The sequence below is a fragment of the Nelumbo nucifera genome, chromosome 5 (genome assembly GCF_055504915.1).
Source record: "Nelumbo nucifera cultivar China Antique chromosome 5, China Antique-T2T, whole genome shotgun sequence".
NCBI lineage: Eukaryota > Viridiplantae > Streptophyta > Magnoliopsida > Proteales > Nelumbonaceae > Nelumbo > Nelumbo nucifera.
In genome coordinates, this window is record NC_142653.1 from 81,272,881 (window position 1) to 81,333,828 (window position 60,948).

Here is a 60,948-nt window from a genome sequence, read left to right on the forward strand (position 1 = left end):
TCTTTGTTGTCAAGGACAGATGTACATGATATCCACCACTCGAAACCTAGGCTGGGGAAAAAGTCCACTTCTCTTAGGATGAACGAGAAAGGGAGACGACTTATGACCCATAGCATTAGAACTTGGAGTGAACCTTGAAAAGGCCACTTCTTTTGGGTATGTAATAGAGCAAAGGCCTCTTAGTTTTTCAGTGAGGATCATGGGTACAAGAGTCACCCGCAGAGTTTTAGATGATGGATTATAAGGATCCAGCTTCCCCAAGATGGGCAACCAAGTAAGCGTGAACTGTTTCTCGGTCCAAAGGGAATAATAGGTGTTACACTATAGCCACAGAAAGGGCATGCTTCTGCCCCAGTTTATCTTGCTCCACCTTGATTAACCCATATAACTGGTATTCCTTCTAACAAATGTTTTCAACCCGCTGGTTCAGTCAAAATTTGCTAAACGGTCAAAAATTGTTGAATTGGTCAAGAATTGTTCGATCTGGCCGGTTTGACTGTTGACTTGTTCGACCTAATGATCGGGTCGTGGGTTGCATATTCAATGCATACAAACTTTTGAAGGCCATAACTTTACACTCCGATGTTCGATTGGAGTGATTTTTTTTTTTTTTTGTAACTTTTTTGAGATCTATGCGTCCCAAGGAGCCATAGGCACTTTGCCCCGCTATTTTCACAAAAAAAAAAACCATTTTTTGGCCTCAAATTGCAAATTCTAATGTTTTTTTATAAATAAACAAATTAAAAAACATAAATTAAATATAAAATAATACATATAACATATTTATACATTATTTATTACTAAAATATATATATATTCATACACACACACATTTTTAATCCATGTCATTTTTGAAACTACCAATTAGAAACTCTATGTTTTCCAAAAAAATCTTCCTAAAATCTCTCTCTCTCCCACACACATTTCAATTACCTAAATAATCTAATATCCATAAAAAATGGTACTTTTTCGAAGTACTTTCAATAAAGTGCTTTTGTAAAAGCACTTTTATGAAAATATTTTTATCAAAGTATTTTTACAAAAGTGTTTTCTCAATGCTAAAAGTGCTTTTATATAATTTTTGATATTTCACTCGGTTTGGATTGGATCCAATCCAATCCATTTACATTTTAATGGATTGGATTGGATTTGGTTTGTATTGGATTTGGACTGGATTGGGTCCAGTCCATTTATTAGTGGAATCACATTGGAATGGATCGGGTTGGACAAAATCCGTCCAATTGACACCTCTACTTGAAGGGATAGACTTTTCTCACATGGACATGATTGTTATGATAGATACTCAAATATTATAATTAATCTCTTGTATTTTACTCTCTTCCCAATATCTCTCGAAATTATTTTGGAGTAGAGGTGAAAATTAAGTGGATTGGGTTTGGGTTAAGATTCAATCCAACCCATCTAACCCATCAATCCTTTAATTACTCATTAAGATAAAATTAAACGGGTTAGGTTTAACCCAAACGGATTGAATTAAGAAAAGTATAAACTGTAAGAAAATGGAATTGAAGGAGTATGGACTTGAAAATATGAGCAGTTGACTGCTTACATTTGGAGATACGATCGACCAGCAGAATTCGGCAAGCTAGCTTTCTTGTTGGTAGGAAATCATGTGTGGAGATACATCATCAACAAAAATCTGGTCTTACACATCGATTTTTCTTTTGATAGATAAATGAATGATTCTTAGCGTTTTCAACTTTGACTTGAAGAAGAATATATAGGAATTTCTTAAGCTTTTCTGATTGGCTGGATGGAAGAGGGACGAGTGAGATCTGAAGGATGATGCCGTATCTGGTGACGGCATGGACAAAATGGTTACTTAGACTATTTAGTATATGTTTGGTATCGGTGCTGCATAGTACTGTATATGTGTGGGTTGGAAGCATTGTTTTTTGAGAAAATGGTGTCTTTTATTTTTTGTTTGGAAATGTTGCAGTCACGTAGGATGTTTCCTGGGGCAACAACAACATCTCCTATTTGGTAACCCATTATAGGAAGTCCACGTCACTACCACATCATGTTCTCGTTGGTAGCAACAAGTTCTAAATTGGGAAAATGTCGAATTCAGCGTTTCCCCATACTATGCCTTCTCGATTTCTAAGGCATGGTTTGGAGCACCATTTTTTATAGAAAAACGGTTCTAAACATGTTACCGTTTTCTGGAGCACTAATTTTTCCAACTTGGCGCTGATGTGCCACCATTTTCTGGAGCAACGACATCGATGCCAAACACTGCCTTAGATAACCACTGCTGAGTTCCTCTTGGTTATAATTTGGAATTTTGGATTACGTACGATTTCTAACAGAGAGAGAGAAGGAAAGCAGATGAACAACAAGATACGAAACAGGAAGGAGTAAAAATTGAAATTGAGATTGTGTTTGGTTGCAGTGCAAATTTATTTGCATTAATACAAATGCATGGGAGTGCAAATGTAAAAAATTCAAAATCTTGTTTAACTTTGTTTTGGATTTTACTTTATTTTGCTTCATTTCTTAATTTACTTCATTTATACTGCAATCAAACAAAATAAGTTAAAACTAGCTTGAAACAAAAATAGGTCAGAATTTATACTTAAATTATTTGCACTACTATGGATTTGCATCAGTGCAAATTTATTTGTATTGCAACGAAATACAACCTGAGACTTAGTTTGAAAAAAGTACAAATATAAAAATATACGGTGCAAATACATACAAAATAATACAAAATACAAGATTTTATAATCTACAAATTTGTATCTGTACTCCTAAACTGAGCCTGAAAAAGAAAATCTCAACATATTAATAATTACCCGCTGATAATCATGAGCCAATCCACCCAATTTTTTTATTGGGTTATCCAACCTGCCCATGACCCAAGATTAAATGGATACAACCCAACCCGCTGGATAACCAACACAAAGTGATGATGCGCAATTCGGTCAGTCCTAGCTGCCGGTTACCTTGCCTTTGACGAGATTGGAGGTGCCTGAAACAAGGAAGAACTTGGAGACTTCCGGGGGGAACTCAGTTGGAACACTCTGAAGCTCAAGTTAGTGCTCTTGAGAAGGCAAGGGAAATGAGGAACTTTAAGACCAGAAAGCACAGAAATCACATACCTCTTTCTTTGAGAGATGGGGGCCTTTTATAATCACCCTGTACACTCACTCCCATACCTCTGTCAGATCGGGCATCATCACCTCCGCCAGATCGGGTGTCATCATCCCTGCCAGATGCCAGTTCGGGTGTCATAACCTTTCCCAGACACCAGTTCGGGTGTCATAACCTCTGCCAGACACCGGTTCGGGTGTCATAACCGCCATTGTCTTTGCCAGGGCCGTCTCTGCTGCGTCTGAGACGGCGGTGGCAGGTGGCCGTTGGAGGGCGGCTGTCATGTGTCGGACCCCTAATCAGTTAGGCGCACCGCCTCCGTGTACGGGCTTCTTGGGCGTCAGGTACAGTTGTTCAGTCAGGTGGTTTGGAGCCAAAGCGGTGTGCGAGGTGAAGTCTTGAGTTCGGATAAAAGTGTGGCCTGAGCTGCCCCGGGGTGGGTCAGCTCGGGTTTTTTCCCTTTGCGCTCCTTGTAAGGCTCGTGACCTCTAAGGGAGAGCTCGGGTTCTTCCTTGGGGAGCTCGGGTCATGGGTTCCTTCTTTGGAGGAGCTCGGGACTCCTTTTCTTGGAGTTCGGGTTATGGGCCCACTGCCGTGCCGAGCTGGCACTTTTGCCAGGTCACTCTCGGTTGCTCCCACGTGTCGCATGGACAAGGGGTCGGGCCAAATTTCCCTCCATCAGGGCCGGTCAGGGCCGGCTTGTGTTTTTGGCCTGCTTGTGTTTTTGGCCCGATCACTCTCGATTGCTCCCACGTGTCGCATGGCCAAGGAGTCGGGCCAAATCTCCCACGTGTCGCTTCTCCGGTCTAACCTGCTTATGTTTTTGGCCCGATCAGGGCCGGCTTGGTTCGACCAGGGTTCAATCCCGGGTTGCGGGCAGCTCACGCGTGTAAACGATTTCAAATTTTTGAACGTCAAAAATGCATGCCAAACTGACTTCTCCTCGGGGGGGTGCTCAGCCGGTTTCGTGGGGAGCCGTTGGATGGTTTTGATCTTGGTTGTTGATGCGTGAGTATAGTGGCTATAAATAGTGGGGGACCCCTGGTCACTTTCCTTCGCCATTCTTCTACATTTGCTTATTGAGCTCGCGTCCAAGGCTGTCAGCTCGCGTCATTTGTCGTAGTCCGGTAGCTTTTTCTGGTGAGTCCTTAGCCCTCTTTTTGATTCAATGTCTAGCTCGAGTAGCTTAAATAGCCTTCTAGGGGGGTTAGACGCTGGGTCCACGAACCAAGCAGCTGGCGCTAACAGCCTTAGTGAGTCTGAGGCGGTGCCCGAGGTAGAGCTCGAGGAAGAGCTCGAGTTTGAGCCCGTGGGCCAAGTTACCTCGGGTAGTTTGGCATCCACCTCCCGTCGAGTTCGGATGCCAGACAAGTTCGGGCCTTCCACTATGACGCCCGAGAGGCTTTGGTCCCTTGTCGCTCAGTACAACCTGCCCGAGGAGTACACTTACATTTTACCCTCGGGCGACTTCCCTTGGGAGCACGGTCCAGATGAGATTATGATATTCTGGGAGCAGCTCGTTGTCGACCTGCACCTTCCCTTCCACCCCCTTATCATCGAGGTCATGAACCACTTCGGCGTTACTGTTGGTCAACTCCACCCGAACTCCATCCGCAACCTTGTCGGGACCATCTCCCTTTGTTGCGAACACTGCCTTCCCTTGGACCTGGAAATCTTTTCTGCCATCCTTATGCTCAAGAAACAAGCGGGCCCCTGCACGGGCGTAGGTGGGCCTACTACTTGTCACCTCGTCCGAGGTTCAAGCTCTTGCACAATCTTCCAAATAAGGTCTCGGCATGGAAGCAGGACTACTTCGTGGTTCGAAGTGCCATGGGATGGCCATTTCCTACCGAGTGGGGATTGGCTATTCCTGACCCCAGTGCCACGTTAGATGAAGAAACGGTGAAGGGCCTCCAGGACTAGGCCCGGCTTGGACTCAAATGCGAAGTCTACCTGATAGAGGCCAAGCTTATTCAAGCCGGTCTGATTTCGGGTAGGTTTCTTGCTCAGAGGCTTGCTTTTGCTTTTTTTTTTATTCCCATCTTTTGACGTCGGACTCCTTTTTGCAGGTGTTATGGAGGCAGAGAAGACTCGAGGTGTGAATTTTTTTGATGGCATGAAAATGAGGAAGCGAGCTGCTAAGCGGGTCCGTGTCGAGCCTTCCCGGGTTACGGAGCCCGAGGCACCGAGAATGGAGCCTCCTGGGGAGCCCGAGGTGGCCCTCCAGTTTAGGAAGCGGCAGGGATCCCCTATGCCGATACTTCTTATACCCGGGCTGTGCCTTCAAGCTCGGGAAGTCACGATGAGGTTGGGAGCGTGCTGACGCCGAGCTACGCTCTCCGAAAAAGTAAGAAGGCTACTTGCCCCGAGGAGGTCGCGGCGTGGGCCGATCTTCCTACAAATCTCATAGGCGCCCGTGCTGCCTCTCACGCCATGGTGGTAAGTCGGAGTAGTGTTTTTTTTTTTTTTTTTTTTTTACCGAGCTGATTTGTTCTCATTCTGGCAGGTGAACTCCTCTATCCACGCTTTGGTAATCCAGGCGGAGAGGGGCTTGAAGCGAGCACAAGCTGCCGAAGCGGCTTCCCGTGCCACGAGCCAAGCTAACGAGGTCTCGGAGGGACAAAGAGGCCTTAGGAATGGTGGTGAGACACATGGCGGACCTGAAGTTGGACCTGGAGCATCAAGTCGAGTACCTTTAGGATGATATCAGGGAGAAGACTAAGATCTTCTCTCAGGCCGTCAAGGAGGCAAAGGTGAAAGCCGTCGAGGATTACATCGCTTCGCCGTGCTTTGACGACATGATGGTGGGCTCGTACAGAAGGGGTTTCAAGTTGATGGATGATAAGGAATATGTACCCGAACTCGATATTAGCACCATAACTACTTTGCACATCACTCAGGAGATGGTTGTCGTAGCTGATGATGACGCGGATTCCGAAGACGAAGTGGGACCTTCAGGCATTATCGAAGTCCCTTCTGAAGGCAAGGGAGATGTACCTTCGGGCTTGTGAGGTCGTTGTTGTTGTGTTTTTTTTTGGATGAAGTGTAAACAAGATTGTTTTGCAATGAATAGTTCCCCTTTTTTGGCAAAGTGTTGGGCAATTATTTTCTTTTTTCGCCGAGCTAACTATGTTGTTGAAATGCTAGACTTAGGCCCCGAGGTGAGTTAACATAGTAAGGCTATGTGCCCGATCTGTTCTCCGCCCGGGTTAGTTAACATAGGCTGAATTGGGCCTTGGGCTATGCACCTCGGGTTAGTAAGGCTATTTTCCTTCGTTGATGAGGTGTCGAGGTCATCTTTAGCTCAGTATTCTGGCCCTTACGGTTGTTAGCTCGACATTCTGGGCCTTAGTGTGCCGAGGTCTTTGTTAGCTCGGCATTCTGGCCCTTAGGCTCTAGTAGTGGCTCATGTTCTGCTTAGTTTGATAATTCATAGGTAAAATCGTCTTAAGTTGACGATGTTCCATGCCCAGGGTATCTGTTTACCCTCTAGGGTCTCAAGCTCGTATACTCCCCCGAGTACTCTCTTTACTCGGTAGGGTGCTTCCCAATTCGGCTCGAGTTTGCCAACGCCCGGCTCAGGTACCATGATCTTGCGGAGGACCAGGTCGCCAACGCGAAAGTTTTGTTTCTTAACTCTGGCATTGTAGTACCGAGCTACCCTTTTCTGGTACGCTGCGGTTCTGATGTATGCGAGGTCCCTCACCTTGTCAAGTAGGTCGAGGTTGGTACGTAGCTCATTGTTATTAGTATTGTCATTGTATGCTTCCAACCGAAGTGAGGGGATTTCGATTTCGGCTGGGATGATTGCCTCCGTGCCATAGGTGAGGTTGAAGGGAGTTTCTCTAGTGGCGGTCTTCTCTATAGTTCGGTATGCCCATAGGACGCTGGGCAGCTCGTCTGCCCATAACCCTTTAGCTCGGTCTAGCCTGGCTTTTAGTCCGCGGAGGATAGCTCTGTTCGTGACTTTTTCCTGACCGTTTACTTGTGGATGCGCAACCGACGTGAAGTTTTGCCGGATCCCCATGCCTTGGCACCACTCTTGGAATTTGATGTCCTCGAACTGCTTGCCATTGTCAGAGATCAGCACCCGAGGTAGCCCGAAGTGGCACACTATGTTCTTCTAGAAGAAGTTCTAGACGTTTCGAGCTGTGATGGTTACGAGAGTTTCAGCTTCAACCCACTTGGTGAAGTAGTCTACTGCCACTACTAGACCTGTTCATGGGCCGGCCCGGCCCGGCTCGACCCCCAGACGGGCTTGAATAGGTATATAGGCCCGCGGCCTTAACCTCGGGCCAAAAAGCCCAGCTCCCAATAAATTCGAGCCGAGCTCGGGATTTTCCAAAACAGCCCGGCCCGAGCCCGGCCCAACCTATAACTAAACCTAAAAACCCTAGTTGAATACCCCTCTTTTTTTCACCTCATTCCCTTCTTTTTCCAACCAAATTCTTCTTCTCCACATCCTCTTTCCCTTCTTTATATTCTTTTTTTAATATAAATAAATTTGGAATTTATATATTTTTTTAATGTAAATAAATTCTGATTTATATTGATTATTGAAGAGGGAAATTTTCTAATTTCTTTTATTAGGTCGGGCTTCGGGCTCGGGCTCGGGCTCGGGCTTCGGGCTTTTTATTAGGGCTAGGCTCGGGCCCAAGTTGTAGGCCCGTTGGTCGGGCCAGGCTCGGGCTCGAGCCTAACATATTTTTGTTAATGGAGAGTAAAAGCCCGGACCGAGCCCGGCCCGGCCCGGCCCATTAACAGGTCTAGCCACTACTAGGAACTTCCTTCCTCCTATTGCTGGCGAGAATGGCCCGAGTAGGTCGATACCCCATTGTGCGAAGGGCCATGGGCTGGTGAGGTACTTGAGGTCGGCGGCGGGCTGGTGGTGAATATTGGCGTGCTTTTGGCACTTCTTGCACTTCCTGACTAGCCCAATGGCGTCTGCTTTCATTGTTGGCCAATAGTACCCCTGTCGTAGTGCCTTCTGAGTGACGGCCTTGCCCCCCAGGTGTCTGCCACATAGGCCTTCATGAATGTCGCAGAGTATGAGTTCGACTTCGGGAGGTCGCAAGTAGCGCAGGTAGGGGAGCGTGTAGGATCTTCGGTACAGCCGTCCGTCTATCATGACGTACTTGGCTGCCTGGCGCTCTACCCTCCTGGCGGTGTTGCGTTCTGTGAGGAGGGTTCCATGTAGCAAGAAGCTCGCGAGTGGATCAATCCAGCTCTGTTCTGCTTGGGCGACAAGAGCTCCTCTGCCCCCCGGAGAATGCTAGGCCGAGGTAAGTCCTCTATATACACAGTTCTCATGGTGTTGTCACTGGTGCTGGCTAGCCGAGACTGGGCATTGGCCTCAGTATTCCCCGACCTCGGGATCTACCTGATGAAGTGTGACTGGAAGCTAAGCAGAGCCTCTTTTACCTTTGCCAAGTAGGCGATCATAGTTGGCTCGCGGGCTTCGTATTCCCTTGTAACTTGGTTGACCACGAGCTGGGAGTCGCTGCAGATGACTATGTGTTTTGCCTTTACCTCTTGCGCCAGAGCTAGCCCGGCTATCAACACCTCGTATTCTGCCTCATTGTTGGATGCCGCGAACTCGAAGCGTAGCGCATACTCTAGTTTTGTGCCACTCGGACCGTGGAGGACTACACCGGCTCCGCTGCCCTGCTGATTTGAGGAGCCATCTACGTGAAGGATCCAGGGCTCTTCATCCCAGTTCGTGCTCAGCCTAACCAGGAGAGATACCGAACTGGGTGCGACCTCACGGGGCTCGGACTCAACTGGCCTGGGAGCACCGAGCTCACCTAAACTGGGGGTCTCGTGCTCAACCGGGCTGAGGACCTTGGAGTTGAACGTGCATTCAACAACAAAATCCGCCAAGGCTTGAGCTTTGATAGCGGTTCGTGGCTTGTACTGGAGGTCGTACTCACTGAGTTCGATGGCCCACTTCGTCAATCGACCGGAGACCTCGGGCCTGAGTAATACTTGCCTCAAGGGTTTGTCGGTGAGGATGACGATGCTATGGGCTTGGAAATACGGACGGAGTTTGCGGGCCGCAATGACCAACGCATAGGCTAGCTTTTCTATCTCCGGATATCTTGTTTCTGCTCCCTGCAATATTTTACTAACATAATAGATGGGTCGTTGGACCTGATCTACTTCCTTTACCAGTACCGAACTGACCACTTTGTCGCTTACCGAGAGGTACAGTTCTAAAATATCGCCCTCCTCGGGCCGGGTCAACACTAGGATACTGCGAGGTATTTCTTGAGCTCGTCAAATGCGAGTTGGCAGTTTGGGTTCCACTCGAACCCTTTGCCTTTTATTGCCTTGAAGAAGGGTAGGCAACGGTCTGATGACTTAGACATGAAACGACTCAGAGCGGCTATTCCGCCGTTCAGCCTCTGAACCTCTTTCACTTTTCGGGGTGGTCTCATATCTAGGATGGCTTTTATTTTGTCCGGGTTGGCCTTGATACCGCGCCGGTTGACGATGTACCCTAGGAACTTACCCGAGGTGACACCGAAGACACACTTGTTTGGGTTTAGTTTCATGCTAAATTGACGTAGAATTTGAAAGACGGAATGCAAGTCTTGTATTAATTAATGCAACAACTGTGTCTTGATGACCATGTCGTCTACATAGCATTCTATCTTTGTGCCAATTATGGGTTGAAATAGCTTATTCATAAGCCTTTGAAAGGTTGCCCCAGCATTTTTCAGTCCGAAGGGCATAACCTTGTAGCAGTATAGGCCGAATTCGGTTATGAAGGTGGTTTTTTCCTCGTCGGACGGGTCTATCCTGATTTGGTTGTAGCCCGAGTAGGCATCCAGGAAGCTTAGCAACTCGTGTCCCGAGGTCGCATCCACTAGGCGGTCGATCCTGGTGAGGGGGAAGCAATCTTTTGGGCAAGCTCGGTTCAGGTCGGTGTAGTCGACGCACATGCGCCACTTGCCGTTTGCCTTTTTTACCAGAACGGGGTTGGCTACCCAGCTCGGGTAATGAACTTCTCTTATGAAGTCTGCTGCGAGGAGCTTCTTGACCTCCTCATCGACCGCCCTCTAGCGTTTTGGGGCTAAGTTGCGTTTCTTCTGTCTAATGGGTCTGACTACAGGGTCAATATTGAGTTTGTGAGTTATGAGCATAGGGTCTATGCCGGGCATTTCTGCCGCGGACCAAGTGAAAACATCTAAGTTACTGAGTAAGAAGCGTACCAGTTCGGATCACAAGGGTTCTTCCAGGGATGCTCCGACCTGAAGTAATCTGGCAGGGTCTTCTGTCGAGATAGAGATGGGAATAGTTTCCTCCGTAGGTGCAGCTCGCTCCTCGTTCTGTTCCACCGGTCGCTCCAGTTCGAGGTCGCCGGTTACCTTGGCTTTTCCCTTGAGGGCGGCAACGTAGCACTTACGGGACTCGAGCAGGTCGCCCCGCACTACCCCGATGCCGAAGTCCGTTGGGAACTTCATGGCCAAATAGTAAGTGGACACCACGACTTTTAAACCGTGGGTGATCGGCCGACCTACTATGGCATTGTAGGGGGACGGGGTCGCGACCACCAAGAAATCATGACTGAGTCTTACCATGCTAGGCCACATGCCGACTTCTACAGGTACTGTGACCTTTCCCAGGGGTCTAACCTCTTCTCCGCTAAAGCCGACCAGTGGGGTGTTCGCGGGCTTCAAGTCACTCTCTCGGAACTGGAGCTTGTCGAAGGCCGCTTTGAAAAGGATGTCTGCCAAACTGGCGGAGTCAATGAGTACCCTCTGGACTTCGAAGTCATTGATCTTCATCTTTATGACAAGTGCGTCGTCGTGGGGGTAGTGGACCCCGCACACATCGTCTTCAGTGAAGAATATGGGGTCTTCTGTCCTAGGCCGCTTTGGGGGATTTTGTTCTTCTTTGGCGGCCTCCTGGGTTGATGCCCGAGTTGCTACCGAGGTGCATCCTGCTACGATTGATCCTCCAACGATCACGTGGATTGTTCCTCGAACTGGTCTTTCCTCCAAGGGCTGCTTCTATGGTTCGGCTGGCCGGCTACTAGACTCGGGAGCATCTCTGTTGTGCTCTCCCTGCCGACCTGTCTTATTACTATTATTATTATTATGCTGTACAAAATTTCGTAGGTACCCGCGACGGATAAGTTCCTCTATCTCATCGCGGAGATTATTACAATGTTCGGTACTATGACCATGGTCCCTATAGAAGATGCAGTACAAGTTTTTATTCCTCTCGTTCGGGTTTCCCTTCAGACGAGGTGGCCACATCACATATGGGGCGTCTTTGATCGTCATTAAGATCTCGGCCAGCTTCGCGTTCAAGGGCGTGTAGTCCGTCTGACCTACTATGGGAGCTCGGAATGGCTGGCTTGGCTTTGTTCCCCGAGGTGGGTCTTTCCTCCTGTCATTTGGGTTGGAGGGTTCGCCTTCCCTCTTCCTTTTTTCGATCCCGCTTTCAGTCCTTTGGTTGATCTCCTCCTCTGTTCTTATAAATTTGTCTGCGAGCTTGAGGAATTCAGCTACGGTTGCGGGCTGGTTGACTACTATGTGCCACTTGAACTCCTTGTGTGCCACGCGAGCTTGAGGAATTCTGCAAGCACGCATCATTGAACCGTTTGACATAGCCCCGGATGGACTCTCCTTCCCTCTGGACTATTCCGAGGAGGCTTTCCTCGGTTCGGGGGCACCGCTTGCTAGTAACGAAGTGCACGGTGAAGGCTTGCACGAACAGGGTCCAACTTTTTATCGACCCGGGAGCCAGGTTCCTGTACCAGGTGCGGGCCACTCCCCTGAAGGTGGTAGTGAAGGCCACACACATGCAGGACTCGCTGGCCCTCGCCAGGTGCATTTGGGACTGGAAAGCATCGACGTGGTCGTTGGGGTCAAAGGACCCATCATACTTGTTGAGGGGAGGAAGTTTGAAATCTTTGGGCATGGGAATCGCAAGGAGTTCTAATGACAGGGGGGAAGGAACTGAAAGAATAGGGGCAACTTTTACATCGTCCGAGCTTGTTTCTTTTTTACCTCGGAGCTCGGGCAGGATGCGGGTGGTAGTTTGGCGACTTCGTCGGTGCCTTCGCTGCTGCTTAGAAGGCCTGGTATTGGCGCTACTTGCCTCAGTGTTGCCGATCCCGATTGGCCCGGATTGTTGGTAGTCCGCGGCCAGGATGCCGAATTGGTTCTCTACGAGCGGGAGCTCGAACTTAGAGTGCTGAGGTGCTGATTTCGACAAGGAGGTTCCTGATCCGCCGGCAAGCTGCGAGGCGGGGGTGATTGGTCTTTCCCTCCTGCCCAGGGATGAGGCCTGGCTCCTGGAGGGGTTCTGAAGTTGGGAGGCTTCCCCTTGGTGAAGGCGCCCACCCTGAGGGGAGGGCTTGATCGGCTTCGGAGCAGGGTGCCGAGGTGGGAGCTGTGGTTGGTTCAGAGGCAGTTGGGGGAACTGCTGTTGGTAGTGATGCTGGGAAATGTGGTGCAGTACTTGCTACTGATGGAGTTGATGTTGCTGGAACTGCTGCATTTGGGCTTGCATTGCCCGCATGCACTGCAGCAGGTCATTAAGCTGGTTCTGGTTGGTCGTCAGGGGGACAGCAGTTGGTTTGGTGAAAGTTGTCTTGATAGGGAGGGGAAGGGGAACATTCACAGGTGCCACCATGCTTGGTGCATTGAGGCTAGGGATTCCGTCTGTCGAGAGGGGGACGGTGAACTGTCCGATACATACAGTGGCGAGCTGAGGGTGTTCCCCTACAACATTCAAGTCGGCGTTGTGCTTGTTGCTGCTAGAGGAAGCCATGGAAGCTAAGGTTTCTTTGTAAGAGAGAGTTAGAGGTTAGGGGAGGCTTTTTGAAGTCTTACCACAGACGACGCCAATTGATGATGCGCAATCCGATCGGTCGTAGATGTCGGTTACCTTGCCTCTGACGAGATTGGAGGTGCCTGAAACAAGGAAGAACTTGGAGACTTTCGGGGGGGAACCCGGTTGGAACACTCCGAAGCTCAAGTTAGTGCTCTTGAGAAGGCAAGGGAAATGAGGAATTTTAAGACCAGAAAAAACATAAATCACATACCTCTTTCTTTGAGAGATGGGGGCCTTTTATAATCACCCTGTACACTCACTCCCATACCTCTGCTAGATCGGGCATCATCACCTCCGCCAGATCGGGTGTCATCATCCTTGCCAGACACCAGTTCGGGTGTCATAACCTCTGCCAGATGCCAGTTCGGGTGTCATAACCGCCACTGTCTTTGTTAGGGCCGTCTCTGCCGTGTCTGAGACGGCGGTGGCAGGTGGCCGTTGGAGGGCGGCTGTCATGTGTCGGACCCCTAATCAGTTAGGCGCACCGTCTCCGTGTACGGGCTTCCTGGGCATCAGGTACGGTTGTTCAGTCAGGTGGCTTGGAGCCGAAGCGGTGTGCGAGGTGAAGTGTTGAGTTTGGATAAAGTGTGGCCCGAACTGCCCCGGGGTGGGTCAGCTCGGGTTTTTGCCCTTTGCGCTCCTTGTAAGGCTCGGGACCTCTAGGGGAGAGCTCGGGTTCTTCCTTGGGGAGCTCGGGTTGTGGGTTCCTTCTTTCGGGAGGCTCGTGACTCCTTTTCTTCGGAGTTCGGGTTGTGGGCCCACTGCCGTGCCAAGCTGACGCTTTTGCCAGGTCACTCTCGGTTGCTCCCACGTGTCGCATGGCCAAGGGGTCGGGCCAAATCTCCCTCCATCACAAAGGAATCTTTGTTTATGGAAGAGTTATTAGATTACCCCTGACCGGACCTTGAGGAAGCTGATAGTGTTCTGCACGTTCTTCAAATAGCTTGGTTTATCGGTTACCCAACTTGAGACCCATTTTCTTACGTATACTATGTTCACAGCAGCCAGTCAGCCTCCCTGGAATGTTGCCAGTTTGATAAAAGATTGTAGAAACTTTTAATCTTTGGATTTTAAGAGGAAAAAGTTGATTAATGGGATTTTGGTTTTCATTGATTAAAATTAATATTCATAATTTTTTTTCTTTCAGATTTATGTGGGGTCCATTTTTCCTAGATATCACTTACTTGGACAAGTGATATTCATCTCTTGGATAAATAATTTTCTATCTAGGGAGAAATTGTGAGTACTTGAATGAGACAAAATTGTCCATTTTAATAATAGATTTTTAAGGTTAAAATAGTTATTATTTATTTACACGAAAGAAACATTTACCTGAATAAATACACTTACCAGATAAATAACTTCACGGAGCCTAAGAATCTTAGTAGGGTGGCTCATATCATTGCCGAATTTTCTTATTCAGCTGAAAGCATCTTTACCTGGTCCTCTGCACCAGATTTCATTCTTGAACTTATGCTGAATGAAAATCCTTTTAATGAACGCTTTGTTTCAGTTAAAAAAAGAAAAAAAGAAATTACAAATGTCCAATTGGGCTTTTCTTATTATAAATAATCATTATTTTGATCATGGCCAGGGATTGGTGGGGATGGTGTAGAGTGCACGTCAGGTCCAATTATTAACGGAGTGACCCCTCAGGGTTTTATGGTTTGGCTTGCCACAGCAATCTCTTTTCTTGAAAATAAGGTTTTTAAAATCGATTTGGACAACGAACCGGTCAGGGGTCCGGTTTCTGGGTCGAACGATATGACCATTCAAACTGAACAGTTAGTCTGTTCTGACAAAAAAATTAAAAAAAAATTAAAAAATAAAAAATAGTCAAAACCGTTGAACAATTTGGTTCAACTGCCTGAATCAGGGTTTGTTGACAAAATCAACAGTTTTTGGCACAAATCTGGTTTTGGAGAAAAATGGAACCGATCACTTGACTGGTTCCCGATTTTCCAGTCTAGTCTGATTTTGAAAACCATGCTTGAAAACCCTAGCTTTGATTTCTTTGCAACTATTTGTTGTTGTTGAGGGGATTACTTTTTAATTTTCATCTTTGTTGAGGGCAGATTGCCCCCCTTTCGGTGTTTATTGACTTTGCACTATTTGCATTATTGCTTAGATTTTATTGAGCTATTCACTCCCTATGCTCATTGATATTGCTTTGCACATCAATTTTAGTCTATTTTATAGTGCTGTTTTTTTTTTATTCTTCTTGTGGATTGTATTCCCTGTGATTGTAATAATCTGAGCATTTTATGAATCAAAATTTGTCTCTTTGGCTTCAAAAAAAGAAAAATAAAAATCTATGGGTCTATTTGATTTACAGGAACAAGGGCCTGGACCAACCATTTGGTTGGGTAGAATTAGAATCTCATTCCCATTCTTGGTGAAATGACATTCCCCATTTGGGAAATGGCCCTTATTCCCTCTCCCTTCCTCAGGAATGAGAATCTTTTGTATCTAATTTCAATTTCGGTTTTGATTCCGATTTCAATTCCTGTTTGAACCAAACATGCAAGGGGAATAGACCATTTTAATTCTGATTCCAATCAATTTCAATTATAATTCCAACTGTACACCAAACGTATCCCAAGTTTTCCAAAATCCTAATAGGATCTCTCACTCACCCCTTATGCAGATAACCGAAACAGAATTTTTTAAATTTCTATTTTTTGTTCATGCTTAAAAAGCAGATCTTGCCTATCAAAATAAAATAAGCCAATCTATAAAAAAAATCCTTTTAATTTTGACCATTTTTCAGGTTTTTAAAGTGAATCCATGCCGGACCAAATAACATGGCCTTTGGCTTTGAGTGGTTATTCTAAAAAAACATTTCAAGGCAAAACACGTAGTAAAACTAACAAATATTTTACTGAAACTGAAAGTACGCTCAATTTATTTGCAATACAGTTTCATTTGTACCAATGCAAAGAGATAGGAGGGCAAATAAATTGGTTGCAAATTCTGAACTATTTCAGTTCACAAGTTGAATGCTATGATGCTATCCTTTATAGCATGGGCCATTGCCCATAGGAGATATTCAGATATTGCTCACCCAACACCTGACAGTCCAGATCCAGGATCAATTAGTGGGGCCTTGTTCCAGGATTTTCAATATGGGCTTTCTGTTGCGGTACAGGGAGAATTAATCCTCCGTGTTTCGCTTTGTTGCCCTACCCCACGCATTAATAAATTAGCGAGGTCTCCTGTTATATATAGGATTTGTAAGGGAAAGTGAAATAATTATTATAAGGAATCAGGGGTAGAAGCAAATATATTGGTGGGGTCTTTGGTCCTTTAAACTTTTCTTTTCTAAATCATCATTACTAGTGGTGAACTGGTAATCTGGGCGATGTATGGGATGTTGTATATTTATCTTTTACATGTAGAATAATAGATTTTTTTTAGTTATTAAGTTTCTAATTTTTTTTTAGTTATTAAGTTTCTAATTTTTTTTTATATAGCTTATATACTAGTCAAAACCGGTGCGATGCATGTGAGTTTTTAATCGAATTGCAAATTAGAGTTAATGGACTTTTAAAGAGCCCTAGATACTTATAAACACCTTAAAACAAAATTTCATCATAAATATCCCTCATTTAACCCTCCATCACACTAAGATTTTAATTTGGGCTAATCTCATTAGCCAAGATTTTCATTTCTAAAATGCCCATGGTCATACAATTTATGGACAAATCAAACCCCACCAAATGATCCAAGAGACCAACACCTTTAGCAATCCCATTGTCAGCACTTGATTTTTGTTCAATTTGCCTTTGAAACCCCAATTTACCCTGAACACCCGATCAGACCGTTCTGATCCTTCCGAAGTACCTAAAAATCCCCGAACACTGGCATCAGACCCAAGACTTCCTAAAATATTTACCCCTAAAATTTCAACCCAAGATTCCCCTCTATTTATTATTTTATTAAACAAAGATTCCCTTTCGAACCCTCTGGTTAGACTAAAGCACCCATAATCCAAATCTTCTTGATCCTAACACCTCTAGATCAATTAGACCATACAATTGAACCCTAGACACACCAAAAACATCTACCCATAAATTTTCAAACTAAAATTCTCCCATTTGTCCCTTTGTCGAACAAATATTCCATTTCGGATGCTCTCGTTGACCCAAATTTCTGTGATTTTGGCCCTCCAAAATCAATCAGATGTTTTCATAAAATCCTAGACACCCTAAAAACCCTACTCACAAAAGTTCAGCCTAAAATACTTTTGCTCGCCCCTCTACTACACTAAGATTCCATTTCAAAGCTTCGTATTGACTAGTTCAAGTCCTTTCCGGATCTGCCTAGTGTTGGCATAGTTGGGCCAATTTGACCTTACCAATCAACCCATAATGCTCAAAAACACTACCCTTCCAAATTTCAACAAAAAAATTCCTCATTTTTCACTCTATCACACAAAGATTTTGTTTCAAAGTTAATAAATTAACTGAATCACTACCCCTCTAGATCTACCTAATCTCAGCCTATTTAGGCCAATCTGACCCCACCAATCAATTCAAAATGCCTAAAAACCCCCCAGGTAAAATTTCAGTAAAAGATATCCTTGTTAGCCCTATATATAAAATGAAAACAAAGGGAAAAACCTGAACCCAAAGAAAGGAGAAAATTATAGGGAAAAACCTGATAACCCAAAGAAAAGGAACAATGGTTTGTTTAGATTGGTTTATCTCATGCACTGGTGGGTTAAGATTGGTTACACCCTACTTTATTAGTTAGAGCCAAAAGGGATTAAGAGATATTTAGGAGAAAAATAAGGATTTAATGAGGGAGGGAAGATGTTACAATTGACTATTAAGGTGTATGAGAGAGAGAGAGATTTATTAGAGAATAAATATGAATTTTATGATGGACAATAAAGACCCATGAGGTTTTTAATGATTTAATATAAAAAGAACAATGGAGGAGACAAAGCTTGAGTTTGCATTTATAACAGTCTTCCTAATGGCCAAAACATTATGTATTCCCTATAATTTGCTAGTAAAACACTACATTGTAAGCATTGATCGTTATATATATTCCTCGTAACTAGTGAACACTACACTATTAAGTATTAATTCAACCATTTTGAATTTAAGCATCCTCTAAAACATAGATGGTATCAGGCTCATAAAAAATGTTAAACATGTAGATGGTACCAAGGACTCTTTGCTTGAAACTAAAGGCTAAAATATGTCTTTTCTACTCAGTTGTACAATGAATCAAAGAACAAAATACCTCAATAATTTGATTATAAAGTGACATAAACCACTTGTTATACCATATAAATTGGAAATTATGGCTTGATCGCTTGAGCATTGAGAATCTGCATACTTATCTAAAAAGATAAAAGGGGAAATCTCACTGAAACCCACCTCACAAATTTTTATTTCACCATACACTCACAACAATTTAAAACTTCCAATACCCCCGCTTATGAGTGATGACATAATAAACCTTTATATTGGCATCAATTCCCTCCCTTGTGTCATTCTTCTCAACTGCACGATGAAGTAAAAATTAAATGAGTGTAAAAATCTGCACACCCTCGCAAGGTTGGCTGAGTTGTATTATATATACAATTGTTGTGATAGAGTTTGCTACAAATATGCAAATGTTTAAAAGATGCTTATCTTATTGTTACAGCATGAGGATAGAATCATACAAGATAAGGAAAGCTGCTACATATCTATCTGCTGAGATTTATCTTTATTTCCAATATGAGACTTATCTCTATCTCCAACACTCCCACTCAAGCAAAATGGGGATGTAATCACAATGAACTTGGAACAGTGTTGAGAGAACCTAGCTGAAGATAATGATTTAGTGAAGATGTCAACTGGTTGATCTAGAGAATGGAGAAACCATACATCCAATAATTTGGAAGCCACATGCTCTCGTACAAAGTGATAATCCAAGGAAATATGTTTGGTACGAGCATGGAATCGAGAATTCGTAGAGAGAAAGGTTGCTCCCAGGTTGTCACACCATAAAATGGGTTGGTACTAAGTGGAAAACCCAACTCCCGTAAGAGCATCTCAATCCAAGTTAGTTCAGATGTGGTTGTCGCGAGACTATTGTACTCAGATTCTGTGCTGAAATGAGATACCGTACTTTGCTTCTTGGAGCTCCATGAGACTAAATTTCCACCTAGAAAAATGCAATAGCCCCCTTGGGATCTATGACCATCTGGACACCTGGCCCAATCCACATCAGAGAAGGCGTCTAATATGATAGAAGAACAACGACGAATAAAGGTGCCATGAGTAATGGATGAAAGGGATGGTAGAATCCATCGTATGGACGCCAAAACTGTTGCGGAATGGGTGGGAAAATTTCAAAAAATTTCCTACCTACCTTACAACTAAGAATCACATTCCCTGATTTTAGAATCAAGATTCAATGATCCTACTTGAACCAGAATCGAACCAGATCTGAACTAAAAGAGAAGGGAGTGATTATACCTGATCCAAAGAAATAGTATCTCCCAAAGTTGGTGTTCACGCCCAAAGAAGACACCAGGATTTGCTCATGCTGAAGATGACACAACAACTATGGAACAAAACCAGCAAAGTGCGTTCTACACACTAAATCCTTCACAAGAATCCTTTGAAAAACAATAAGCACCGAACTGAATCAGCCTTTCAGCAAAGACTGATATCAAGAACTCTTTCTTGATCTTTTCTCTCACAGAGAAATCGGACTACAATAGATGGTAGCGGCTACTGAAGGAGAAGGCTAGAGAAGAAGATGGCGAACTGCTTTTTTTTTCTCAAAAACTGTAGAGTGTTCTGTGTAATCCCTAGGGTTTGAATTCTTGTAATTCGAAAATAGGGTTTCCTCCAGTTGCTTAATGATTAAGAAAACCTCCTAATCATATCAAGAGTTGCCCTTATCCAAATCTGTATTTGGATTATGACTCTTCTTAATCTAATCTACAGATTAGATAAGCTTTTGGGCTCATCCTAATCTCAGATCCGCCCCCTGTTAATGACTGATCAAATTAGCCCATTTCGAAATGGGCTTTAGGCCCAATAAGAATCAAGTGCTCAAAAGTCTTCAAAACTACTGTCCAGTTGGGCCTCTTTGTATGGCGTGGGACCCAAGCATTGATCTACACACCAGCCACATGGGTTCGGCCCAACCTCTATTACAAAGCCTAATCAAATTCACTAAAAAGCCCACTGTACCCCTTGAGCCCATCACATGGACCCTATGGGCCCAACACTTACACTAAGTGGTCCCTGGGCCAAGCCATCTTATAAAAACCCAAGGACTGTGGATAGGTGCAAGATTAGCCCATCAGGTATTATCCCAAATGGCCTTACACTTAACCTCTCAGCCCTAATGATCAAGCATTGCTCGACAAGAGAGGACCTCTCCCTCGGCTGCAAAGAACAGTGTTGCACTCTCTACTCATATGGATCCCGAGAATTAAAACCATTTGCAAATATTTTGAATCCATACTTAGGTATATATCATATATATAAATTTTGCAAAACAAAATTCCAATGATTGAAATCAACTGCCGGTAGTTTGGTTTCCATCAGAGAGAGTGCATCCCCGATCATTACCTTTGTCTAACAAAGGGGTTGATCCCGTCACTATGATCACCCACTCAGATGAATTCTCAAACTGTCCCAACACACCCAGGTTTTGACCCCCGCTAAAGATCTCACTGATTAGCATATCAAAGGCAGTTCAATCCGACACCTAGTGTAGTACCATAATCGGGTCTAGGGGTCAGGTGTAACTTTCCATTTTTGTCCATCAATCTCCAAGGTCCAGGGCACTACTGGAAATCCGGTTTGGTTCAAGGGTTCAAGTAATCCTACACTGCATGTAACTTGGGCCTCACCCTAGCAGCTGAGACAAGCCACCCCAACAGTTGGCAGCACACCAGTGTCAGCCTTGACAAGATAAATCCCCCCAGACTTATCCAATGGTTGTGAACAATTAAAACCAACACAAGTCTCATTAAGTGTCTAGTTTTAGGGTCTTACACAGAAGTATACCACGCAACATGAATCAAACATGTACTTTATTTATTTACATTAGATATGAAAAGTACATCAGAAATGATTGAAGCTAAGGGCATACAAAAACTGTCCAACAATGGATCCTTTCAAGTAATGCAAAATGCGTTTAACTGCAGCCCAATGTTCTGTTGTAGGATGCTGCATGTACTAACAAACTTTGGTTACGAAAAAAGATATGTCAGGACGAGTGAGAGTCATATATTGTAAAGCTCCCACAATGCTTTGATAAATGGATACATCAACTAGTGGTTCACCTTGAAGAGTAGACAACCGAGTAGAGGATGCCATAGGGGTAGCACTGGGTTAGGCTTCATGCATCTTGGCTTTTGTAAGAAGATCTTGAATGTACTTATGTCGGCAAAGATGAAGACCAGAATTGGAATGATGGGGTTCAATACCCAAAAAGTAATGCAAGGGACCTAAGTCCTTTAAGGCAAATTGTTGTTGAAGAGCAGAGATGAGAGACTTAATTTGAAAGGAATATGATCCAGTCACCAGTATATCATCAACACAGATGAGGATAGCACAAAAGAACTACTAAGAATGCAATGTGAAGAGAGAAGCATCGGCCCTTGACTCCATAAAACCAATCTGAAGAAGAGCATCACGAAGACGGGTGAACCATGCGTGAGGAGCCTGCTTAAGTCCATAAAGAGACCTATGTAACTTACAAACATAATTTCAAAATTGAGGATCTATAAAACCCACTGGTTGTCTCATGTAAATGTCCTCCTCAAGATTTCCTTGCAAAAAGGCATTACTAACATCCAATTGGCGTACCTCCCAATTTAAAGTAATAGCCAAGGATAGAACTAATCGGATGGTGACCGGTTTTATTACTGGACTGAAGATTTCATCATAATCAAGTCTAGGCTCTTGAGTGAATCCTTGTGCTACAAGTCGGACCTTAAACCAATCCACAATCCCATCTAATTTCCTTTTAATTCAAAACACCCATTTGTTTCAATAATATTGCAATTTGAAGGGCGAGGAACTAGTATCCAGGTCTGATTGTCAGGGAGAGCTCTGAATTCTTCATCCATTGCCTTACACCATCTAGGATCTCTAGAGGCTTCAGTATAGGAAGAAGGTTCAGTTTCTTCTAAGAAACTACTCATCAACATATACTTGGGATTGGGTTTAGTAATACCTGATCGGGCTCTTGTTTGCATGGGATGTATAGATGCTATGGGAGGACATGTATTCGTCGGAGAACCAGAAGATGATGGAGATGCTATAGGCAACTCATTTGAGGGAGCAATAGGGAGAGATACTGTAGGCAAGTCAGATGACGGATGTGTGGTAATGTGTTGCTAATTGGAACATGGAGAGGTGACAATGAGGGGCCCAACTGGTGATGCCGAGGAGCTGTTATCATCAGAAGAATAGTGCAAAGCATTCTTGAAGGGAAAATCATTCTCATCAAAAATGAAATTACGAGATATCACTAGGCATCCTATGTCCAGATGGAGACATTTGTAGCCACGATGCTGGTTGCTATAACCAAGAAATAGGCATCGAGCAGATCTGAAATCCATTTTATGATGATTAAAAGGCCGCAAGTGAAGTAACACGCACAACCAAATACCCACAAGAAGGAATAGTCTGGAAGACGATTGAATAATTTTTGCCATGGAGACTGGTTCTGTAACACAGGTGTCGGAAGACGATTAATTAAGTAAACGGCCGTCTCAAATGCGTCAAACCAATACTCTTGAGGAGCACCAGACATAGCTAGAAGTGTCAAACTAGTTTCAACTATGAGTCTATGTTTGCATTCTGCCATACCCTGTTGCTCATGTGTATGTGGACAGGACAGACGATGTGGGATGCCACAATCATGTAGAATAGAAGAAATAGATTTGTATTCAGCCCCTCCTTCTGTTTTTCGTTGCTTGATGCGATAGTCAAAATTATTCTCAACATTTTTCTTAAAATGAACAAATATTGAATATAGATCAGATTTATGTGTCATTGGAAAAATCCATGTGAAGCAACTAAATGCATCAACAAAATGGACATAATATTTATAACCACCAGTAGAAGTAGAAGTGACTGGGGCTGGACCCCAAATGTCAAAAGATATTAACTGTAAAGGAATAGAATTCGTCGTAAAGAGAGAGATTGTTCAAATCTAGAGTCATGTGATTTATTGCCCCTGAATCAAGGTACCAATTTGGATCAAATCCAATAGGATTTTCAATGGAGACTATGAATGCTATTCCTTTATGCTGAGCATTAGAAGGGCCAAAGTAGTTTCTATCAAACCGCCTTCTACAAGTCAAAACAGTGTGACCATGGTATTGACACAATTGAGAGGTCACTGTATTATTCGGCTTAGATGAGGGAGCACCTCGCTGACTGTTGTTGATGTTAGAAGATCTAGGATCAGCAGTACACGGTTTAGGTGATTGTGCATTAGAAGAATGAGAGAAATTCTTGCCTTTCTGGTATGTGCAATTTGCAACATTTGCAGATGGTGACAATGCTAATAGTAAGGAGTGATGCTCCAGTCGTTTTTCATAAGAGAGAAGCATACTCTGAATGCCTACTGAAGTAAGGTCATCAAGTCGCGTTGTAACTGAGACAACGAATGCATCAAAATCAGGGCCCAATCCGCCCAACAAATAATGGATAAAATCCTCTTCTAAAACAATATAACTGGCTGAAGCAAGTGCATCAACAATGCTTTTGATTTTCTGGATATAATCATCCATGGATGATTTTCCTTTGCGTACATGTGCAAGCTCTAATTTGAGATCATGAATTCTAGATCTGTTTGACGATGAGAAGAGTCGATTGAGAGTGTTCCACAGATCCTGTGAGGTATTACACCCAACAACTTGAGCCAAAACAGGTTTTGTAGGTGAAGATAAAAGTCAATTGAGAATCAGTTGGTCTTGCTATGTAATTTGGATTGATATCTGAACTGGAATTATCAATGGATTTAGGAGGACATTTAAACGTACCATCAACATATCCGTAGACCTGCAAACCTATGAGAGCAGGGACAACTTGTGCTGCCCAGATGACATAATTATCATTAGTTAGCTTGACTGAAATCAGACTTGTGAATCCTTGGACTTGTACCAGTGAAGATCCAACATTAGATCTGGATTGGAAGCCATGGAAGATTTTGAGAGAGGCATTAGCTTTAACGCTCTGATACCATAAAACAGAGTAGAAAAATTAAACGAGTGTAAAAATCTGCACACCCTCGAAAGATTGGCTGAGCTGTATTATATATACAATTGATGTGATAGAGTTTGTTACAGATATGCAAATGTTTAAAAGATGTTTATCTTATTGTTACAATATGAGGATAGAGTCATGCAAGATAAAGAAAGCTACTACGTATCTATTTCATGAGATTTATCTCTATCTCCAATATGAGACTTATCTCTATCTCCAATAGTTCTTGGTCTTAAATTCATATCATTCTAAGGTTAGCAACTTTTTTTTTTTAATTATTTTGCATTAATTTTGCTTAGAACCATTATTAGAGAAATAGAAATGATTTGGGCCAAAGACCTCACACCACACCTCCCATACTTCCTAACACAAATAGAAATGATTTGGGTGAAGAGTTAGACAAAAGGTGAAGAGTAATGGAAAGTTGGTCAAAGAAAATGAAATTTTTGAAAAAAAAAAATAAGGGCTTGTTCCTCAAACCAAAAGATAAATCCTAATCACAACCTGTTAAACAATAGCAAACGAAAAACAAAACATGAGGGCTTTCCCCCTTTTTCCCGATATTGAGGATTACCGCTTGGGGAAGGTTCTCGAATAGGCTCCATTGGAGGTTCCAAGCTTTCTACCATTGCTGGGTTCTCCTCAGAGCAAGCACAATTGGCAAAACTTGGGTTGAGTGCCTGTAACGGTGCATTTAACCAAGGTATGTGCAGGTAGCCATTAAAATCACCATTAATAATTAAAAATGCCAATAAATGAGAATAAGTATTAGCAATTAAAACACTTGGTTTACCAAAAAAAAAAAAAAAGATGATTGAAAAACTTGGAACTGCACACGTGTAAGCATTGAGAATAGAGACGCCTACGTGTGAGAGCTGTGGTGTGACGTCTTTGGCCCTCACACATTCCTTTTAAGGATCATTATGTTCCTCCAACTCCAAAAATTAAAAAAAAAAAGTTTTTTTTTAACTATAATAGGCCCAAACCTTCTCATTTTAATAATATCTTACAAAAATAATTTAGTAATTTGGATTAATTATATTCATATTTTTTCATAAATAATAATAATTACTTAATAAAATCATAGTGTTCTATTTTATTTATTCTAATTTATTAATGATTAAATGGTGCAATCTTTTGTAAATATTACTTGAATATGTAAAATATTTAAATATTAATAAATATATAAAATTAGGTTATAGTCATAATTAAATTAATCTAAGCCTGATCTCGAGGTTTAGGACTTCAGTTTAGGCTTTGGTTGATCCTCCACCTAAGCCAACCCCTCAAGTTGCACCCCTAAGAGCAATGTAAAACTCGTAATTAGACTAAATCAAATCGAGTTCAACCAATGCATGCATCATTTATTCATTCTTAACTATTTTTAAATAAAAATTATTAATATTGAAACCAAAGGAGCTATTGTGGATGGCTACCCCCATTGTGTAGCCTAATGAACCAATAAATAAAATAAAATAAAATAAAATAAAATAAATATAGGGATAGATTTCAATAGTGTATTAAAAGGTTGCTTAGCTTGAATTGACCCACACCCTAAGAGTAATAATATTTATTTAGGCCTAGGAAAGGGACAAGCTTGCTGTGTTAATTATAAAACCATGGTCTTTTTTTTTACAAATTAAAAGTTTTACTTAATTTTAGTCTATTGTAAAAAATGCATAAAAATTTCTATTAGTATATTAATTAATATAGAATTTGTTATCTAAATACGTATGCATATAACTTCCAAGTTGAGTTTAGGAGTTAATTAGCTTGGGCCCTGCCCGCTAGGGCTACCAAAGGACTTTGAAAGGCTAATACCCGATTTGACTCCAAATCCAATTATCTTGGATTTGGATGTTAGAATTTACACCCAATTATATAAAGTTTATAATTGATAAATTTAATATTTTGTACTATAAATTTAAAAAAGTTAGCTTCTTTAAAATCTTTTTAATTTTTGTTGGTTATTTTAAACACAATAAGATGGTTGTGGATTAAATCTGAATTTGATCCAAAATCTGACATATCATCGAATGTGGATGCGGATGTAGCTGTATCCAATCTAAATCGATCCATTTACAACCCTATTGCCTACATTATATGTAGGTTTGGTGCAAATCTGAGCTAGACCTAGCTTAGAAGAATATAATTGTTTGAGCCTAAAAATTTGTAGGTCTAACCAAGTTAGGAGAAGTTGAAATGATCACCCCTAAGTAGGAGTCTTATGACATTTCTAATTGGGGCATTATTAATTTTATTGTTTTAATTAATTTTTATATGGAAAAAATGGTTATTACTTTCAATAATTTTTTACTATTTATTATTTATTTTAATTACATTATAATTTTTTTATTAATTTTAGTTATTATGTTTCAAATTATAATTTTCTAACAATTAACCAATTAAATAGATTTTGAATATGAAACAAATAAATGGGATTTGGATGAGAGTAAAATTCTCTCTCTCTCTCTCTAGAATACAATAGGCTATTAATGTATGTGTTTGGTTCCGTTGGCGTTTATTGAAAAAACACCACCACATTAGTGCTACATAGGCATTGGCATTTATTGCATATGAAGCTAAATGAAACAACTATTTGGTTTTACCGTTTATCAAATAAAAGGTAAAAAGCTGAAATGTTTTGATTTTTGTGCATGGGGCATTTGGGGAAATGCCAAATTCTTGATCCCCAAATGCCCCAGCGTTTCTTGAAACCAAATGCTGATGTGTCACACTTTAACGAGTATTAATCTAAGGTGGAGAGTAAAAAACGTTTAAAGTGAAGCCCAACCAAACAACAAAAATATGAAACATTAAAAGTAAAAAACGTTAAAGTGAAAAAGTACAAATAAACGGCCACCCATAAATGTAAACAGAACCAAACACCCTCAATGAAAGAGGCCTATAGAAACATGTTAAAATAAGTTAATGGTGGAAGGGGTGGGATTTATTTCTTATAATTCTCCCTCTCATTATTTTTAGGTGATTTAACTATTTATGATATTTTTATTAGCTAATTCTTTAACTGTTGGCCCATGTTGACCTTGAAGTTTTAGGCCTAATGCAGACTTGGGGGCACGCTAAATTGAAATGATCACCCCCTAAACAAATTACTTTTGATTTAGTAGATTAATGAGAGGAGACATAATAAAATAAAAACGGAAAAGAGAAAAATTAAAAAATTAAAAATGGAAAAGACTAAATGAATTTTAAGCAATTTAATGAAGTAATTGAGATGAGAGAATTAGTGGAGCGAGTTATTGGAGGAGAGAAAGTTAATGGAATGATTAATAAGGAGAGAGAATCAAAGGAGTTAATGAGAAAGAGAAGAAAGAGTTAATGCTGAGTTAATGAGGAGAGATGAAAGTCTTAAACACTTAAAGTGGAATGGCTACTTAAGTAATTTTGTTCAATTTAAAAAGAAAAAAATAGAAAAACCACAAAATAGATTAATGGAGGGGAGAAAGGAGAGCCATGTTGACATGGCATGTCTTGTTTTGTTACATATTAGTAGCGACTTGTAAGATACAAGGGATTTGTCGAGGGAAAATGAAATAACAAAAACTAATAACTATTATAAGCAATGAATGCAATGTTGTTTAAAATAATTATATTTATTTCAGTAATTTATTGCTTAAATAATTTAGTGATTTAGTGATTTGGATTAATTATATTAATAAATTTTAACAAAAACAATAAATATTGCTATTTACTTAATAAAATAATTACTTTTTCATATTATTTATTTGTGTTTATTTTATTTATTTTACTTTATTAATTATTAAATCTTATAATTTTTTTGTAAATATTATTTAAATATTATTAATTTTATAAAATTAGGTTGTAGTCATAATTAAACTAATCTATAGGTTAAGTTTTTTAGTCATAATTAAATTAATCTTAGCCTGAGCTTGAGGTTTAAGACTTTGGGTTGGGCTTGGGTTGATCCTCAACCTAACCCAATTTGCCCAAGTTACACCCCTAAGAGCATTGTGACATTTGTAATTGGACTTACAACCCATGCATGCATTATTTTTGGATTTTTAACTATTTGTTTGATAAAAATTATTAATATTGAAGTTGAAGGAGCTATGGGGGATAGGCTACCCCCATTCTATAGTCCAATTAATTAACCAATAAATAAATAAAAGATCTTGGGCCAAATTTTGATAGTGTATTAATAGCTTTTAAAGTTGTTGCCTAGCCCAGCCCGGCCCACATTGTTGGAAGGGTTAGAAATCAAGTTTCACATGGCCAAACCAAGTTTGGTGGCTGGCCGAATTTATAAAATTTTTCTAACCCAACCCAGGAACCAATTTCCTAATGATTTTAAAATATAAAATTTCGGGATTGGTTTTGCATTAAACTAGACCAGACTTGAAACCCAAATTAAAACCGATCATACCTAATATGGAGACCACAATGTGCATCTCCTAGAGTGGTAACTCACACCCAATGTCAATCCCAAAATTGGCCTCTAATTGAAAATGGTGTAATGTGTACATGAAGCCAATTCAACAATACCGTTTCAATAAAACCGGTTCAAAACTTGATTGGATCGATGTGGGTATGTAAACCTGATATCCTCTAATGTTTTTCTTGCAAAAACAAATTAGAGAATTGATGGAAATCAGTCCCTATTACAGTTAGGTCGAATTAGGGTTTTTGGGAAGTAAGGGAGAAGAGAAGAGAGCGAGAAATTGGAAAGAACTAGTGAATTTGCCCTCCCCTTAGTCCCTTGTATAGAGCACTCTGCTAATCTAATTAAGAGCTTATCTAAATCAATTTTGGACAAAGACTCTATCTTTAATTGATAAGCATTATCTTCTTAAGAGAATGAATGCTCCATACCCAAATCCATGCCCATTTTCAACCTAAATCACATGACAACTTAAGTTGTCATGTAACCTCTTAACTAATCATATCAGTAATAGGCCTTAGGCCCATTTTCTTTAATGGTTCATGTCCCAAGGTGTTGCATGGCCACTTTAGGCCTAAATCAATAAAATGCAAAAGACCGCCAACTTAGGTGCAAAATAATTTAGTAATTTGGGCCTAAATCAATAGAATCCAAACCACTTTGGGACTTAGGCCCATTAAAATGCTAAATCAATAAACAATTCAGGTACCACAAGAGACTGCCAACTTAGATGCAAAAGACCGCCGCCTTAGATGGTCAGTTGAATTTGAAGCGACAGTCATACCGAGCCACCAGCTTAGCATTAATTAGGCCTAAGACCGCCGCCTTAGATTTCTGTCAAACTCCCTCGTGTTCTTAGGAGGTGGTCCGAACTGTTGGCTCAGGTGTTAAATGATCGCCACCTTAGGTTTTGCCAACATCACTTGTATTTTTTGGTGGCAATCTAAACCACCGGCTTATATGCTATATGACCACCGCCTTAGGTGTTGTTTGTGGCTAAACCAGTGGTTGCATGACCGCCAACTTAGATCTTTTTTTTTTTCATTTTTATTTATACCAGGTTAATTCTAACATTTTTTTTTGTCATGTTGATAGCTAAGCTGGCGGACATGATCGCCGGAATATACCTTTTTTTTTTCAAAAAAAATTCATATACCCGCTTAATTGCAACATTTTTGTGGTACATAAATTGTTTATTGGTTTAGCATTTTCGTACCTGTTTAATACAACAAAACCATTTGATAAAAATCCATTTAAAATGAAATCTATTAATTCAAATATTATATTAAAATATCCAAAAGACATTGTTCAAATACAATATCCAATTGACATATAAATAGTACAAGAACTTAAAAAAATAATCAAGTTCTCTAATAATGCAACACATCTTCCAATGCAAATCCACTTAACATATTGGTTGAACATGCAAATCAAAACATATAAATATTAGAATTATATTCAAGTATTTTAACTATAAAGATAGGAATAGTAACTAAAATTTACAAAAAGGTAGAATCTAAAAAGTTGGATCACTAGCTAAACAGTAACTATGCAGGAAGATGGATACTGTTGACTCACATTAATGTAGACAAAGTAAGACCAGTGAATTCAAAGCACATGTAATGGGTAGGATCTAGGATGCAATGTAAGTTCAAAATTTGCCAAAGACACTCTCAATGGGAAATTTGCCAAATTCAGAGCACATAACTATAGGAAATTGGCCAAAGGAAAGACACTCTCAACATGCTATTTGATTGTATGCAACTATAAAGAAAGAATACTCAGGGAATATCATGATAATATATAGGAAAATTAGAAGATACTTGAACTTGATCCTTTAAGAATCCTTATATCTTCATTATTGTAGATTTATAATGATACCCAAAGATCATTTAGTCTTTCCATGATCACAACTGCACCCCTACACTACAGGAGCAACCGCACGTTTACATGGGAAAATGAAAGGATTTGGCATGTTAAGGCCTAAGGGGGAAAAGAGGACCCTGGTAGAGGTTTGAGGTGACATGAAATAGCTGCTACCCTCTATCCTGCATCCCACCCCATTTCTAGCAATAACCCTTGTAGCTTCACAAGCAGAACTTGGCATCAGTATTTTAAGGCTTTTGAAGTCCAATAGCTTGTTCCATATTCAGTGGAGTCATTGGGTTGCTAGAATCTGAAAGGATTGAATAAGAAAAGGAATGTGCTTTGGAACTGTATTCAGTATGGTTAGAGAGGAATACTTGACATCTTTGAGCAGAAAAACGATTTGACATTATTGGTAACATTTTTCTTAACTTTAGAAAAGCCTATCTCAACCATCTAATTAAATAGGCATTTGGCAAGTCTTTTTAGGAAGATCTTCCAATTAGAACTATAATTGGTAACAAGATTAAAGAGATTTTATTTAAAACTAAAGGTGGCAACCCTTCTCAAAAGTCTATGGTAGAAAAAGAGATTTTATTAAGAAAAGAAATGAAATGTAGGCAAAAGGAAAAATGTTTCAAACTAGATTTATGTTTTGGATCAACGTATTTCAAACTAGAATTTGCTTTCTATGTATCAGGTGACTTGAAACTATCTTTGTATCAGTAAAAGGAATGCATTGATCAGGAAGAAAATGAGAAGGTTGAGACCAGTGCATCCTATTAGTTTTGAAATTGGAAATTTATAAATTGGGAAAGGCTTGGAAGAGTTTCAGACCAGGTAATTCATTGGCACACCTTTGCTTCAGCCTGACCAAAGCTAACCTGAACAAGGAGACTTCAGTGTAAATTGTTAGCAATATAATCATTTTCTAAACACAGACAATTCATGTAAGCTTTTCTTAATATATAAGTAATAAAAATTTTGAAAGTACAAATGGCTGATTTTAATAGTTGAAATGGCAATGGATGACATACAATGCAAAATGTTCGGCATGGAAGTATGGTTGTTTTGTATATGGTTCCTGAAAATTAACACAAATACATCCAAATACTCAGATGATGCAGAAATACATTCGAACCAGAACAACTGATGGTTAACAAGTAAAACTAATTGAAATGGACTGTATTTTAACAAGGGGTCCCTCCCACTCAGGAACTCTTTTTTAACATCAGGTTAGAATCTCTATAATGCCCATACCCAACTATGTATTTCCATATGTAATCTGACAGAAATTGAGGCAAAAAGCTTCCTTTCATGTGAGAGGAAGAAATTTATTAAATTTTGACAAATTGTAAATAGGTCTTCCAGTGATGATATTAGGACAAAATCATCATCATCATCATCAAGACCTTATTCCCAATTCTGGCTTCAGCAAATGAATCCTGATCTGCTACTGTCTAGAATGGTTTCAAACAACAAATCAAGATTCATCAAATAACATACCAATAAAATGGATACTCGAAGACGAGCTAAAGTTTCTAGGATAGCTTTGATATACTAAAAGAAATGCCAAAATCAAAACATCCCATACCTTTTAAATCTAGCTAAAAGCATTTCATGATTTTTGGATTGTGTTTCTGAGATTATTACTCGACCAACAGCACCAACATCACCACTCATATCTATGGATTCTCCTTCGCACTCAACAAGTGCCTGAATATAACACAAAAATTTTTAAAAAGAGTCACAGATCCAATGGCATGGAACTATGGGTTCAATTTCATGTGATAGGTACTACAGTTGCATTGCTATCATAAGTACAACTAATCTGCATCATCCAACTATATTTAGTTGGATGGTGCAGAACGAAATTCAGAAATGCAATAATTATAGTCAGAAAGCACTGAAAATCTACAAAATCCAACCAAGTGTTGTATTAACCATTCAGGTTTGAAATTATGGTTCAATCAGATGCTGCTGATTTAGAAAATCTATGATGCCGGAAAGATATGATACCAGAAAGGTTTGAAATTATTGGTTGGTTGTAAGTTTTTCTGGTATCATGTCTTTCTGGCATCATAGTCAACCCTACTTTTAATTCTGGAGTTTTCTCGGTTAAATAAAAAGTTAAATGCATTTCATTCAAAGAAGATCCCTTCAGATCATGATCCATTGACAGCCCTAATCCTAACTAACAATATTATTTTGTATAGAAAACAATAATTAAAATAAGCCAACGAGCTTAATCCATAATCCTAACTAACAAACTAAATATTGTTAGAAAAAACAATATTAGCAAGTTAAACATTATTTAGCATGCAACAGTACAAAAAATGTACACAGTCAACAATTAAAGAAAAAAATTGATCATTAGCTACTTAGTTCTTACTGAGTATATACTACACCAATGATTCAGCAAGCAATCAATCACTGGGCAAATCTACCATTTCTGATGCATTTCAATAATTGGGATAAATCCCTTCTTCCTAAACTTGACAAAGCAATAAGAAGAAGGGCAAGGTGACCCTAGGAAAGCACCTTGTTGCCTGGGCATCATCTAGGAAACCCCCTAGGTGATGCCTTGACAACTGTGCTTCTACCTAGAATTTCTCTTCAGTTCTTGCATCTTTTGGTCTGTTGTCATTCTCTGTATATTTGTATGAATTCTATTACTAAGAGCAATAAATCCTCATAGCAAATAGAAGAGTTCCCATCATTGTTTGACTTTGATTCCAACTAAGATCTTTAAGAGAAAGAAATCACAAAGTTTCCCAATTTCTTGTCTGATCATTTCTGATATGTGATAAGACAAATATAATTAAGGCACTGATCATCTAGTTAGGTTGCTCAGATAAGAAGTCTACATTGTTCAACCCTCCCCCACCCCCCACCCCCCCCCAAAAAAAAAAAGATACAAGTTTAAATGACCCACGATTTCCAGCCCAAAAACCCTTGATAGGACCCTTTTAGTGTCATTCATTTCAACTATAAATGGGAACTTTTGAACAGATAATGTCATCCAGAGAGAACCCAATATAGGGTTGGCATGGACTGCAGAGTGAAAATGGCCAATCTAGAAGTTCCCATCTAAGATGTATGGTCTGGATTGTCATGATAAATCCAAGAATCCCAAACGGCAGAAATAGGTAGGTCCATCGCAGTAAGACTACCATTGTAAACGTATTTACATTAGCATATGATAACTGAAATCAGAAAATGGGTCTACCTTCGAACGTTGGACTTTATCAGATAACATCAGAGGTAACCTAAGCAAATGTGGTTAATTCAGACAATCCATGACAACATTATATATTTTATGTAGCTTGGCTCCCCAAGGAGAACTAGTGAACCGATATAAATTGAGTTGTATGTGTAGTAACCATTGCAGCATCTTAAATGAGGTTCAACATGCTTATTCCTCTCCAATACTTCTTCCTCACCATTCCGGAAACTTAACCTTGCTGTGGTCTGGTCAGATCTGCAGCGAAAAAACTAGAGAGTAATGAGGAGAGAGTGTGAAATCTAATAGAAAAAAGAAATCGCTGTGGTCTGATCTGGTCTGCAATAGAAAGACAGGGGAGGAATGAAAAAGAGTGTGAAAGAGAGGAGAGGAAGAAGAAGAATAGGAGAGAGAGTGTTAAGTTTCTATTATTGGTGAGTGAGGAAGGTATTAATCCACTAAAGCTGTTATTTGCCAAATTTCTATAACAAAAGAGAGATAAAAGCAAATAAAAGAAGTAAGAAATACAAAGTTCCAATTTCCAAAGAAAATTAATTAGTCCACAAAATTGCAAAAGTGATGAAATACTTACAGCATGTTCAGGCCAGGAAGGTTTCTCAGGAAGCTAGGAATTTCTCCACTTAAACTGTTATTACTCAAGTCTCTGCAAACCATAAACAGAAATGATAAAACAAAATACCAATTAGTAAAGTTTCCACTTGCTTGCTTTTTGCACAGTTCTTTGTTTCTGATTTAACTACTTACATTAGTTGGAAAGTATCCAAGGCGCTAAAATCTGGGAGAGATCCCTGAAGTCTGTAGTTACTGCAATTCCTATGAATTGTTTGAAAGAAAATGAGTAAATAATGTACCTTTGGTAGTCAACAAATTTAGTAGAAAAAAAAAGTAAAAGAAAATAAACGATGAAAAAGAATAAATAGTTGGTAAACCAGAAAATAATCAAAACACATATGAGGAAACAAGATTTACTATGTCGAAATTTGAGGTGTATCGCTATTAATAGTACATAGAACCCAGTCCCAGGGGAATTCATTTGGAAGACAGGGGTCACCGCTCCAATTTTGAAGTTGAACAAAAGTTTGTTGCAGCAAAGATAACGCTTTTACTGGTATAGAAAACCAAAAAAAAGGAAAGTAAGCCCAAATTTGAACACCAGATACCTTATGGATATGCAGAAAGATGTATTAGTGGATAAGAAGCTTCTTCCTCATCAAAATCTCCAGTGAGAGAGAACCCTAGAGGAGGTAGTAGACCTGTTGGCAACTCCAGTGAGAGAGAACCCTAGAAGAAGCTTCTTCCTCATCAAAACCTCCCATGATCCATTCTCCACAGTAGTAGAAGAAAAGAAAGTTGATCTCCTTCAACTCATTACTTTTATCCATAAAGATGGACTGACCCACATCTGTGGTGTTAAGCTCAACCGAGGAGTCGATGGTGGAGCAGATTGCCTTCGAACAATGTTTATCCCTCTGTAAGATTCTCCGTCAAAAACATAGGAAGAACCTTTTGTATTTTCGATTAGGGAGCACATTGCCTTCGTGCGCAAAAAAATAAAATTTTGGATTCCCCGCGTGATTGTATTAGACTGGTTTAATTTTAAAACTGTCGCCTCTGTTTCCGAACCCAACGGGAGGCCTCTTCAGACATCACTATAGTGGCGGTCATTACGACCGCCGGCATAGACCGTTTCTCTTGTAACGATATAAATATGTGGTCACCATGAGGTAATCCATCTTGGCTTTTACTACTCTTATGCTCTCTAGCTCTTGGGTGACCTCATCTAAGTACTCCCTCCTCATGCCTCGTCCAACCAGTTACACACTTACTAACTTGACCGTTGGAGTCTCCACCCCTAGGATAACACTCAGGGCCTCTGACATGCTTCATCCTTCATAGGTCAGACTTATAGGCCATCGGCTTCATCAACCTTCAGATACAATTAGCCCTCATCTACAAAAGCTTAATTACCTTGTTGCCCTCGACCCATCCTTGGTAGCAACAATTGGCGCCGTCTGTGGGAAAGACTACTAAGACTTCCCCGAAGTAAACACTTGATCAACAACTAAGCTTCCAACATAATGGTTGATAACTAGGATAACATTCAGAATGCTCAGAACCTAGTCACCATGGACCAATTTAGGATGGTCCTCAATAGACTTGACAACATCACCCAAAGATTGGACGAGGTGGGGTGCCTGGGAGGAGGCTGACCACAGGGAAACCGCCTTGCTGGGTGCCTGGGGAACCACAATGGACGCTCTACCCATGCTCCGTTGGTCCAACGCCCCGTCGGACCTAAGAAGGCCAACTCCTCAGTGTCCAATAGCTACAACTGATGTGCTAGCAAGCCGTCAAAGACATCCTGCCTCCCCAGCCGATGGGGGGAGATCTAGCAGGGTCCCGTGACAACCATCGAGACCATGAAGTATACTATCGAGTTGAAATTCCTCGGGAGAAAGGCAGGCACTCTGGCCACTACAGTCGTCCTCCGAAGGCCGGAGGCCGATGCCACACCTCTCCCACACCTGTTTTGGACCTCCGCGACCTCCTCAATGATCACCGGGCCCAAAGGAACCAAGAAGTACTAGCATCAGAGAACTTTGGGAACTAGTCCAACCCGTTCCATGTACGAGAAGACAAGGACGAGGCCCAAGCTCCCAACGACAAAAGGATTATCGACCTCCAGGCAAGTCAAGGAAGGTTGAGGTGATGCCTCCGCCAATAAGAATCCCTCACCCAACAAAATGGACACCTTCATTGATTGCATCACCTTGGAACCTCTCCCACCTCATTTCAAAGCTCCTACACTGGAGATGTATGATGGAACCACTAATCCAAACGATCACCTAGAAAGCTTCTAAGTGCTCATGATCCTCTATGGATATTCCGACACCTTGACGTGCCGGGCTTTCCAAGCGACTTTCAAGGAGGTAGCACACTGATGGTTCTTTGGGCTCCCACCTCTGTTCATCAACTCCTAGGAGTAGTTTTCCGACCTCTTCCTCGCTCACTTCATCAGCAGCCAATGGTGCTAGAAGATCGTCGTCTCTATCATGTCGATCAAGCAGAAGTGCAGAGAGAGCCTTCGAGCTTACATCGATCATTCCAAGAAGGAAGAGCTTGAAATCCAAGATCTCAACCCCTCGATATCTATGCACACTGCAATCAACGGCTTTTGGCCTAGACCTCTCAAGTGCTCCATCACTAAAACACCACCCAAGAACAAGGCAAAATTTTTTAAGAAGGCAGAGAAGTGCATCGCCATGGAAGAGATCGAGGCCAACAAGCGTCTCCAAGAGAATGAGGCTGACCCCAACCAGGGGGCATCAGAGAAGAAGAGAAAGGACTGATGCTGCCGCGACCACAACAACAACAAGGATTCCAACAAGAAACTGCCGACCCTGTCCTTCAACAAATACACACCACTCAACTCCACCCGAACGCAAATTCTCATGGAAATAGGGAAGGAGGATTACATGAAGTGGCCAAAAAAGATGAAGAGGAACCCTAAGAGGGGTAATCCAAAGAAATATTGCAAATACCATCGCGGCACCGGCCATGATACCAAGGATTGCTATGACCTCAAAGATGAGATCAAGTCCTTCATCTGCCGTGATCACTTAAAGGAGTACGTGGGAGAAGAAAGCACATTTATGAAAGTACTTTTATGAAAGTACTTTTAGGAAAGCACTTTATGTACTTTCATAAAAGTGTTTTCATGTAAAAGTACTTTCCTAAAATTTTTTTTGTAAAAGTACTTTTATAAATGTGCTTTCTTAAAAGTGCTTTCCTAAAAGTACTTTCATAAAATTACTTTTACAATAGTGCTTTTATAAAAGGGTATAATTGGTATTCTAAAAATTTACCAAGGACAATTATGGGAGAACAAATTTGAATAAGTGCTCGAGTTTATTATCCAAACATGAATAAGTACTTAATGGTGTGGTCCCCGCCCAAATAAGCACTCTCAAACATGGCCTTAAATGCTTATATGGACAACTTTTATTAATGATTGCTAAAGGTGATCTAACATAAATTTTAACGGAAGATGAGTTTTAGACAATAAAACTCATTGATATGGGGCTCTAGAAAGGTTTTGAAATGTCATGGAGAGTTTAAGAGAAATGCCAAAAAATCATGATGAGTTTTAGATGATATCCTAGAAAGAAAAACATTATTTGTTATTATTGGAATATTAATATGAATTTTGATGTTTTTTTCTATTTTTTGTTGTGATATTATTATTTGTACAATAATAATAATAATAATGTATGAAACTTGTTAGTGTATGAAACTTGTTATTATTATTATTATTATTATTATTATTATTATTATTATTATTATTATTATTATTATTATTAAACTAGCTAATGTATGAAACTTGTTGTATGGACAAACACATGTTTATGCCCTTGTGCAATACTCTTGAGGAAATGTTACCCTAAAAATAGTCGAGATGTTATAGTGGAGCAACAATTAGCGATTTTCCTTCACACTATTGGGCACAATGAGAGGAATCAAATAATGCAAGAACGGTTCTAACATTGTAGTGAAACATTTCAATAATGTACCGATGATTGTGGTTAAACTTTCATTGTCCATCATAGGGCCTCCTAACTTCAATATTGTTCAACTATGCATGAGGTACAATACAAAATACTAGCCTAAGGTAACCTATATAAACTATGATTTATTATTTAACAAAATAAATGGGTATATGAAATTGGATGTTTATTTTATAGAATCACATAGAAGCCATTGATGGAACATACATTTCTACATGGGTCCCTACTAATAAGCTAACATTATACCGTCAGAGAAAGGGGCCTCGCACACAAAATGTAATGACCATATGTTGCTTCAACATGCGATTTACATTTGTCCTTGTTAGAGGGAAGGGAACTGCTCTTGACCATTGCATATTTGTAGAGGCCATATACAATCAGAAATACAATTTCCTGCATCCACCTCTTGGTATGTAAAAAAAGTATAGCCTAATGCATGAGGCTTCCACCAATGTGGAATCTAGAAAGGCATAGATGTACACCCCTACACATATAGGGAGGCTATTTCCAAGATTTAAACCCTCACCACCCAAGTCACACTAAAGCAATCCAACCTCTAGTATGTATGTCTATATAAATAATTGAGCTATATTATGTGGACACATGTTTAAAACTAATTCATAATTTGAATGCTCAAGTATTATGTTGTGGACTCTGCTAGCCTAACATGACTAGATATATGACACCATATCGTAATACACAATATCATTTGCTTGATTTTTAAAGGGATGGGCGACCTATAACTAAAGAAGAATATTTCAAGAATGCTCATGTTTCACTAAGAAATGTCATCGAGCAATGTGATAAAAGCTTGATTCTTGATATTGAAAAGTATGCCATGCTATTCAATGAAGACACAACAGTTGATAGTTGTGGCTTTCATGGTAATATACAACTTCATTAGAGACAACTAGAATACAAACTCTCTGTTTCAGGAGTTTGAGTTTGAAAATTATGAAGAGTTTCGGTCACAACTTTGTTTTGAAACTAGTGTGGAAGATTTCAACGAGATTCTAGTTTCTAGTGTGACTTAGTAATAGAAGATGCAGATTTCAACCTAATGAACAACTCCACATGATATAACCCCTAACTAACGAACATAATCTCATTCTATGTATTTTTATGGACTATGCTTTTTTGAGATGTGCTTCATTGACTATACTTTGCTACTATTGGGTCATGTAATTTATTGGACGAAGATAAGAAGACTCGTGAGAGTCCCGGTTTGAAAGTCATCTGTACCTATACCAATCTGTATAGGAAGTCCCTTTCCTTTCTGGATTAGGAAACTTTGTTTTAGAAAGTCTTGGGGAGCAAGGAACCCCTCCGCCGTATGTATATAAATACCATAAGGTTCAATGGAAAGGGGGGGGGGGGGGTTTGGAGCTTCCTTTGTTTTTCACATGGTATCAGAGCCATAACAAATGGGAGCAAGAGATCCGTGTTCTACGATCTAGAGATCAGTAGCGGTAACGAAGTTGCTGAGAGCAACACCGCATTCGCTTGGCGCCGATAGAGTCCAGACTTTGCACTCCAGTTTCCAGATCGGCATCGTCTTCTCTCCCCAACTCTTTCAGCAGGCTCCGGCTGGTCAGGATCTTCACCAGGTACCCAAAATCGTACGTGCTGTTAAACGTCACCCAACTTACCAAATCATTGCAGATGAGTCCCGACGACATCATCAACTCGGTGAATCGGCTCGAATTGATTCCCTTCTCCTTGTTCTTCTCAAAATCCATCCCTTGTTGCCTCAAAGTCGCAAAAGTTGAATTCACAAATGTACCGGTTACCGGTGCCCAGATCCGGAAGGTTACCGTCAGTGTCGGAGAAGGTGAGGCCGACCTGGATAGGATTCAAGTAAGATTGCAACATGGACGCAGCCATGGCTACGCAATTCTCTGCAACTCTCCCTTGCGCTCGCTCTCTTTCTTGAATCCATCAAAGAATTGGTTCGCTGCTCAACACATGAAATCCCTCTCGAAATGGCTCAGGAAATACGGGCTTCGATACGATGACCTCTATGACCCGATGTACGATCTGGACATCAAAGAAGCTTTGGCTCGCCTTCCTCGTGAGATTCAAGTAGTCCATGTTAGCTTTTAGGACGAGGTAATGGTCAAATGGCTTCCGGTGGTAAAAATTCACGTTTCTGCTGGGGAATTCTGTATCCATGGAGGTAAAGGGGTACTGATCGATTACACCCTGGATCAACTCGAATTCGGCTTCAAGGTTGTCGGACCAAACTTCCCGTATTACGATGGGCTTCGAATTTGAATTGGGGTCAACGCAAGACATGATCGTTGATGCCTGTAGATCCTTGAAGTAAAGTAAATATCTCTGGTTGTTCCAGATCGAAGATCATGTAATCTTCGGTGTTGTAGTGAGCTTTGAAGGTTGGAATTCTGAGGGTTTGTTGACGATTCAGAGGATAATCAAAGACTGTCATGACTCTTACTGTTTCTTCTCGATATTATTGTTGACAAGTCTTGTTGATCGGTTACCATGATTGCCAACAATGAAAGGAACGGTGAGAACTCAAGTAAGTCGGAATGGTGGGGAGGCAGACCCCGCGGTACGTCGACCGGGCATGGAGCAGGTCGAGGAAAAGGGGGTGGACCCTCTGGCGGACGTGACCGAGGTTCAGCAAAAACTCATGCTGCTCAGTCATTGACAGGGTGTGAGGTGGATGCTAATGCAGCCGTAATTGACAAAGACAGGACCGGACTAAACGGGCTCAATAACGAGCAATGGCAGACTCTTGTAAGCATGCTTGATGCTTACAAAACCAGGACTAATGAAAAACTCTCTGGTAAGACTTACTCGACTGAATGGATTGTTGACTCTGGGGTGTCACATCACATGACAGGGAATTTAAATGTGCTCGTCAACACCTATGATATTGCACCTTGTCCTGTTAGGTTACCCAACGCACACCAAGATTGTGAAAGAAGACACCATTGAACTTGGAAATAATTTTAAGTTGTTGCACGTATTATATGTCCCAAAACTCAATTGTAATTTGTTGTCAGTAGGTAGGTTACTTCGTGACACAGATTATATTGTGACGTTTACTAATAAGTTGTGTGTGATACAGGACCGCATCTCAAGGACTCTGATTGGTGCGGGTGAATAGTTTAACGGGGTCTATGTCTTCAAGGGTGTGACACCGGTTCATGCTTACAAGACAGATGGAATTGGGTCATGCGATTTGTGGCATTGGAGATTAGGACACCCTTCTTATCAAACGGTTAGCTCACTTCTTAATCTCAATAACAGTAAGAACAAGACTTGTGATGTTTGTTTGAAGGCAAAACAAACTAGAGATGTTTTTATTCAAAGCAGCAATAAGGCGACTGATTGTTTTGCATTAATTCATTTTGACCTATGGAGTGCTTATAAAGTACTTGCATCTTGTGGTGCGATATATTTTCTGACAATTATTGATGATTATTCTCGAGCGGTTTGGATTTATTTGCTGGCTGAAAAAAGTGAAGTTGATAGAGCATTCAAAAATTTATGTGTCATGATTGAACGACAATTTAATAAGAAGGTTAAGATGGTAAGAAGTGATAATGGAACAAAGTTTAAATCCTTGAAGCCATATTTTGACGAGCAAGGAATTTTATTTCAAACTTCCTGCATTGGGACACCTCATGGTCATGCGGAGATAAAGCATTGCCATGTTTTGAATGTAGCAAGAGCACTCAGGTTTCAAGCACATCTTCCGATCAATTTTTGGGGTGAGTGTGTTTTGACCACAGGATACTTGATTAATCGAACACCTTTGACCCTTCTTGGTAGTAAAACACCTTACGAGATGCTATTTGGACAAAATCCTTCTTACAAACATCTTAGAGTTTTTGGTTGCTTATGTTTCTCGCATACTAGGGACCATGACAAGTTTGCTGCTAGGAGTAGGAAATGTGTCTTTGTTGGGTACCCTTTTGGGAAAAAGGGGTATAAATTGTACGACCTTGAGTCTGGTGATTACTTCGTCTCACGAGATGTGGTGTTTAGTGAGGCCGAGTTTCCCTTTGCCACTCCAGAACATCAATCCTCTATAACCAGTCCTCCTGTAGCCAAAGAAAATATTGGGTTGCCTTGGGCCACTCCTCCTGACATGGTATCTGAGACACTTCATATAGAAGTCAGGGGGAACGACACGATCGATGAAGAAGGACATCCGAACATGGGTAATGATGAGGAGGCAGGTCCCATTGATGAGACAAGGAGCCATACATATTACAGAGATAATGAAACTCCAGCTGCTCCTCAGTCCACCATGGAGGCATTAGGTTGCGGACATCGAGAAAAGCGGACCCCCAGCTATTTACAGGACTTTGTCACACACTTAGCTCATCGCTTAGACCCCTCCGTTGTTTCTCCTGCATCATCTCAATCCTCAGGTACTCCTTATCCCATAACTCATTATATGATGTATGATAATTTTTTTTGTGAAACACAGACATTTCTTGGCAATTGTTACTGCAGGCCAAGAACCTACTCGTTTCTCTAAGGCAATGACTGATGCTCGGTGGCATGAGGCTATGCACCAAGAGATATAAGCTTTGGAAGACAATGGGACATGGACCTTGGAAGACCTCCCACCTGGAAAAAAGGCAATCGGGTGTAAATGGGTCTACAAAATCAAGTACAACTCTGATGGATCCATTGAAATATTTAAAGCACGGTTAGTAGTCCTGGGCAACACTCAAGTTGAAGGTCTTGATTACAATGAGACCTTTGCCCCTGTGGCTAAAATGGTTACAATTCGAACCTTCTTAGTAGTTGTTGCGGCCCAACATTGGGAATTGCATCAGATGGATGTCCATAATGCTTTTCTGCATGGTGATCTTCATGAGGAGGTCTATATGAAACCTCCTCCAGGTTTTTCGGCCTCCGGAATTAGAAAGGTATGCAAACTCTAGAAATCGTTGTATGGTCTATGGCAAGCCCCCCGGAACTGGTTCTCTAAGTTAGGTGCTGCCTTGAAAACTTTTGAGTTTGAACAGTCCTATTTCAATTATTCCTTATTTACATATTGCAAGGATGGGGTTGTCTTGCACGTCCTGGTTTATGTTGATGACTTAATCGTTGGTGGGAATAACCCGAAGTTCATATGCAAATTTAAACAGTATATGAACCGGTGTTTTCTTATGAAGGACTTGGGTGTTCTTAAAGATTTTTTGGGCATCAAAGTGACTCGTGGATCATCGGGGATATTTCTTTGCCAAAGAAAATATGCACTTGATATTATTACAGAAGCTGGCTTGTTGGGATCCAAACCTGCTCACCTTCCTATTACTCAGAATCATAAGCTTGCCCTTGCCGACGGCAAGCTCCTGGATGAGCCGGAACGGTATCAACGTCTTGTGGGCCGTTTGACTTATTTAACCATTACACGGTTGGAGCTCAGTTATTGTGTCCATGTCCTATCTCAATTTATGCAGAGTCCTCGAGTTGATCATTGGGATGCGGCCTTACATGTGGTTCGTTATCTGAAAGGACATCCTGGTCAAGGATTATTTTTGCGCTCTGATAGTGATCTGCAATTATATGCCTACTGTGATTCCGGCTGGGCGAGTTTCCCTCTCACTCGTCGCTCTCTTACTGGGTATTTTATCATGTTCAGACATTCCCCCATCTCTTGGAAAACCAAGAAACAACATATTGTCTCTCATTCCTCTGCCGAGGCTGAATACCGGTCAATGGCTACTACCAGTTGTGAGCTGAAGTGGCTAAAAGGCCTGCTATCATCTTTGGGTATCTCTCATCCTCAACCTATACGCCTGTTTTGTGATAATCAGGCTGCTCTGCACATTGCTGCGAACCCTGTTTTCCATGAGCGGACCAAACATATTGAAGTTGATTGTCATTTCATTCACAATGAGCTCTGAACTGGCACTATTGCACTTGCCTATGTCCGTACCAATGAACAACTTGCCGATATTTTCACCAAGGCCCCCGGGCAACAACAGTTTGATTCCTTCCTTCCCAAGTTGGGCAGTCGCAATCCTCATGCACCACCTTGAGGGGGAGTATTGGACGAAGATAAGAAGACTCACGAGAGTCCCGATTTGAAAGTCATCTGTACCTATACCAATCTGTATAGGAAGTCTCTGATCTGTATAGGAAGTCTCTTTCCTTTCTGGATTAGGAAAATTTGTTTTAGAAAGTCTTGGGGAGCAAGGAACCCCTCCGTCGTATGTATATAAATACCATAAGGTTCAATGGAAAGGGGGGGGGGGGTTGGAGCTTACTTTGTTTTTCACATAGTTTTTGGTTGGATAATGTATATTTTTGTTATTTTTTCCAATATATTTTTCCTTCATTATTTAATTTTGCATGAATTGTCCAACTCAAACTATATTTTTGGTGATTTTTTGCGTTGGATAATATTTTTTTAGTTATTTTCCTAAGATATTGTTGATTTTTTTTTATTTTTTAGTGTTAATTATGTAAATCAAACATTATTTTTGTAAAATTACTTTTTGAAAGTAATTTTGTAAAAATAATTTTTTGAAAGTACTACAATATTATTTTTGTTATTAGTATTATTGTTATTGTTATTGTTGTTGTTGTTGTTATTATTATTATTATTATTATTTACAAGAAATTATTTTTTGTATTTTATTACATTAAATAAATTATTTAATAGTACCATGTGCATGACAAGTGGACGGATGTGTGTTGTAAGGGTTATAGATGCCATTTTCATTGAAATGGTTCAATATAGTATTCATAAAATAACATTTATATGCATTTGTTGATTTGGGGTTATAATTGTCATTTCTGTAAAAATAAGTACTTATTGGTTAAGTGGCCCATAGAACATTGTATCCCAAATAAGTACTTGAAATAAGTGTAAGTGGTTTGGGAAAAGGACCCTCCCAAACACTAATAAGTCCTTATTCAAATCTATATCTATATATTAAAAGAAAATGTATCAAACTAGCACTTTCCTGCTTTTTGGTTTTTTTTTTCTCAAAGGCACTTATTTTTTTGTATCTCAAGTAAGTACTTAAAACAAGTGTAAGTGGTTTAGGAAAGGACCCCCCAAACACTAATAAGTCCTTATTTAAATCTATATCTATATATTAAAAGAGAATGTGTCAAACTAGCACCTTTTTGCTTTTTGTTTTTTTCTTTTTTTTTTCTCGAAAGCACTTATCTTTTTTCTTTGTTTCTTTTTTGAGTTTTGCTAATTTTAAAATAGAACAAAATATCTCAAGTGGCCAGTCACCTTTAATACTTTTAACTCTCCTCATTAGCTCACCATTAACTCTCTCTTTCAATAACTTAAGTCGTTAATTCTCTCTCCTCTACATTATTCCATTAAATTGCATTAAATTCATCAACTTTATCTATATCCATTTCAATTTAACTATAATTTTATATACATTAAATATATTTAAACTAAATTGTAATTATTAAGATTAATTATAATGGAGATATTCCATGATATATTATTAGACTAAATAAAAGATGGTTAATTTTTTTTAAATTAATTAATCAAGTGTTTTGCATTTCAGAATAATGTTATTTACTTCACCCAACAAATAAAATCAATGTTCTAAAAAAGTAAAATTTGACTTGGAGGCTGAATAGTTTTTGCCTTTAGGTCATAGGTCAGCAATTCAACTATCCAAGTAAGTTGGCGAGTCAAAATGTGACACACCATCCATCTATATATATGGAATATAAGGTCTATTTATTTTTAATTTTTTATAAATAAAAGAGATAAAATTGAAATTTGAGGTTAACAATTGGGTTTCTTTTTGTATAGTGGGGCTGCAAAGATCACAAAAAAAAGTTGCCAACTAAATTTTTGGGAAATAGGAATTTAGGAAAACTCGAAATTTTTCAAGAAAAGCAATTTTGTTTTCTTGGTGACTCGTTGCTCAATGGAGATAAGATTCTTGGGGTCCGGGGACCAAGGTACGGTGCAGGAAAGTATTAGTCACCCCACATGCTCCCGATTAAATTGGCCTCTACTTCACCAATTTCCAAGAAAAATTTAATAACTTTGGGCCTTAAAAATTAACACACATTATGCTAGCAAGATAAAGATAAAAAATGCAATTCTAACTATTCAATTTAACCATTAGGCAAAAATCCCAAACTACGAAAGTAAAGACAATACTAAACAAAGAGAAATGACTAAATAATTAATTACGACAGGTGAGGTATGACTTTTGAATAAATTTGCAAAGATTAAGATTGATTAATAATTTCCAGAAGAAGAATGTTTGATGGTGAGGATTTTGATAAACCATCTATGGTATACCTAGTGAAGATTATTCTAGCAAATAAAAAAAAGCAAGTTCATAAAATGTACCTAGTGAAGATCATACTTATGATGGTGCAATAATCATGAAAACTAAGTACTAGATTAAAGAAGAGAGATTATTCTAGCAAATTAAAAAAAAAAAAGAAAAGCAAGATGATGAACTAAAATGTACCTAGTGAAGATCATACTTATGATGGTGCAATAATCATGAAAACTAAGTACTACCTAGGTATTCTATGGGAAGGAATATGCTTCGGATTATGTGCAATTATCCAAGAAACATCCCTATCATCTAAATGGTGTATGCTGTGGTGATGGAAATCGAGCTAAGTGAATAACTATTATTAGACACATAGGTTAAATCATGCTAAGGAAATGATAAAATTCAAGGGTTAACTACTGATGTGTATGGTTCCAGGTGAAATAGACCTAGTATGAATTATTAATTAGATGTGTGCAAATAGTACTACTGATTGAAATGACAAATGAATGAACCATGAAGAGGTAAAACTGTAAAAGAACGTAAGTGGGTGATTTGGATTAGTATGATGCTGTCCACAAAAAAATGAGAAAATCAATTCCAACACAATATAAGACTCTAGATTGTTAATAAAAGAAATCAAAAGTCAATGTCCTAAATGCAATGTGTCCATCCAAATGTACATGAATCATGCAATGTTCTAAGTGGCACTGATTAATTCTCACAAAGATCTAATACCCCTAAATGAAAATGAAAAAACTAAAATCTAATGAACCTAAGTGCCCCTTTGAAAGAAATGTCGAGTGATTAGTCAATCTATGACGGTTCTGCTTAGGCTCAGTTTGGAAGGAGTGTAAATACAAATATGTAGAGTGCAAAATCTTATATTTTGTATGTATTTATGTTGTACATATTTGTATTTATACTCCTTCCAAACTGAGCCTTAAGTTAAAAAAATGTTAACAAATAAACAAACATACCAATGAACTAATAGACTAACCGAATGATAAAACTTCATATACTAATGATGCACGTTCACAAGAAACTTGAAACCTTAACAACAAAATTCAGATGGCTTGCTGGCCAATCCCACTCAACTACTTAAAAGGAGAAATAAATAAAAAGAAATGAACAGAAATTATGTTGCTAGGGTTGCTAATTATGGGTGTACCTTTCGGAAGAATTTAATTAGCTGAAATTGCCTTGCTCTCCACCGATTCATTCTCCTATGATAGATTATAATTTTTCTTGATCATTCATGGGCTGCACTTGGGTTTGATATGTAACCAAAGTGTTGATAAACATGCTGGATGACTGTAAATTTTCTGCTACAATATATCGACATCAAGAGTGTTTGATAACCTCTACATTGGATGTAAGCATGACCTAAGGGTTTTTTTGACTTCAGACTGATGTGGAGGGACTTTAAGGATGTGGGTAAAATGAATGGGGGAGCTATTGGACATGAAGGGGGCCGGGAATTCTTTAGGCTAATGGGGTAGAGTGTTCTCCCTAAGCTAGAATGTGTCTTTTAGTGTGAGAAAGGGGGAGGGGGTATTTATAGATTTTTGAGAAACGAATAGAGGGATGAGATCGGGAGAAAAATGAGATAAAAGGCTAAGGTTTAAAGGGTTATTGGAGGGAGATCGATTGAGGGAAGGGGCAGTTAAGACGATTTTGGTAGAGATCCTTTCAATCAATTTAGACAATAAGTGGAAAATTTCACCAATTTACCTGAATTAGACATTCCAAGTTTAGGTGATTGGCTTAATTGATTGGAGGCTCCTTAGCTAGTTAGATTTTAAATTTTAAGATGGTTCTGGAGGCTGGGAGAAGGAATTGCTTGTGGGATGCCCTATGTTCGAAGTTGTAATGAAGAGGATTCTAAATAGAAGGCCCAAATCGAGTCTAGCTTCGAGTCTCAAGATAGAGGGGTTAACGATGCCGCAGTTGGACAATCTTGGTACCATTGGACTTGAAGTTTCAAGATCTATCCATCTATAAGGTTGGATTTCAAATTTCACGTGGCATAGGGTTCAAGATAAAAAATGATCTTGATCAGACGATTGGAATCAGTTCCGGCTTTGGGTCTTGAGATGAAAGGGTAACTGGTGTCAAATTTGGGTGATCTTGGTGTTGTTGGATTTGGATTTTTGGGATCTATGTACCCGTGGTTTTGGATTTTTTATTTAACATGAAATGAAATTTAGAATCAAAATGACTCTGATAGGACGATCGGAATTGGTTCCGGCTTCGGTTCTTAGGATGAAGGGATAAACAGTGTCGGATTTGGGTAATCTTGGTGTGGTTAGATTTAGATTTTTGGGATCTAAGTAACTATGGTTTTAGATTTTTGATTTGACATGAAATGAGGTTCATGATCAAAATGACTCTGATCAGATGATCGAAATCAATTTTGGCTTCGGGTCTTAGGATGAAAGGGTAAATGGTGTCAGATTCACGTGATCTTGGTGTCATTAGATTTGAATTTTTGGGATCTACGTACCTATGGTTTTTTATTTCTAATTTGAGGTGAAATAAGGTTCAGGGTCAAAATGAATTCGATCGAACAATTGGAATCAGTTCTAGTTTTGGGTCTTAGGATGAAGGGGTAAACGGTGTCAGATTTGGTGATCTTAGTATTGTTGGATTTGGATATTTGGGATCTATATACCTCTGGTTTTGAATTTCTGATTTGATGTGAAATGAGGTTCAGGATCAAAATGATCCCGATCGGACAATTGGAATTGATTCTGTCTTCGGGTGTTAAGATGAAGGGGTAAATGATGTCGGATTTAGGTTATCTTTGTCTCATTGGATTTGGCTCTACAAACTTATGGTGTTAGATTTCTGAAGTTTACACTTTTGTGAAATTCCAAAACACCCCCGAATCGGCTGAGAGGTTAGCTGAAGCATGCTTGATCAAAGATGAACTTAAAGGTCACCCATGGTGGGTCAAGAGGGTCGAGAGGCATACCTTGTTATAAATCCTAGAGTTCTACCTTGATGTTTAAGTTAATGACAAGATTTGAGTCAATCTATCCTAGGAAAAGCATGATTTGCTGAATTTCTTGTAGGAGATCAAGAGACATATCTTTTTGCATCTAAGTCACAGATGGGCTCAAGATTGGACCAATCCAAGTCATGACTTTCCTATTCTACATCCTGATAGGCTTCGTGTTGCATCTCTAAACTCAAGTCATCAGTCACTCCCAAGTTAGGCTGGTTAGGGTCATGGTAAACTTGCTCTTGATGTTGCCTACCTTCTAGTTCTATGCCAATGATGGGGTCATGGTAAACTTGCTCATGGTAAACCCAAGTGCGGCGGGCACTTGGGGGGCAGGGCCCTCGCCCAGAAGGCACTCCGACAGGGATATTATTGGCCAACAATGAAGACAGACGCTATTGAGCTCATTAGAAAATGTGACAAATGCTAGAGACATGCCAATATTCACTACCAACCCGCTACCGACCTCATGTAACTCACCAGCCCGTGGCCCTTTGCATAGTGGGGCATCGATCTACTCGGGCCATTCCCACCAGCAACAGGTGGAAGGAAGTTCTTAGTAGTAGCAGTGGACTGCTATACCAAGTGGGTAGAAGCCGAACCCCTCGTAACGATCACAGCCCGAAATGTTCAAAACTTCTTTTGGAACAACATCGTGTGCCACTTCGGATTACCTCGGGTATAGATTTTCGACAACGGCAAGCAGTTCAAGGACATCAAATTTCAAGACTGGTGCTAAGACATGGGAATCCGACAGAATTTTACATCAGTCGCACACCCCCAAGAAACGGTCAGGCAGAAGTCACGAACAGAGCCATCCTCCGCGGATTAAAGGCACGGTTGGATCGAGCTAAAGGATTGTGGACAGATGAACAACCTAGTGTTCTATGGGCATACCGGACCACAAAAGAAGACCGCCACGGGAGAAACACCCTTCAATCTCACCTACGGCACCGAAGCAGTGATCCCCGCAGAGATCAAAGTACCTACGCTGTGACTAGAAGCATACAGTGACCAAACAAACGAAGATGAGCAACGTACCAACCTCGATCTACTTGACGAAGTAAGGGACCTCGCGTACATCAGGACCGCAGCCTACCAGCAGAGAGTAGCTCGGTACTATAACGCCAGGGTCAAGAGGCAGAACCTTCGCGTTGGCGACCTGGTCCTTCGTAAAGTTATGGTGCCCGAGCCCGGCGCTGTCAAGCTTGGGTCCAACTGGGAAGGTCCCTATCGAGTGAAGCGAGTGCTCGGGAAGGAATGTATGAACTCGAGACCCTCGAAGGGAAACAAGTACCTTGGGAATGGAATATTGTCAACCTAAGACAATACTATTTGTAAGAATTGAGTAGGCCATGAGCCACTCCCAAAACCTAAGGGCCAGAATACCGAGCTAATATGACTTCGGCACAACAGGACCCAGTCACCTCTATGGCATGGGCAGACTCCGAGAATAGGCCACGAGCCACTCCTTCAGCCTAAGGGCTGAAACGCCGAGCTAACGAGGAAACCTTGACAGCATACAAAGCAAAGTTGCCCCATCAGCATGAATTAAGTACTTGCAATGCCTAAGGTATAGGCGGCTCGGGCACGAACCTTACGACAAATAGCCCGCCCTGCCATGCAAAGAGTTGGACCCGTTAAGGATAACAAACGGCAACCTACCTCGGGTGCAGACAGGTCGGGCAAGCGCCATACTATATCCCTCACCCTGGCGTACACCAGGCTACCCCTACTAAACAGTTCAGGGCCACGATGGCCATTAAGGAACACCCACTTTGGAAGTTCAACTCCATAGGTTAACAACTTGGGGTGAGATAACCATTTCGACAAAAATGAATTGCGCAAACTTTTGACAAAAAGAAAAGGCTCTTCATTGCAGAAGATTCATTACACAAATTCCACTAAGAACGTCTTGATTACAAGAAAGAAAAAGGGAGAAGATTAAGTTTACAAATACAGGGAGCAAACTACTTCAGAAGTTCGTTGCCTCTGTTAGGAACCTCCTCGGGAGCAGTAACTAGGCCAACATCCTCTGCCTCATCTTTGGCACCCTCATCTTCAGAATCTGGATCATCTTTTGACTGACGCATGATGTCGTCAGTGATCCGTGAAGTAGTGACGGCACTCGTATCCAAGTCGGGGTAGAGGTGCCTGATTAGCCACCGACTGAGCTTGAAGCCCTTGCGGTAGGCCTCGGTCATCATGTCGTTAAACCTTGAAGATTTGACATAATCGATGACAGCTTGAGTCTTGGCCTCCTTGAGAGCACCCTCGAAGATCGCGGCCTTCTCTCTTATATCCTCTTGGAGGAACTCCACCCCGTGCTCCAGTTTCCCCTTTGCCTCCTTAAGGCCTTGCATCTCGAGCTTTAGGGCATCCCACTCAGCCTTGAGGCTGTTCACCTCAAGCCCTAAGGCCTCTTCACCGACCTTGAGCCCGTTTACCTCAGCCCTCAACTTATCTTTGTCTTGGGCCAGCTCCCCCTTCTCTGCCATTAACACCTTGATGAAGCTCTTTTGAGTCGAGGCGTCACTCTCCAGGCAGTGGACCTGACAGCGAGCTGCCCTCAACTTAGTATGGGCTGCGCGAGATGACTTCTCAGCCTCTAGAGCCCGCCTCAGGTGCCGATTTGATTGAAGGGTCAAGGCGCGAAAGGCGGTGTTCACTTGCGAAAGGGAAACCGGTCAAGAAGGAAATCGAAAAAAAAAAGAAGAAGAGAAAAAAGAAGGGGGAGAAAAGAGACTCACCACCATAGTATGGGTGGCAGCTCGGGCACCAAGCTGACCAGGAGTGAGATCAGCCCACTCGCTGACCTCCCCCGGGTATGTAGCCAGCTTGCTCTTCTCCAGGCTGCACTGGGGTTTCAGGACAGTTTGACTCCCCTGGCCCTCCGAGCTAGACGCTGTCATCTCAATGTCGTGAGTGGAACTCTCAAAGGCCTCGGCGGCAGCTTCGGCAGGATGAGCCCCGGCAGCAGCCCCTACAGCACAAGCCTCAGCAATGCTCTCAGCAGCAGGTTTAGTGGGCTTGGTAGCAGGATTGGTGGGCCTAACGGCAGGTTCCGCTATCACCTCGGGCCCCTGAGGCACTACCCTTCCTTCCAAGTCGATGACAGGCTCTGCTACCACCTCGGGCCCCGGAGCCGAAGTCTACAGAGGTTGGGCCTCGGCTGAAGCTTGCGGGGACTCAACACGTGCCTTCTTAGCTACGCGTTTCTTTCTCTTCATCTGGCGGAAGAGCTTCTGGTTATCTATTCTCTCCGTCTCCATGGGACCTGCAGCAAGACACGACATTAGCAATCCGAAGTAAACATACGTGCAAAAGGCCGAAGTAAAGCAAAACCTACCCGAGCTCAAGCCGGCATGAACGAGCCTCTCTTCGGATGTTAAGTCTTTATAATTTAGCCCAAGCTGAGCCAGCATCTGGAGTGCCTTCTTGGTCTTCCCATCTAAGATGACACCGGGGTCTTGAACAGCCACCCTCAAGTCAGTAGGGAAGGGCCACCCCGTGCTGCTTCGAACTACAAAGTAGTCCTGCTTCCAGGCCGGGACTTTACTCGGGAGTCTGTGCATGAGCTTGAACCTCGGGCGGGGAGACAGGTAGTAAGACCGTCGGTGCCCGGGGAGAGTGCCCGAAGCATTCTTCTTTATGGCCAAAATGGTGCTAAGGATGTCCAGGTCAATAGGAAGAGAATGGTTGAAGCAGAGAGAAATGGTCCCAACTATATTCCGTATGGAATTCGGGTGAAGTTGGTCCAAGGTTATGTTGAAGTGCACCAGCACCTCAGAAATTAAGTGGTGGAGAGGAAGTCGGAGCCCGGCTACTAATTGTTCCCTGAAGACCACGATCTCATCAGGACCGTGCTCCCATGGGAAACTGCCGGTAAGAAGACTGTAAGAGTACTCCCCAGGAAGATGGAACTTCTGTATGAGGTCCTGGAGTCTCTCCACAGTCATGGTAGAAGGGCCGAACTGATCTGGCACCCGACCTCGGTGGGAAGTGGATGCCAGATGACCCGAAGCCACCCGTACATCAGAAGGCTGGGCGGCAGAAGGGACACCCCGAGCTGAGGTACCCACCTCGGGCTCATCGATAAGGCTGTCTACGCTAGACGACATAGCGGACTGAAGGGAAAGTAACAAATTAGAAGGGAAAAGGAAGCTCGGGAGGACTCACCAAAGAAATGCAACCGGACTGGGAGAACATGACGAACAGGAAGACCCGAGCTAGGAGACCCCTGGCGCGAGCTCAAACGCCAACGACGAAAGCTTAAGAAAATGGCCAAGGGACCCCCTATTTATAGTGACAGCTGCGGGTTCATCGAGGCGAAAACGATTTAGCGCGTTTTTGACGTCCGCGAAGTCCAAGTCGCGTGAAGTCCGTGCGTGATCTAGACACGACTCGAATCTTTTTTTGGTCGAACCGGGCGCTAGACCGATCTAGCTAGATGGAGCACGTGACAAAGCGGCATAAATACCGATGCCAAATCCACCCGGCGCGTCATGACCTCCCCGCACTGGGTCATCGCCGCCAGCACAGGGAGTGGAGGGCAATTGATGGTGGGTAATTTGGCCCGACCTCGCAGCACGGGTACACGTGGGCGTGACCTTGCTCAAACAGTGACTCAGCGTGACAGCGCAACTGACACAACCACAACTCGGGGGGAGGGTCTCACCGAGTTGAGCTCAACAACTAGGCGGATAAACTACTCGCTAGAGGCCGTCCGGCCTGCATCTCCTCCCCGGGGTTAAAACACTTCGGGGTGCCTCGTGGTCGGGGTACCCTGACCTTTTCCGATACCCGAGCTCCTCCCGAAGGACTTTGGGCCATTCCCCGACGGGAGCTCACTGACCCACCTCTAGGCACCCTGGGGTGAAAACACTTCGGGCCAGACAGCTCGGCATAGCTTGCCACAGGCAACTCGCTGCCTATGGGATAGCCCGACACAGGGTAACTCGCGAAAGGGTAGTTCGGTGTACCACCGAAAGATCTCCTGCCCGACCACCGTACCCAACAAATCTGGGGACAGCAACCATGTCCCCCGTCAGACGTCGTCGTGGCTGCCACCTTTAGAAGGTGTCTTACACCTGACAGGCACGTACCCTGCGACGACGGCCCCGCGCGTGCCACCTCAGCCTTGCCTGTAACGGCTGTGGCAGACTGATAGTGGCGGTTATACCTGCCCTGTCAGAATTCAGAGGGCCTGATGCGACGAGATTTTGTTATAAGGGGCTTATTCTCAAGGAACAAGGTATCTTCGAATCACTAGCGCAATCTGCACTCTTAACCTTCGTCTTCCCTTTGCTTCTCACACAGAATACTGACTTGACCATCGGAGACTTCCCACCAGGCAAACCCCCCTCGGGAATTCTTCTTCTTCCCCCTCGTTTCCGGTACCTCTTAGGAGCCACGTGAGTGCCAGCTAGGAGTGACCGGTTCGCGCGATATCATTTGGCACCGTCTGTGGGAAACACTTTGAAAAAGCCTTTCTCCCAACTTTCACATCTCTTTACTCCCCAGAAACTCAACACTCATGGCTTCCTCTAGCAACATCGGATGAAGGACAGAGGTGGATGACTCCAGAGAGCAACCCCAGCTTCCTACTGTCTGCATTGAATAGTTCACCATCCCCCTCTCGGTGGACGAAATCCCCAGCTTGAATGTGCCTCTTGTAGTGGCACCCATCATCGTGCCGCCCCCTGCTACAGTCGGAGCGACCTTCACTGAACCTTCAGTCGTGCCCCCAACGGCCAGCCCGAACCAACTGGAGGACTTGATGCAGTGCATGCGGGCCATGTAGGCCCAAATGCAACAGTTCCAATAATTTCAGATCTATCAACAACATGTGCTGCACCAGGTCTCCCAGTATCAGTATCAGTAGCAGTTTCCCCAGTTACCTCAACCTCAGCTTCAACAATCGCAGCTTACCCCTCAGCACCCAGTCTCGCACGGAGGTGGATGACTCCAGAGAGCAACCCCAGCTTCCTACTGTCTGCATTGAACAGTTCACCATCCCTCTCTCGGCAGACGAAATCCCCAGCTTGAATGTGCCTCTTGTAGTGGCACCCGTCGTCGTGCCGCCCCCTGCTACAGTCGGAGCGACCTTCACCGAACCTTCGGTCGTGCCTCCAATGGCCAGCCCGAATCAACTAGAGGATTTGATGCAGTGCATGCGGGCTATGCAGGCCCAAATGCAACAGTTCCAACAATTTCAGATCTATCAACAACATGTGTTGCACCTGGTCTCCCAGTATCAGTATCAGTAGCAGTTTCCCCAGTTACCTCAACCTCAGCTTCAGCAATCGCAGCTTACCCCTCAGCACCCAGTCTCGCACGGAGGTGGATGACTCTAGAGAGCAACCCCAGCTTCCTACTGTCTGCATTGAACAGTTCACCATCCCCCTCTCGGTGGACGAAATATCCAGCTTGAATGTGCCTCTTGTAGTAGCACCCGTCGTCGTGCTACCCCCTGCTACAGTCGGAGCGACCTTCACCGAACCTTCAGTCGTGCCCCCAATGGCCAGCCCGAACCAACTGGAGGATTTGATGCAGTGCATGCGGGCCATGCAGGCCCAAATGCAACAGTTCCAACAATTTTAGATCTATCAACAACATGTGCTGCACCAGGTCTCCCAGTATCAGTATCAGTAGCAGTTTCCCCAGTTACCTCAACCTCAGCTTCAGCAATCGCAGCTTACCCCTCAGCACCCAGTCTTGCACGGAGGTGGATGACTCCAGATAGCAACCCTAGCTTCCTACTGTCTGCATTGAACAGTTCACCATCCCCCTCTTGGCGGACGAAATATCCAGCATGAATGTGCCTCTTGTAGTGGCACCCGTCGTCGTGCCGCCCCCGGCTACAGTCGGAGCGACCTTCACCAAACCTTTGGTCGTGCCCCCAACGGCCAGCCCGAACCAACTGGAGGACTTGATGCAGTGCATGTAGGCCATGCAGGCCCAAATGCAACAGTTCCAACAATTTCAGATCTATCAACAACATGTGCTGCACCAGGTCTCCCAGTATCAGTATCAGTAGTAGTTTCCCCAGTTACCTCAACCTCAGCTTCAGCAATCGCAACTTACCCCTCAGCACCCAGTCTCGTAGGGAGCTAGGTCTCGCTGTCAGGAGGAGCACCCATCTCGCCAAGGAGAGGCCCCATAGAACCCTCCAAGGAGCCAGGTCTCCTCCCGCGGTAGACAAGAAAGATCGGCCGCTCCGACCTCGCCACGGGCAATCAGGTCGGGAGGACCTCAGCTCGCTAGGCCCATGTCGCCTCAGCCCTCAAGGCCTGGTACCCCGTTCCTAGAAAACCAATTCGAAATCCTAGCCGCAGGCTCCAAGCAGGAGCCCTCTGTCCGTAGCCATCACCAACGGCCTGAGTTGCTTCCTGCACACACCATTCCTGATAGTACAGAAGTGAGCAGCATGAATGCCGAGCCCGCCAAGAAGCAGAGATGCCACCGCCGAGCTCACCGGTCTGTCACCCACGACCTACCCGAGCTCGGAGGCAAAGAAGAGGTAAGCTCGGGCGAAGTTAAGGCATCCATCCTTCAGTTCAATCCCCCTATCTCCCGAGCTCCTGGCAGTCCCAATGCCTAAATATTTCAAGCTCCCTCTTCTTGATAAGTACGACGGGTCGTTCGACCTAAATGATCACATAGATGCCTTCCAGTCACAAATGCACCTAGCAAGAGCAAGCGAGTCGTGCATGTGCGTGGCCTTCTCCACCACTTTTAGAGGAGTAGCCCGCACATGGTACCGGAACCTGGCGCCCAGATCAATAAGAAGTTGGGCACAGTTCGCGCAGGCTTTCACGTTCCACTTTCTTACCAGTAAGCGGTGCCCGCGAACTGAAGAGAGTCTCCTCAGCATAGTGCAAAGAGAGTGAGAGTCCATCTGGGGCTACATCAAGTGGTTCAATGACGTTTGTATGCAGATACCGCGCCTAGACCCTGACGTGGGCCTTGCAGCAGCCAAGAAAGGCGTGAGGCATAAGGAGTTCAAGTGGCACATGGTCGTCAACCAACCAACGACCATAACCGAATTCCTTAAGCTCGCAGACAGGTTCATAGCCACCGAGGAAGAGATCAACCAGAAGGGCGAAGGAGCACTCAAAAAGAGGAAAAGGGAAGGAGAGCCTTCCAGTCAAGGGGACAGCCGAAAGAAAAAAGATGTAGCTCGAGGGGCAAAGCCAGGTCAGTCATTTCGAGCTCCTGCAGCGGACCGAACTGATTACACCCCACTGAATGTGAAGCGGGCCGAAATCCTGATGGCAATCAAGGACGCTCCGTATGTGAAGTGGCCACCCCGTTTGAGGGGAAATCCCAATGAGAGAAATAAGAATCTATATTGTAGCTTTCACAAAGATCACGGTCATAGTACCGAAAATTGTAAAAATCTCCACAACGAGATTGAAGAACTCATCCGTCGTGGATATTTAAGGAACTTTGTACAAAACAACAATAATACTAATAAAGCAGGCCGGCAAGGGGAGCACGGTAAGGATGCTCCCGAGTCCAGGAGCAGGCCGGCCGAGTAGTCACAGAGGCAGCCTCCGGAAGAGAGGCCGGTCCGGGGCACCATCCACGTTATAGTGGGAGGTTCGATCGTCGTGGGTTGCACTTCAGCAGTAGCTCGGACGTCAGTTTGTGAAGCCGCCCAGGAAGAACGGAATCCTTCGAAGCGGCCGAGGACAGAAGAGCCAATTTTCTTCACAAAAGATGACGCACGAGGGGTCCACTACCCCCATGATGACGCACTCGTGATAAAGTTGAGGATCAATGACTTTGAGGTCAGGCGCGTACTCATTGACTCGGGCAGCTCGGCAGATATCCTCTTCAAGGCTGCGTTCGACCAGCTTCAGTTGCAGAAAAGTGACTTGAAACCTACAGACACTCTTTTGGTGGGCTTCAGCGGAGAAGAAGTCCGGCCCCTTGGGAAATTAACAGTACCTGTGGAAGTTGGCACATGGCCCTACGTAGTTAGACTCAGCCACGACTTCCTGGTGGTCGCGACCCCCTCTCCATACAATGCCATAATAGGTCGGCCGATCACCCATATCCTACGGGCAGTGGTCTCCACTTACCATTTGACAATGAAGTTCCCTATAGAATTCGGTATGGGGGTAGCACGGGGCAACCAGCTCGAGTCTCGCAGGTACTATGTCGCCGCCCTGAAGGGGAAGACCAAGGTGGCCGACGACCTCGAACTGGAGCGGCCTATGGAGCAAGGCAAAGAACGAGCCATGCCCACGAAGGAAACAGTCACAGTTCCGACCTCGGCAGCAGATCCAGCTCGGACGCTTGGAGCGGCCTATGGAGCAAGGCGAAGAATGAGCCGTGCCCATGGAGGAAACAGTCACAGTTCCGACCTCGGCAGTAGATCCAGCTCGGATGCTTCAGATCGGTGCTTCCGTCCAAGAGTCTCTACGATCCGAACTGATAAGTTTCTTACTTCAAAATTTGGATATTTTTGCATGGTCCGCGGTAGAGATGCCCGGTATAGACCCCGACTTCATTACTCACAAGTTGAATACTGATCCTGTAGTTAGGCCCGTAAGACAGAAGAAATGCAACCTAGCTCCAGAGCGATGGAAAGCGGTTGGCGAGGAGGTCGAGAAGCTCCTCGCAGCTGACTTCATAAGAGAAGTCCATTACCCGAGCTGGGTAGCCAACCCCGTCCGGGTAAAGAAGGCCAACGGCAAGTGGCGCATGTGCGTCAACTACACCGACCTAAACCAAGCTTGCCCAAAAGACTGCTTCCCGCTCCCCAGAATTGGCTGCCTGGTGGACGCGACCGCAGGGCACGAGTTGCTAAGTTTCTTGGACGCCTATTTGGGCTACAACCAAATCAAGATGGACCCGGCGGACGAAGAAAAGACTGCCTTCATCATGGAATTCGGTCTATACTGTTACAAGGATATGCCCTTCGGATTGAAAAACGGAGGGGCAACCTTTCAAAGGCTTGTAAATAAGTTGTTTGCGCCATTAATTGGCAGAAAAGTAGAATGCTATGTAGACAACTTGGTTGTCAAAACTCAATTCTCACATGAATTAATACAAGACTTGCATTCTGTTTTTGAAATTTTGCGTAAGTTTAATATGAGACTGAACCCAAACAAGTGTGTGTTCAGTGTGATCTTGGGCAAATTCTTAGGATACACCGTTAACCGGCGCGACATTGAAGTCAACCCAGATAAGATTAAGGCCATCTTAGAAATGAGACCGCCCCGGAAGTTGAAGGAGGTTCAGAGGTTGAATGGCCGCATAGCCGCCCTGAGCCGCTTCATGTCCAAATCGGCGGACCACTGTCTACCGTTCTTTAAGGCGATCAAGAGCAAAGGGTTCGAATGGACCCAAGACTGTCAGCTCGCATTTGACGATCTCAAGAAATACCTCGCTAGTGTGCCGATCTTAACCCGGCCCGAAGAGGGCGAAATTTTAGAACTATACCTCTCGACAAGCGACGAAGTGGTCAGTTCGGTACTAGTAAAAGAAGTAGATCAGGTTCAACGACCAATCTATTATGTTAGTAATGTATTGTAGGGGGCAGAGACGAGATACCCGGATATAGAAAAGCTAGCATATGCACTGGTAATTGCAGCACGGAAGCTCCGCCCATACTTCCAAGCTCATACTGTTATCGTCCTCACCGACAAACCTTTGAGGCAAGTCTTACTTAAGCCCGAGGTCTCTGGTTGGCTGACGAAGTGAGCCATTGAGCTCAGCGAGTATGACCTCCAGTACAAGCCGCGAACTGCCATTAGGGCCCAAGCCTTAGCAGATTTCATCGTCGAGTGCACATTCGGCTCCGAAGTCCCCAGGCCGGTTGAGCACAAGGCTCCCAGCTCAGGTGAGCCCGATGCTCCCAAGCCGATCGGGTCCGAACCCTGTGAGGTAGCAGCCAGTGTGGCATCTCTCCTAGTTCGGCCAAATGCGAGCTGGGATGAAGAGCCCTAGATCCTTCGCGTAGATGGCTCCTCAAACCAACAGGGCAATGGAGCCGGAATAGTTCTGCACGGCCCAAGTGGCACGAAACTGGAATACGCGCTACGCTTCAAGTTCGCGGCATCTAACAACGAAGCGGAGTACGAGGTGCTGATAGCCGGACTAGCTCTAGCTAGAGAAGTAAAAGCCAAGCACATCGTTATCTGTAGTGACTCCCAGCTCGTGGTCAACCAGGTCATTGGTGAGTACGAAGCTCGCGAGCCAACCATGATTGCCTACTTAACCAAAGTCAGGGAGGCCCTGCTCAACTTCCAGTCACACTTCATCAGACAAATCCCAAGGTCGGAGAACGCTAAGGCCAACGCCCTGTCCAGACTAGCCTGCGCCAGCGACATCACCATGAGAACCGTGTAC

The 60,948-nt window shown here is 42.5% G+C and overlaps 1 protein-coding gene and 1 pseudogene across 16 annotated transcripts; both read right to left on the minus strand.

The window, feature by feature from the left end:
- Nucleotides 1-29,889: 29,889 nt before the first annotated feature.
- On the minus strand, nt 29,890-35,407 carry LOC104593825 (uncharacterized). 16 transcript variants are annotated; one of them, XM_088887298.1, is made up of 8 exons: nt 34,903-35,407; nt 34,487-34,555; nt 34,314-34,385; nt 33,728-33,979; nt 32,093-32,214; nt 31,536-31,582; nt 31,336-31,395; nt 29,890-30,036 (listed from the first exon to the last, which is right to left on the minus strand). In XM_088887298.1, the coding sequence occupies exons 4-8, from the start codon at nt 33,755-33,757 to the stop codon at nt 29,918-29,920; spliced, it is 378 nt and encodes a 125-aa protein (XP_088743424.1). In that variant the 5' UTR covers nt 33,758-33,979; nt 34,314-34,385; nt 34,487-34,555; nt 34,903-35,407; the 3' UTR covers nt 29,890-29,917. The 16 variants fall into 16 exon arrangements, 6 of the variants coding, with proteins under 6 accessions (XP_088743424.1, XP_088743425.1, XP_088743426.1 ...); XM_088887299.1 differs by having other exon boundaries at nt 33,728-33,993; XM_088887300.1 differs by lacking the exon at nt 34,903-35,407 and adding an exon at nt 34,712-34,896.
- Nucleotides 35,408-36,588: 1,181 nt separating this feature from the next.
- LOC148791933 (putative CCR4-associated factor 1 homolog 9 pseudogene) lies at nt 36,589-40,759 on the minus strand (annotated as a pseudogene).
- Between the last annotated feature and the right edge of the window lie 20,189 nt (nt 40,760-60,948).

Bases quoted from the DNA above. Each gene is read 5' to 3' on its own strand.
- LOC104593825 (XM_088887298.1), bottom strand. From the start codon at position 33,757: ATGTTATCTGATAAAGTCCAACGTTCGAAG. The intron at 31,583-32,092 runs GTATGGGATGTT...GTTAATTTTCAG, and splicing joins CTTTTAGCTAGATTTAAAAG to GAACCATATACAAAACAACC. The intron at 31,396-31,535 runs GTATGTCATCCA...TTTACACTGAAG, and splicing joins CATGCCGAACATTTTGCATT to TCTCCTTGTTCAGGTTAGCT.